The sequence below is a fragment of the Nicotiana tabacum genome, chromosome 10 (assembly GCF_000715075.1).
Source record: "Nicotiana tabacum cultivar K326 chromosome 10, ASM71507v2, whole genome shotgun sequence".
In the NCBI taxonomy this organism is placed as follows: Eukaryota; Viridiplantae; Streptophyta; class Magnoliopsida; order Solanales; family Solanaceae; genus Nicotiana; species Nicotiana tabacum.
Window position 1 is genome coordinate 87313430 of NC_134089.1, and position 72089 is coordinate 87385518.

The 72089-nt window shown below is 37.1% G+C and overlaps 3 protein-coding genes and 1 long non-coding RNA gene across 20 annotated transcripts; 1 reads left to right on the top strand and 3 right to left on the bottom strand.

Moving 5' to 3' along the window:
• Nucleotides 1–15540: 15540 nt before the first annotated feature.
• On the bottom strand, nucleotides 15541–25002 carry LOC107765249 (uncharacterized). Of its 17 annotated transcripts, none has more exons than XR_012695609.1 (15): nucleotides 24398–25002; nucleotides 24026–24104; nucleotides 23793–23843; nucleotides 21665–21811; nucleotides 21438–21503; nucleotides 19120–19238; nucleotides 18868–18933; nucleotides 18078–18196; nucleotides 17896–17951; nucleotides 17660–17789; nucleotides 17369–17573; nucleotides 17244–17282; nucleotides 17028–17123; nucleotides 16300–16368; nucleotides 15541–15932 (listed from the first exon to the last, which is right to left on the bottom strand). XR_012695609.1 is itself a non-coding variant. In XM_075223074.1 (11 exons), exons 1-4 carry the CDS (start codon nucleotides 19285–19287, stop codon nucleotides 17945–17947), a joined length of 360 nt encoding a protein of 119 aa, XP_075079175.1. In that variant the 5' UTR covers nucleotides 19288–21282; the 3' UTR covers nucleotides 15541–15932; nucleotides 16300–16368; nucleotides 16690–16737; nucleotides 17028–17105; nucleotides 17190–17282; nucleotides 17369–17573; nucleotides 17658–17789; nucleotides 17896–17944. The 17 variants fall into 17 exon arrangements, 14 of the variants coding, with proteins under 14 accessions (XP_075079175.1, XP_075079173.1, XP_075079174.1 ...); XR_012695608.1 differs by having other exon boundaries at nucleotides 18074–18196; XR_012695607.1 differs by lacking the exon at nucleotides 19120–19238 and adding an exon at nucleotides 16690–16737 and having other exon boundaries at nucleotides 17028–17105; nucleotides 17190–17282; nucleotides 18074–18196; nucleotides 21438–21811.
• Nucleotides 25003–34304: 9302 nt separating this feature from the next.
• LOC107765252 (uncharacterized) lies at nucleotides 34305–36864 on the top strand. The gene is made up of 2 exons (XR_001643403.2): nucleotides 34305–34416; nucleotides 36365–36864. It is a non-coding gene; the product is annotated as an uncharacterized LOC107765252 (long non-coding RNA).
• Nucleotides 35813–38664, bottom strand: LOC107765251 (BTB/POZ domain-containing protein At1g55760). Its single transcript, XM_016583875.2, has 4 exons — nucleotides 38002–38664; nucleotides 36988–37133; nucleotides 36780–36898; nucleotides 35813–36584 (listed from the first exon to the last, which is right to left on the bottom strand). Exons 1-4 carry the CDS (start codon nucleotides 38118–38120, stop codon nucleotides 35982–35984), a joined length of 987 nt encoding a protein of 328 aa, XP_016439361.1. The 5' UTR covers nucleotides 38121–38664; the 3' UTR covers nucleotides 35813–35981.
• A 6499-nt stretch (nucleotides 38665–45163) lies between these two features.
• On the bottom strand, nucleotides 45164–45745 carry LOC142165235 (uncharacterized). Its single transcript, XM_075223833.1, has one exon. The coding sequence runs from the start codon at nucleotides 45743–45745 to the stop codon at nucleotides 45164–45166; it is 582 nt and encodes a 193-aa protein (XP_075079934.1).
• Nucleotides 45746–72089: the final 26344 nt, after the last annotated feature.

Below are 72089 nucleotides of genomic sequence, written 5' to 3' on the forward strand. Positions count from 1 at the left end.
AAGTATACAATTTACTCTCAAGAACCAGTAGAAGAATAATGTAGTAATTCCTTCTGTCCTTATAGCTCTGGATCACCCTAAGATATGGTTCAATTGTCAAATCCTAATAGGCAACCAACTATATGTTCATGTCAAATATAATCGACCATTGAATGACCTAAGAAACTCTTTTCTTCTTACATTCAATTGCCCTGGCCAAGGTCTTAATTTGGTTGTTTATAATTCATGACAACATGGAGCTTAAACTCATTGCCAAGAGTTGACAGATTTCATCTTGATCGATCACTAATTCTACAAGTATTCAATCGTACCCAATATCCTTTCAACTATCGCCCTAGGGCCATAGGTGTCTAGTATTAAAGTACAACAAATAACTTGTCAATTACTATGACGATCTCAGGTCAAAGGAAACTCTTACATCACATTCTTCAAGAGAATATCCTATTGACAGTTTATGGTAATTCTAACCATTAGGAATTATTCAATGAGTCGGTTCAATGATCATATCTCTATATGTATCATCTATCTATGTGATTTAGTTAATGAGATCAACTAATCTTTATCCGATAAAGAAGATCACATAAATATTGATCTAACCGGATTACTAATGTCCAAATTAATAATCCTATGATCAAGAACAAATTTAGATTAAATTATAAGAAACTTTACTCTCATTATCATGATCTCCATCACGATGACAAGTCTCAAAATTTAATCAAGGACCTTATCAAATTAATCAAGCAATTAATAATAACTATGATAAAAGAATATCAAATGCCATATATTTTATATCAAATGACGTTCACAAAAATATGTTCAAATCATCAAATATGATATTGGATCTAGGGCATATCTACTATATCCCTAACATTATTAACAGACTTCCTGTTTGTCTTTCATTTGAGAGATACTCATGCTTGTGCCCTCATACTCTTCACTTAAAACTGTATTATCCCATAAAGAAGAAGCTGAATCTTGATAGCTTAGCAACATAGAATTTGAAATGTAAAGTTAGCTGTTATCACTTATGAACTTAAGGGAAACCCATTGATATTTACTTGTCCTATTGGAATGAATCGTGCACTATGCTTGGTCGAATATCTTGGATCTTAGTGCCCTTTAGAAGAAATATGAAAAGGACCATTAGTCCATATACCTAGTAGAACGAAGGCTTAACCATGTGTATGAACTTTTGATTGTTCTGAGTGCAGTCTAAATAACTGTTGAGGTACTGTGAACTTAGTTAAGGAATCCTGCAAATTTCAACCTCCCAGTAGGATTAGTGAGGTTAATATACATGTTTTTTTTATCCCCTGGATCACCTAACTTAGCATTTCTAAACTTGGATTAATCTATTGGTGATTGCTATGAAATCTCCTTGTTTTACATTTGTGGTTAATTTCTTTAAGTGTTCTGATATATGTTGAATGTCACTAAGTGCTAGCAACAATCTACATTCTTGAATTGAGATCTTAAAGTTAATAATGTAATCTTGTATTGTTCATGACCTTATATTTTGATGATGATGTTCTATATAGCTTCTGTGGAAATTTTGTATACTTGAACCTTTGTGTTTACTGCTGCTACCATATTGGTTACTTAAGTAAATGCCTCATTTGCAACTAAGCCTTTGAGGAGGAGTGAGTGTGAGTGATAAAGGGTATTTGGGGTGGGATCTAGTTTGTGGTTACTATGCCCTTCTCTAACACAAGCACTGTTCGTGGTCCCTGAGACCTTTGTGAACTCTGAAGTACCAGGGATTCAAAGGGTATCTTGCCCATGAATAAGGTTTTGTCCTAAGCCTCTAATCATTGACACTTATTAATCTCTTTTGGATTAATACAAATGAAGATAGCCTCAGTGTGATCTTTAATTTCATTTACTCTTTGGTTATTTTGTCTCATTGGGCCTTATATTGATTTCACTAATGATTTTTATTTTCTTTTATATGTATGATTGAACTGGGCCTGCTGAGTTCTTTAGAACTCAGACCCAAGTTCCAGTTTAGGACCCATTTTGCTGAGTGAAGTCTGCCGCTGCTGTGCATGAAGTCTGCTGGGCCCAAAATTTTCCTTGGCCCAATATCGAGTGCGGTTTCCCCTCCCTTCTCGTTCTAGATGTTAAAATCTACAGTATTATTTATTCTCTGTATACACATGATACTAACGTTGCTATTGGATGCTTATGTTAAATATTTGATCATTCTAGGAACCTAGGCAAGACAAGGCCATAGATAATAAAAAAGGGATAATAGTTCATAGTTCATACTTTATTCTGCTATACAAGATTTCATTTCTATTTATGCTAACCGCTTTAACGAATCTCTTTGAAGTTTAAAACAAATTTTGAAAACAAGCGACCTTTCTCTTAAAATATGGAATTGAAAGAGTGCTTACAAGGATGCTTTTTCCAAAAAATAAAATAAATCAAACACGACTGGGATTAAGGGTTATCAAACTTTAGTGATTTTTCTCCAAAATATGGCTACAAATTGAAATCAATTTTCAAAGAGGCATTTGCATCTATACCCATTTTTTGGGTCACGTTTTAACTTGTGCCCGTTTTGCAAAAAAGATTGCAAGCGTACCCACTTTTTCGCGTAACTTCAGCATACGGGGCTGAAGTAGTAAAGGCAATCACGCAAAACTTCAGCATTCTAGTAGACGGGACTGAAGTAGCAAGTGTGCTGAACCAAGTGTGTTGAAGTTTTTGTTTGTAATTGCTGAAGTTTTTGTTTTTGTAACTGGCGAACTTCAGCTCTAGAGCTGAAGTTTTTGTTTTGTAACTGGCGAACTTCAGTTCTATAGCTGAAATTTTTGTTTGTAACTGGCGAACAAACACATATTTGAAATATAGTAGTTACTAATATGAAGGTTCACTTATGTTTCACTGATTTTTTTCCATTACATTAACTTGTTTGGAAGGTCAAATACGATGACAGGGCTATAATTTCATTGCATAATTTTACTTGGAAAGAAAATCTAAACTTTGGATGAATTTCATCTTCTCTATCACTCAATTACTAAAAATATTTCCATTTGCAGATTTGATTACCACAACTTCGTTGGTAAATCAAAGGTAAAAAACATAAAATATTAGATTAAAGGTAAAACCTTTCAGTCAAATAGTTGTGACCAGGAATATGGGACTGGACTCCTAACAAAAGCAAGGACCTTTAGTCACGGACTTCAGAAAGACGTTGAGGGCGGATATAACTTTGAGCAGGAGAAGGAGGAGAAGAAAGGAGGCTGAAATTGTTTAAAAAATGGGTACAAGTTAAAAGTTTTTAGAAAAATGGGTATAGGTTAAATGGGGGCGACCAAATAGGATGCCCCGTGCAATTTTTACATTTTCAGAGGTATATCCAAGACCAATTTTCTAGTGGTCTCTTACTTCACTAGATTTACACAAAATAACCAAATTATTTCAAAGGATAAAACATTCAAAACATAACCACATTTTATAAGTCTTTTCAATTTTGTAGGTATAAACATTTCATAAGACTTTTTACAAATTACAAACTTCACAAAACTTATGTTTTCCTTTTGAAATACATATACAACTTTCTTTCGAAAGAGTAGACTTTAAACAAGATGTAGAGTGAGCCAAAAATTTTAAGCACTAAACTAAGTAGGATATAGACCTCTAATTTTCTAAACTTAGTCTAAGTCCATGGAGCTACCTCAGGTAGATTCTAGGGGTGCCTAACACCTTACCATTAGAAGAACAAGAACCCTTACCCAAATCTCACCGGTTAGCAGATTAATAGGATAATAATCTATATTATATTAAAAGCACGAAAGCCCTTAGCGAAATGTCGTTTGCCTTTTTTACCCTTTTAAAATAAATTTCACATTGGATAAAATAGTAATTCAAATTATTTCCTAATATTTAGGATTTAGTTCCTTAATTAAGTTATGTATCAAGTCCTAATATTTAGGAATTCAAATCAATTAAGATTTTACCTTATTTAAATTATTTTTGCATTTAAATTTATTTATATAATTGTAATCATTCCATATTAAGTTCTTAATACGTAGGATTTTAACATCAACTAAAATTCTATTAATTAAACGCTCTAATAAACTCACCCAACACATGTACGTTCAATGATGGTAAGAAAATATAGGGGAACATGACGGAAACCATTTGGGTTAATTGATTTTTTTACTTTAAAACTAATTTAAATTTAAATTACCTTATATGAATTATTCTTTATTTTAGTAACGTGACATAATTGTCATTTTTTCATGTTATAATTCAAAATTTAAAATTTGGCATAAATAAAAATCTAATGAGTTACTGTCACAATAAAATTAAATAATTAAGTCTTTGAATTAATTATTAGCAAAAAAATATAATCCAACTATTTTTCAAATGCATCATCTAACTAGAATTAATTTTTTAGTTGACAAAAAACTTTGATATACAAATTTGTTTCCACAAGATCAAGAAAATTGACGGTGAAAAAAATAGTAAAGAACGAATATCAATTATAATATTACTCTAATACAAACTAAAATTAATAAGAATAAAATAGTAGACATGATTATCTACTATTTGAATTAAATCATTTCTTATTAGAACAATGTACGAACTCCAATATCTAGGTACTTAGATTATATTGCAAAAATATCTAATTAAACTAAATTTGGATAAACGAATATTAATTAAGATTTGAAAGGGTGGGAAGGAGTTTCCACGTTTTAAATGCTTGGATGAAATTATAGTTATATTTAAATATTTGAAGTTTGAGCTAATAAGGATTAGAATCAAGAAAAATAAATTTTTGCTTTAAGGTTGAGAACCAATGGTTAGTTCTTAAATTAATTAACTAATTAGTAATTAAAAGTATCCAATTCAGTTTTTTTTTAAAATTTATATAAGTAAAATTATTTTTTAAGTTGACAAAACTCTTAGGCTACATAGATTTATTTCTATATAATAAAAAAAAAGGCATTGGTCATATCAGAAAATAGAGCAAAGTTAGTAATAGTATTAAAAGTCAAATTGATAAAAATACAAATTTGAGGCAATAAGGATGAAATATTAGTAGATAAAATTTATTTTAAATGTGAGTTAATATTTATAATTATCTTTTTGTTTCTTTTTATATTCATTTCAACAAGTGATAGCTCCTTATATATTTTTGTATATTAAGTTATTTGAAAAGATATTAACTCAACGATTATTCTTAGACTTTGCATTATCATTTATCAATTTTTTTGTGAGCTATAGGCCAACCTTTTCATTCTCAAAATCTCTAAGATACCAAAAGATTCAATTATTCAACTTTTCAATTTATTTTATTTAACAAATCTTGAAGAACCATAGAAGTATTTTTTGATTTATTTGTTTCAGTATTAGGTAATAGAAATGCAAATAATTTTAAAATCACAATAAGACATCTAAAAATTTTGATGGAGCAAGATTTCTTTCATTTTTGCCAAAAGAGATCGATATTCATCATTTTAAAGAACATACCCTTCTTCTAATTTTTATTTAATAACTCAAACACATAATGTGATTTTTTTAAATTGAGTACCCATTAATATAAATACACGCGCAAAGCGCGTACTCTAAAACTAGTTTAATAAATAAATAGGTACCTTAGTATACCTTTAAATATTAGGTGGTGACTTTTTTTCATCAACAACAAGGAAACCACTAGTTAATCTTGTTTTGACTCGTGTAAAACAGGGTGCAACAATGTCCACGGCCATTAGAGTTATTACAGTAAGGATTAGAACCTACGATACCTTGCCTCGATTGAGCACCAATTTCTCATATATTGGAGGTAGATGCAGTTTCTCATGATTGTTGCTGCAATTGCATTCAATCACTGGAGTTTTTGAGTGAACTAACCAACTGAACCATCTCTGCATGCATGCGCTCCATATCATCCCTTAAATCCTGCGTTTTCTGGTGGATTACAGCTCGTAAATCCACTTGTTGTGCAGCTAGATCTTCATATTGCTCCTGTAAATCTGGAACTTGATTTCCAGTTACAACATCCATAGCTTTGCAAGGTCCCATCGTTCACCGAGCTCTAATATCAATTGATACCAAAATTTGGTATCAAGTTCTCTAATGAACAGTAATAACAAAAGTATGAAAATGAGAGGAAGAACAGAGTAGAAGAAGAAGGAGAACTTAGAGATAGAGAGAGAAAACTAGAGTTGTCTTAGCGTCTCAAAACGTGTGACTTGACTATTACAATTCTCTATTTATGTAATTCTGTAAATTGAAAATGCAAAATAGCTAACCAATTCATGTAACTAACTTTCCCGCCAAAAACTGAACTACAATTTGAAGGCCTAATCGAAGCTACTCAGTTGCAGATCTGGCATTCACGTTGGTTGTAGTTCCAATATCTGTATCACTTTGTAAATATGTATAGTTGGTAAAAGAGGAAAGGCGGACATAAATATTGATCTCCATTTACAAAAATCAAAACGCAAAAAAAAGTAGGTCAATAATTTACCGGAAGACGATGGCAAAATCCACATTGGATTTGGGGTTAGATAAACTAATCTTCCTAATCCATAAATCCTTATTCATCCGTCCATTCTTTCAAACAACAAATGGGCTCATAGTGCAGCAGTGGGACCAAAACTGAAAAAGTTTAGGCAAAAAGTGAACATCACTTTTTGTGTAATGAGAATCTTTTTTCGGATAGAAGGGGAAGAGCTACGCAACCAAAAAGAAGAAACCAAAGGAAGTATCAAAAGTTTGATAAAATGTAAAAAGGATATGTACTACACACACAGGGGCGGAGGAACAAGCCGTCCAACGAGTTCGACCGAATCCCATAACTTTTGTTCAAAAAGTGTATTTCGTAGTTTGAGTTCATGAAATATGTATAGATATTAAATCTAGAACTTAGTCATTAACATTTAAAGTTGTGATCCAAAAATCCAGAACTTATAAAGTTAAATTTCTGGCTCCGCCTCTGACTACACATAGGAAATATACATATATAATATTCATGTTGGGATTTTAAGTATATGATATGCTTAAAAGAGAGTGAATGGGAAATGGAGGTAAATAAAATTTTTAAGTGAAATTTTAACTTTTCCCCTTGGCAAAGGGATATTGTCCCATGTTGGAAGAGGAAGAGGTTTTTATGGGTATATAAGCAATTGCTCTTCTTCTAGCTCTTAAAGAGTTGAGAAGAAGGCAAGTCTCGCGCCGCCGTCGTCGTCGTCGCTCGGCTCGGCTTTGACTTCGACTTCGGTCAAATGATCGATTGATTAATTGATTAATTTTTTGGACCAAATTTATTTATTAATAGTAAAATAAACAGTCATTCTGAAGAGTTGCACCTCTTCATATTTCAGCCCAACTTTGGCTATAAATACAAGTCTATTCTGCTCAGAATTTACATACAATTTTCTGAGTTTCTCCTCCTTCTTCTGCATACTTTTAACATCAAACAAAGCAACAATAAGTGTGATTTGCTACCGAACTTTGTATTTGCTGAAACACTGGAGTTTGAAGTACCACTACACCAGTGTGTAATTCGTTCTATCCTGGGAGGAAATAATCCACAACCTTGGGTACTAGGAGGGGATTAAATTCCTTAAGGAACCACTGTGAATTCAGTGGGCTCGGATTAAAATTCTATTTCTGTTTTTCATTTTTGTTTATGCTAATTTATATTTTTCAGAATTATTTTACAAATACACTTTACTAACAAGCTTAAGGAATTTAATATATTTTCTGTATTTGTACTCACTGTTTCTGGAGAGTAAAACCTTTGTGATTTTGTACTCTATTGGAGATTAAAATCGACGTGATTTTAACATTTGTGTCATTGTTTTACAGAAATGACGAATGACAACGGAAACCAAGATGTTCCGATGGCAACTGCCAATGCCTCAACGAGCCGAACAACAGCATTGGCACCGGCAGAGAAACCCGAAAATTTTTTCGGGATTGATTTCAAGCGCTGGCAGCAAAAGATGTTCTTCTACTTAACTACTTTCAGTCTCCGAAAATTCATCAAGGAAGATGTTCATGTGTTGTGCGATGAAACTCCAGAGACTGAACGCTTTCTCGTGATTGAGGCGTGGAAGCATTCAGATTTTTTGTACAAGAATTATATTTTAAGCGAGCTGGAGGATGCTTTGTATAACGTCTACAGTGGAGTGAAAACGTCAAAAGAACTGTGGATTGCGCTTGAAAAGAAATACAAAACTGAAGATGTCGGGTTGAAGAAGTTCGTTGCTGTAAAGTTTTTGGACTACAAAATGGTAGATAGCAAGTCTGTTATTATCCAAGTCCAGGAATTGCAAGTGATTATTTACGATCTCCTTGCTGAAGGTATAAGTAGAATTAATACTAGTGTTGGTAGTATTAATTTTATTATGTTTACTAACAGAATTTCCATTAAAGGTCTTGTCATCAATGAAGCATTCCAAGTAACAGCGATGATTGAGAAGTTGTCTCCGTTGTGGAAAGATTTCAAAAATTATTTGAAACATAAACGAAAGGAGATGTCCCTTGAAGATTTCATTGTTCGGTTGAGAATTGATATTGCTATGTTTACTTATTTAATAGTAAAGATGAAGCAATAAACGCATTCAAGCAACACAAAAATGAAGCTGAAACGCAACTTAACAAGAAAATCAAAATGATAAGAAGTGATAGGGGTGATGAATATGAATCTCCTTTTGAACAAATATGTTTAGAATATGGAATTATTCATTAAACAATGGCCCCTTACATGCCCCAATCCAATGGGATTGCAGAAAGAAAGAATCGTTCATTAAAGGAGATGATGAACGTATTATTGATAAGTTCTGGTTTGCCACAGAACTTGTGGAGGGAAGCCGTTCTTATGGCTAGCCGAATACTAAATCGAGTTCCCCGTAGCAAAACACAATTCATTCCATATGAAAATAGAAAGGAAGGAAGCCCAACTTGAATTATTTTAAAGTGTGGAGGTGTTTGGCAAAAGTGCAAGTTCCTAAACCCAAAAGGGTAAAAATAGGACTGAAACCCGTTGATTGTGTTTTCATAGGATATGCGACTAATAGTAAAGCATATCGATTTCTTGTTCATAAATAAAAAAATCCCGACATTCATAATAATACGTTTACAGAATAAGAAAATGCTGAGTTCTTTGAAAATATATATCCGTATAAAAGGGAATGTGAATCGATTGGTGAAGGATCTAAACAACCTCAGGAAGAAACAAAATAAAGTACACTTAATTAGGAGGATCCAAGACATAGTAAACATCAAAGAACGTCTACTTCATTTGGACCATATTTTGTGACTTTCTTATTGGAAAATGAGCCTCAAACATTTAAAGAAGTCATGTCTTCTTTGGAATCATTGTTTTGGAAAGAGGAAGATAATAGTGAAATAGAATCCATAATGTACAATCGTACATGGGAATTGGTTGATCTTCCTCCTGGAAACAAACCGTTGGGTTCCAAATGGATCTTTAAGAGGAAAATGAAAGATGATGGCACTATTGATAAATTTAAGGCAAGACTTGTAGTCAAAGGGTATATACAACGAGAAGGTCTTGACTACTTTAATACATACTCTCCAGTTACAAGAATTACGTCCATACGAACGTTAGTAGCGTTAGCTGCAGTTTATGGTCTTGAAATTCATCAAATGGATGTTAAGACGACCTTCTTAAATGGAGAGTTGGAGAAAGAATCTACATGGAACAACCTGAAGGGTTTGTGGTTCCAGGTAAAGAAAAGAAGGTCTGTAGACTTGTTAAATCCCTTTACGGACTAAAACGAGCACCCAAACAATGGCATACGAAATTTGACCAAACAATATTGTCAAATGGGTTTAAGATAAATGAATGTGATAAATGTGTGTATATTAAAAATATTCCAAATCATGTAGTCATTGTTTGCTTATATGTGGATGATATGCTAATAATGAGTAATGACATTGCCAACATAAATGCTACTAAGCGTGTGCTAACTAGCAAGTTTGATATGAAAGACTTGGGAGTTGCTGATTTAATTCTTGGGATTAAGATCCATAAGACTCCTCAAGGTCTGACATTGTCACAATCTCATTATATTAAGACAGTACTTGAAAAGTTCAAGCACTTAGGCTTTAAAGTTGCAAAGACTCCAATTGACGTGAATTTTGCATTAGCAAAGAACAAAGGCCAAAACATATCACAATTGGATTATGCTCGTGTGTTGGGTTGCTTAATGTACATCATGAATTGTACACGACTAGATATAGCTTGTGTTATAAGTAAATTGAGTCGATATACGAGCAATCCAGGTCAATCTCATTGGATGGCCATGAAACGAGTTTTGGGGTATTTAATACATTCCCACGACTTTGCTTTGCACTACAGTAAATATCTTGCGGTCATTGAGGGATACTGTGATGCAAATTGGATCACCGGATCAACTGACTCCAAGTTCACAAGTGGATATGTATTCACTATTGGTGGAGGAGAGGTATCTTGGAAGTCGTCCAAACAAACTTGTATTGCTCGCTCTATAATGGAGGCTGAATTCATAGCCTTAGATAAAGCCGGTGAAGAAGCTGAATGGCAATGGAATTTCTTGAAAGATATTCCATTTTGGCCCAAATAGTTGGCACCAATATGCATACATTGCGATAGTCAAGCGGCAATAAGGGCTGGGAGCATTATGTATAACGGTAAATCTCGTCATATACGACGAAGACATAAAATCGTTAGGCAATTACTCTCTAGAAGAATTATCACGATTGATTATGTAAAGTCAAGTGATAATGTGTCGGATCCACTTACAAAAGGCCTAACTAGAGAGGTAGTTGAGAAATCATCAAGGGGAATGGGACTATGGCCGAGAACAAGTCATAGTGGCGGTAACTCTACCTAGAAGACTGGAGATCCCAAGATCTAGGTTCAAGGAGATCAAACAAAGTCATTAATGACGGTTCAACATTGTCAACTAAACTTTTGGTCCATTCTCGTGATGAGACAATGTTCAGTACCAAGGATAAAGCATTAAGGTTTTTTAATGAGTTCTAAATTTGATACGGGGTATATCAAATAGTGTATCTACGGGATGACACGTTTAGGAATCACCTATGTAAGTGTGAAGTGTTAGCCGCTTCAAGGAGAATTTTGTAAGGCCAGTTCTCTACATACTTATGAAACTAAGCGGTGTTCATGGCTGAAACGAACACAACAATAATAACCAAAGACGGTTAAAGGTTGGTTGTGTGACTTATGGTTGTCTAGGTATACACCAAAGTTCAACGGTTCAAAGATATCAAATCTACCAATTAACTAAGTATATCCGACATAAGTTCACTACAGAAAGTTCAAAGGGCAACCTACTTATTCAGATGCAATTAATCTTTGCTTGCGAACCACACAGTTTTTCATGCATATTTCCGTGATATAGCCATTCTCCCTTCATGTAGGGGATTGTTGGGATTTTAAGTATACGATATACTTAAAAGAGGGTGAATGGAAAATGGAGCAAAATAAAAATTTTAAGTTTTCCCCTTGGCAAAGGGACATTGTCCCATATTGGAAGAGGAAGAGGTTTTTTGTGGGTATATAAGTAATTGCTCTTCTTCTAGCTCTTAAAGAGTTGAGAAGTAGACAAGCCTCGTGCCGTTGTCGTCGTCGCTCGCTCGGCTCGGCTTCGGCTTCGGATTTGGTCAAATGATCGATTGATTGATTAATTTTTTGGACCAAATTTATTTGTTAATAATAAAATATTAACATAAATGTTATTAAATATTTGTTTTAATAACAGAATATTAATAATAAAATAAATATTAATATTAAATCCAATCCGTTTTTCAGTTGTGTAACTGAAAATTAAACTATCCTCTTCAATTTTTCCTCTTTATTTTCCCTTGTTGAGTAAGTAGCCATTTATATTATGGCATTTATGATGTGACCGTTTTGCATAAACAGCCACTCTGAAGAGTCGCACCTCTTCAGGTTTCAACCCAACTTTGGCTATAAATACAAGTCTATTCTGCTCAAAATTTCTATACGATTTTCTGAGTTTCTCCTCCTCCTTCTGCATACTTTTAAAATCAAACAAAGCAATCGGAAGTGTGATTTGCTACCGAACTTTGTGTTCGCTGAAACACTGGGGTTTGAAATACTACTACAACAGTGTGTAATTCGTTCTATCCTGAGAGGAAATAATCCACAACCTTGGGTACTAGGAGGGGATTAAATTCCTTAAGGAAACACTATGAATTCAGTGGGCTCGGATTAAAATTCCGTTTCTGTTTTTCATTTCTATTTATGCTAATTTATATTTTCCAGAATTATTTTACAAATACAATTTACTAACAATTCATGCCTCAAAATACATAATGATATTCAAAATAGCTTATAAAGTCACTCGATTTTCTTTTGGCAATACACTTCACGTAACCATGAATTCAGTTCCGTAACGGCCACTAATAAATCTTTCACGCTCAATTAAAGCGAGGATAATTACTATATCCAATCACAAAGAAGAAGAAAAAATAGAAAAATGTAAGGACGAAAAATAATACTAGTAACACCAAGAGAACTTCCTGCACTTATGAATAGTAAATACTCTATTATTTTCTCAATACACTTTAAAGGTGTCATTTCGTTGATTGTATTGGATAATTAATCCTAAAATATGGAATCTTTATATAAATAGTCAGTCATATTTATTGTTTACTTTTCATAGGCATATATATATATTCCCTACGGTCCACAATAAATGACCAATTTGCATTTTTATTTTGGTCAAATAAGTGTCCATTTATATAATCAAGAGAAAATTCAATTTGTTTTTCCAAAATTACTCTTATGAACGTACCCTAAAAAGTCATTTACTCCTCACATTTGAGAAGAGAGTAAGTACTACTATAACTATGGTGCAACATTTAATGAAGGGTAATTTAGTCACACTAACTATTTTCGTCTAGAATTTTGTATTTCCTTAATGGGCGTGTTCAAAGCAAATTGGTTACTTATTATGGACCGGAGGGAGTAAATTATATTTGTCACATAACTAACTTAGTATCTGGGTAGCGGTACTAAATAGTACCTAGGGCTGCTTATCGGGCGGACCGGGCGATTATTTACTCTAACGGTTTGGCTTATCGGTTATCGACTTTTAAATGTATTAATCCGCTAGCATGCGGTTATCGGGCTGTTTATCGGCCTAATTCAATCAAAATAAAATAAAATTTAGTCTTTGTGTGTTTAAATAGATGGTCGACGTACTAAGAGGGACGAAGCAGAAGAGACACCGTGATGGGTAAATCATCTGTCTAGAATCTTATTTATGTTTATGCACATTGACCTTAGTCCATGTGAAAGATTTCCAATTGGCTGTTGTTAAAACAAATGCTCGTCATGCTTAGAATTCTAGGATGCCTTAAAACCCAGGAAAAGTTGATGAAGCAGTGGTGTAATTGGTGTTGTTATCTTGTTTCAGACAACAAATTATGTCTTTTGTCACAGTTAGATGACTCATTTTATTTGGCTTTCTTTTATTCTAATTCATTTTGATAGAGTTACTGGAGGAAGAAGGGTTTTTGATTATTTAATATATATATATATATATATATATATATATATATATATATATATATATATATATATATATATATATATATATGGATAAAAATAAATTTTATATGTATATATATATTCTTAACGGGTTAACGGATTATCCGTTAAGAAAATTGAATAATCCGCCCCCAAACTAATAAGCCGTTAATAAAAAAATTTCAATTCGTTCCCCGTCCGTTAAACCGCTAACCTGATACCAATAAGCCGTTAAGCTTCGGTTTCGGTTCAATTTTCGGTTTCGGTTCGATTTTGAACACCCCTACTGTAGAGTAAATATATAATTGGCACAACACCTAAAACCCTCCTAAATTTAATAAAAATATACTATTAACAATAAGATAATTACAATATTCAAAGATAAAAATACTCTTTTAAACTAAGTAATTTGTGTAGTACAATTTCTTCACCACAAAAAAAGAAGAAAAAAAAAAGAGAGGAGAAAATGGTTTTGGTGATGGGTTACTTTAAAAAGCAGAAACGATGCGTAGAGTAACCGCTAGCCAGAACCAACCGAGAGATAGAAAAGAGTAGTCCAACCCTACACTCTTTTCCTTCCAAACAGATCAACTGATTGCTGCTATATATCTATTAAAAAAACCACAATCCAAAACAAAAACATATTTGTTTAGATCCAAAAATGTGTTGCGGTGGTAGAATTTGCATGTTGTGCACATGCGTTGTACTAATTGTGGTTGCGATCGATTTCTTGTTTGGATTTGGAGTATTCAAGAATGGTTTTCACAAATTGAAGGACAGTATTCATGTTGTTGATTGTCTTAATGCTCTCTGTTCCTCCCCTACTGGTCGAAGGCCCTTTTTGGGTTTCCCCCCTGCTCCTTCACCATCCTATTAATTACTACTCCATCTCGTTTTGCGATGTTTAAAATAAGATGGGGTTGTATGGTTTTAGAATTTCTGACCATTGTTTGATTTGTTCATACTACTACTCCATTAGTTAAATGTTCATCTTGCTTTTACTTTGATGTTCAAATTTGTTGGCTCAACTTTTTGTATTTTTTTGTGTTAAGTACTAAGTACTTTATACCTAAATCCCTATTTTAGTACTAAAATTTAGGACTTCATTTTCATATTAGACTATTCAAATTTAAAACTGGTTATGCTCTGCAAAGGTCTGAAGTAGGGGTTCATTTTTTTTCATTTTAATGTTTGCTTGATTTATTCAGACAACTTTTCTTGGTCTTGTGGATCTCAAATTGACTAATTGAGGGTTGGATTCTGTTTTAGTTTGCTTTCCAACTATTGTGTACGTTTTTCTGTTGTTGGAAAAGCAACTGCTTCATAAAAGAAGACTAGCCCCATGAGCACCCCCAACAACTTTTGGTTAGAAGAGAAGAATGTTTTATACCTATAAAATACAACTTACACGTATCTCGATATTTTATATTTGATAAATCGAAAGAAATCACATAATACTTTTTTTTTTGTTTTCATGAGATTTGAACTAGATCTTCAAGATCTAAAGATCTTCACTCACTTCTAGGTCATATCCTGAGGCGGAGCCGGAGAAATAAATATGAGTTCGAATGAATCCAATAATTTTTGCTTAGACCTTGTATTTGTATTAAAAATTCATCAAATATATATATATATATATTAAATTGCTAACTCAGCAGCTAAACGAGTTATGATTCAATAACAATTTAAGAACTCATAAATATTAAATCCTAACTCTAGCCCTGCATATCCTTTGAATGCTTGGATAGAAGAATGGTTTCTTGGCTATATCTTGTGGAATATACATTTAACAAAATGCAAATCCTAGTGCTTGCTGGATAAGTTACACAATTTCAATAAATTCAAAATGTCAGTCCAACTTATGAAACATCCAAAATAGCGTACGCAATGGACTATCAATCGGCTAAAAAGGTGCTTCAATCATTGAATTTGTAATATACACGACCCACAGAAGGTTCAGTCCTACCACCAACAAAATTAGCCAGAGAAGATAGAAAAGAACCAACTAATAAAGAAAAACTCTGATATACCTGCCTCGACAATATCTCAATATATGTACAATTTGGACGTCCACCCATTTCATTACTGGATGTACATTTGTGTGACCCCATGAAGACAAAAGGAAATAATTTCTTATGACCAATTACAATTTGAATCGAAGAAAATGATCAAACAAAAATTATCATAACGATCTCCGGTGGAAAAACTATATACGAAAAAATATTTGTAATGAGCTATAAAACCAATCTATCATAAGACAAAGGGAGGTAGAATCAGGTGAAAACGGGCACTTTGCCTACACAAGTCTATTTTGTCTCTCCCCACCTCTTGCAGATCTCATCTGTACATCTGCGTCGTAATGAGCAAAGGCAGCATCAAGAACCTGCATAAAAGCATATTTGTCAATTAGTTCCAGCTAATAAGCTTCAGTGCAAGATAATCATGCAGTATGAGACTGAAATAAATTAAAACTCCTACAGTAGACAGTTCCCTAGAACAAGATTGAGGCATCTTCCATCATAGAATACAAGATAGAATAGAAAAACTTCGTGTTCAATGACATTAATCATTCCAATAACCAAACGAGAAGCAGGAGAAAAACAAGGCAAATTGGAGGCAAAATGTCTCAAAAGAAATGCTTAACACGGTTTGAGAGTTAAAAATAAGAAGAGTACATTTATAGATGAAATTCTGTTACACTGATCTCTTAACTAAAGCTGCCGTTAGTATACTGAAGGCCAGAAGTTCACCTGAAGCATTGGCTGTACAAGAAGGGAAACTTGATGTTGGATATCAGATTGCACAGATTCCTTAATCTTCTGAACATCAATAAGAAGATAAAAATTTAATGCCATAGGAAATAAATTCTCAAATCAGATAGACCAATAACTAGCAAGAGATTAACATTATCAAGTAATTTTATTTTCAATAACATTATCGTAAATTGCTCACGAACAGTCCACCTTGGCCGGTTTAGTCTTGAATTTTATTATGTTCTCATGTTTCCTATGCCATCCCCTACCAAATATGTTTAGTTTTGTATTCCTATATGAATCCTTTCCAAGACATCATACATGGAGAAAAGCAATCACAGATAACAAAAATATGAACGGTGAAAATGATTTCAGAAACGCCACTACCTGCAGCTTTCCATATATTTGGGACATCACATCCTTTAATCTAGTTAACTGTCAAATGATAAGCATTAGAAAAGGCCACGGAAATGAAATAAGTTCTAAAATCAATGGAACTTATCTCGATAGAAGGAAAACCCAATGAAATAAGTTCTAAATATAGTAATAATTCTGAGAGACCAAACTATAGTTAACACATAACACATACACCTAACTTTGAACAATTAGAATAAACAAAGTTCTGTAACTAAATCTTTCTTTTGGACCATAACAACATTATTCTGTTATAAGGTAACAGGAACTCCAAATAACGTTGACAGTGAAGCATCAAGATCGAACATTACCTTAGTTTAAAAATATTTACTTGTTATTGGATACAATGACCAGAAATGCTTCAACATTTCCTGAATTGATGTCCAGTGCTACAAGCAAAATGAAAACTAATAGCGAAAGCACAGGGCAAAATATCAGTTCAAGATAAACTAAAATACAGTGGAATTACTCACAAGTAGCAATTCATTTTTTGGTTGCACTAAGTAACTGATCCAAAAGACGCTCACCGGGGTTCTTTCCCAGATGATACTTGGCGCACTGAGAACCTGCTAACAAATTATATACAGTTAACTTCTCCATGGCCAATATGATAACATTCCGTGGCAATTTTAAATTAAAAAGGTAAAAATACCTTGAGAGCTACTTCTGAACTAATTTTTGGTTCAGTTTATTCTCGAGAAGAGAAGAATTGATCTCGGAAATGGATTCCTCTAAGGAGCTAAAAGGCTTCTTGTACGATCACACTAGGTTTCAACTGTTTCATCCCAACAACTGCATCCCCCAAAGCCTTTATTGCATTTGCGCGTTGAGAATCAAAGTAAGTAGTCTCGAGGAACCTGATTCAGGACAAAATCATATATTAGATAATCAATTGGATCTACAGAGACAGAGTTCAACAAAATAGACCTAATGAAAGCCACACGTTGATACTCAGGAATGCAACTGGACGATCACAAGGTGAATGAAGATCCTCAATATCATGAGCCACTCGGAGAATTTTATCCAGGCGTTTTTTATATCCTTTTCATCAGACACTTCGATAGCTAGTTCAGCTGTTCCGCGCAGAAACCCAAACCAAAGTGGTGAGTTGTACAAACACTTTTTATGGGCTCAGATTGCAAGAGATAAGTGAACAATTTAACAGTAAATGTGCTCTACCCTGTTTGCCCTGGTGAATGCTTCAGCAACAGACCGTGAACCATCCAGTTCAACATCTTTGCAGATTGGACAAACAACAAATGTAAGAAGGAAAAGCATCAAGTCAAATTTGAAATGATTGTTACAAGTACAAAATAAATGAATTTAGAACCACAAAACACCGGAGCCAGAAGCTTACGTACAACTCTTCCTCAAAGGACCATGGCTGCATGCTTGTAGAGGAGCTGCGAGGATGATCTCTTGTATGGCTCATACTGTGGATCCAAAATCTCCTAGTTTCACCATGAGGTAGTCCATGATCCTATTTTTCCATGCCATAAACCATAAAATGTTAGGTTGCATTTAAGAGGATATATCTAAAGCATACATGAAGACCGGTAGGTCTAGCTACTAAAAGATGCTCCAAAATGTATGCATGATGTAAATACTCACTGGCAACTTCTGCAAAGAAAAGAAAAATGGGAAGGAGAAGGAGACAACAACTATGCCTCAGTCCCAAACAAGTTGAGTTTGTCTATATGAATCTACCATGTTCCTCATTTAAAATTATCAGGCAAATGTATTGTGAGGATTCATCATGTATTTCCTGGTTTAATGTTGGCATTCAACCTACCAAAACCCTCCTCCTCTATCCGAGCTTGGGACCGGCAATGTGAGAAGTCACACTAGCGGAGTTGGGAAGGAGAAGAGATCGAGAAATATGGTAAACGCGTCTTCTCAGTTAATGTTCTACCAATTTATTGATGTTAACTCGCTTGTATTATATCAAGGACACCTTGATCACGAATTTATACGAAAAAACTTTTATTTTTCTATAGAAAACTACGCTATTTCATCGGACATTTTAGGAAAGAAAACTATGTTATTTCATTTGACGTATGAGGAAAAATATGGGCAGCTAATCTTCAACTGGACAAGATCATTCATTACTAAGCCGTCAGCAATTGCAGAGCAGAAAATTTGACGATGTACCTGGAGGTGTATGTAATCATCGCCTTCATCTGGTTCCATGTCCAGAGTTGGATCCACCCGTCTGATCTGGAAGGAAGACCAATCATTCAAAGAAACAATTTTCTCCTTCCATTTCCTCTCAAGGGGAAAAATAACAGAGATACTCAGATAGCAAGAGGGAGGGAGAGAGAGAGCAGTAATATACACCTCACTTCTCAAGTTTTGGATGTCAATTGTTAAATAATTAAAATTGGTAAAATCTGATGTACAAACCTTCTTCCGAGCTTCATAAGCTAACAGATCATCTTGCTTCAAGAACCTGCAACAATGTTTTTCGTACTGTGGAGGTATTCTGCTCTTAAATATTTGGTCCAAAATTCCTTTTCTATCATCTGATAAGATTTGTGTCTTATTATTTTGAAAGACTGTAAGTTCAACCATTTAAAAGTGCAATAAGATTTGAGTCTTGCTTTTTTTTTTTTTAACACTTGATAAAGGCAGCCCGATGCACTAAGCTCCCGCTATGCGCGGGATCCGGGAAAGGGCTAGACCACAAAGGTGTATTATACGCAGCCTTACCCTACATTTCTGCAAGAAGCTGTTTCCACGGGTTGAACCCGTGACCTCCAGGTAAAGTTGTTGCCATGTGACCAGGAGGTCATGGGTTCAAGCCGTGGAAACAGCCTCTTGCAGAAATGCAGGGTAGGACTGCGTACAATAGACCCTTGTGGTCCGGCTCTTCCCCGGACCTCGCGCATAGAGGGAGCTTAGTGCTCCGGGCTGCCCTTTATCAAGTGGTAAAGGGGGAAAAAAAGAGAGAGATGGAAGCCAGAAAATGTGGTAAACTTAAGGTGGCACAACAGTTTTCCGCTTGCTTCCACATCCGATGGTAGTTAAAAAGGTTTCCAAAACTTCACCTAAGATTAAGACTTGATGATGGCAAGCTAGCCCCAAGATTTTGGAATAAACTAAGCACATATATCTCGCCCAACATGCACTTGTGTATGAAAATATTAAGAAGATCAGAATGAACCTTATTGATAGAGTTTAAATCGCTTCTGCAAATAAAAAGATTCAATCTCATTTATTTGCACAGTCTTTTACCTTGCTCGGCACGAAGTTCAAATATGCCATTTAGGCCAGTTGGTTTCTCAGCAAAGATCTAAAACTAAATTTCCAACATGATTAGGCACCGATTACAAAGCAAAGTTACATCTAAGGTTGTTAAAATACTTTTTTGTCATAATGAACTCGACAAAGCTCTAATGCCAGTTGCTCTTATTTAAAATTCAACAAGTAGCATCTGTTGTAGATATTAAAGAGCCGTGTGAAAGATATGATATCTGGAAACAGAAACTTCACTTAAAGAATTAGGTAAAATGAAACTTAAGGATTGAGGGTACTCCTTTTTCATGTAATAACTTGTGTGTATCAAATTTGACAAGTGAAGCAGTGGTTCCTGACTGCACTGTAGAAGCCAATAACTTCGAGCCTCTAGGAGTGATTGGCCTTCCTGGAGCATGTTCAAGTTTCACAACTTGGCTCCATTTCTTCCATATCCATAAGCTTAAGATGTCGAGGAGTCTTGAAACACCTCTACTCTCTATTGACAGGTGCAAATTCACAACACAATACCATAAACTCAAGGTTTGCCTACTTTATGCTCCAGCGTGGAACCAAGCACATGCCATTCCTGAACACTTTTAACCAATTGCTCTAACATTTTGTAATTTCAAAACTCTTCCTAGTTTAACTGAGACATCCATTTGAAGCAAAATCCACTCATGTATTTCTCATTTCATCTAGGCAGATGAAGTTTCCATACCTTATGTCATATCATTTAAGCTGAGTTTGATTTCTTTATAATGTTCCATTAATTTAAACCATTTCATAGAACACATAAGATTACCTGGTGAATAACCTCTGGTGCCAAGATAAATGTAACTCTGTTTGTCCGAAACACCAATGGAGAAAAGCAGATAGTTAAGCTTTCATGTCCACAAAGTACAGGATCACACAAGGCCCCTTGGGAGGGGGGGGGAAGGAAGCAAATCCAATGACGACATTTTTGCTGGCAAAAGATCTCTCTCGAAATTCAGTTTCATTTCTATCTACTTCTATTCTGTTATTGGATCAATAATAGGGTTACAGAAGTACTAAATACCTTCTGCATTAGGAGAATTTGATCAGATTTCATAGAAAACGCTTTTGATTAGACATACGTTTGAGCTAAAAAAAAATCATACTGCAACCTATTAGGCAGGTATCATTGCTGCATCTGGTGACAGGCATTGTAACCCCTAGCACAGGGAGAGAAGAGTTTCCTCTGACCTGAGCATTAAATAGAGGTTTTACACTCGACATGTCATTTTTAAAGCCAACGTGCTGTTTAGGCTTCTTCCTGTCACTCTGATCCAGCAGCTTCTGCAGTTCAATTGCACGACAAAATACTGCAACACTTTTCACAATGTATAGAGGAAACAGCTGCCAGGTATTCAGGTGTTCCAGATATAGCTCAACACTTTCATTAAGTCAATAACAGCATTTTAACAAAAAAGTAATAAAACTAAGAGTCTTTTTTAGATAATAACCTTCCTTGCAGCCCAAAATTCAGCTTCTGATAGAACACCTCCAATGGCAAGTTGCTTATGAAGTGTCTGCAATACACTATCACTTTATATATTTTACCGACCAACTAACGAGAAGTAAATGTCATGATCAGTTGCCAACTTAACCGGGAGGGGGCAGGACAAAAACTAACAGGCAGTTTCTTGTCAAAATCAGGTAGCATTATGAAAAAGGTTCAGAATTCAATGACCTTCTGCAACACCGAACCATGTAAAAATGAACTACATTTGCCTTTCTCAGCAGTAACTTAATCCAGTGCTCCATTTCTGCTGCACTGAGTTGTTCAACAGGTAGAACAGCAGCATTTTCAGAAGCAGCTCTCCAGCTTTTCCAGAAGCTGCAATGCACCATATACAAAAAGCTTGAGATATGTTATCTTGTCTGATCAGCAAATCACTGAAGTACTAACCCAACCAGTTAAAATAGCACGTTGGTTCGAAGGCACACTTATAATTTAATAATCGCCAAATTTAATTGATTTTTAGCAGCTGGAACTAAAAAATGTCACCGAACATTCTAAGAGGCTGTAATCTGAACCAGTAATTTATAATCACCGATGCGACAAAGAGATAGTAAATACGAAACTAAGACTAGAAATTGTAAATCTCTGATGGATGAAAAGCAAACCTTAAACTGCAAAAACTAATGCCAATTATATGCACTTGCAATGGACATTATGGCTGACAGTTCCTACAATTTCTTCTCATGTGAAATAGCCAAGTTCAATGGCTTGTCCTTTTACTTTTTTATTTTTTATAACTATGGTGCTGGGCCAACTTGCACGCACCTCGACTATTCCACCGGGTACCTGCTACCTCCCACCAGCTCAGGTGACCACTAGGCCATACCCTTGGGTGCCTCGGCACCTTGCTAGTTCTACATTAACATTTTTGTTATTAGTGATATACCTACCAACCAGATAGATTAAACCCCATAAATGAAATAATTATGTACTACAAGAGAAACCAACAACACCACTAACTGTAATGAGTCTTGGATAAATCAAGCTTCCATGTATTAGAAGCACAATAGTCCAAGTTTAGCCAAATAGTGACATGTGCAATACAAGTCAATGCATATCCCAAGGACCTACCTACGAATTCTCAGCCTTTTCACGGTCAAAGAAGCTATCAAACTCAAATATATACAAAAGCTGGAAGGTATGTTATCTTGTCTGCTCAGCAAATCACCTGAAGTACTAACCCAGCCGGTTAAAATAGCATGTTGGAACTTCGAAGGCACACTTATCATTTAATAATCACCGTATTTTATTGATATTTAGCAGCTGGAATTAAAAAATGTCATTGAACCTTGTAAGAGGCTGTAATCTGAATCAGTAATTTATAGTCACTGATGCGACAAAGAGATAGTAAATACGAAACTAAGACTTGAATTGTAAATCTGATAGATGAAAAGCAAACCTCAAACTGTAAAAACTAATGCCAATTATATGCACTTGCCAAATTATGGCTGAAAGTTCCTACATTTTCCTCTTATATGAAACAGCCAAGTTCAGCACCTGCCAATTTTTTATATAACTACTATGGTGTTGGGCCAACTTGTGCACTCGATTATTCCACCCGGTACCTATTACCTCCCACCAGCTCAGGTGACCACTAGGTCATACCTTTGGGTGCCTTGGCACCGTGCTACTTCTACATCAACATTTTTGTAATTAGTGGTATACCTACCAACCACATAGATTAAACCCATAAATGAAATTATTATATACTAAAAGAGAAACCAACAATACCCCTAAATGTAATGAGTCTTGAATAAATCAAGCTTCCATCCATTAGAAGCACAATAGTCCAAGTTTAGCCGAATCATGACATGTGTAATACAAGTCAATGCATATCCCAAGGACCTATCTATGGGTTCTCGGCAATTTCACAGTCAAAGAAGCTACCAAACTCAAACATATACTCCCTCCGTTCCAGTTTATGTGAACCTATTTCCTTTTTGGTCCGTTGCAAAAAGAATGACTCCTCTCTAAATTTGAAAACAATTTAGCTTAAACTTACAATTCTACCCTTAATGAGAAGCTTTTATAACCACACAAATACTATGGGCCCCTTTTTGACTTGTTTAGGACCACAAATTCCAAAAGTGTTCATTTTTTCTTAAACTGCGTGCCCAGTCAAATAGGTTCACGTAAATTGGAACGGATGGAGTAACTCTTTTCAGGGAAAAAATACAAAGTGAAATGCATTAAGTTGCAGTTGTCTCAGCAGTCTGTATGCTTCACAGGAAACACTGAAATACTCCTGATAGGAGCTGGTAAATAGCATTTCTTTGAATTAATCATGAATGCTAACCTGATCCCGGTTAAGCTTAAGTAGGGCCTGCTTAGGGCTAATATGTTGGGCCTGAAAAGGAAAAAAAATTGAGGAGCGGAATAATAAAAGGGAAAAAAAGAATGAGAATGATTGATAAAAGAACCAGCTTGATGAAATCATCAAACCAAAAAATCAACTAAAAACCGAACAATTACACCAAATTAGCAGCAAAGACAGTCTCATGAAGGAAAAAAGGGTATGTAAAGAAGCACCTGTAATCAACTTGAACTCCACATTAATCTTTGATGTTGATGTTGGGTCGTCTGGTATAAACAAAAATGGTTCCTTGTTCTACCAATAAATACAAGGAAATAACTCAATCAGTCAATTGTCACTGCATCAAGTGCTGGAACAGAATCTATCCAACAGAAGAGACAACAAATCAAAGTAGTAACATTCATATAACCAACCCTAACAGCTCGTTTCGACCTAATCCTATTGTACTATATTTTGTTGTATCTGATTATAAAGTTTGGATAAAATGTGTAGTTTGATGTGGTTTAATAACATCTTTATTGTCTGGTTTAACTATTGTATGATTTGACTGTTTCATATATATTGTAGAGAATTTGGAAGAGAAGTACCAAATTCAACACGCCAGGGATGGAGTCCTTGCATTTAGGCTTGTACTTGGCACGTTGTAACCATATTACCATCGGCCATAATCGATGCTCAAATAATACAGTATTTGTATTTACACTTAATATACCCAATTACTTAGGATTTGGGTATCATGTAAGGATGATCTTGTTCTACAGTTGAAGGCTAGGGCATAAACTCCTTTTTTAGATTGAAATCTTGAGATTTTATGGATGCGGGATTCCATGATTATGGAATAGGAAGGAATGGGTTTAGAGATTAGAGCAGTTAATTTCACGTGCTCACTCAATTTTACAACAATTAAGTGCAAAGCTTTTTCTTGTATCATTAAATTTTCTGAATTATGCATTAATATTTTTACAGAAAGCCAAATTTTCACCTCGAAAAACACACGCGTTATCAACATTTTACGCATGCCATGTCAGCAATTTTTTTTAAAAAAAAATCCAATTTATTACGACCATATTTAAACTATAAACAATTAAAAAACATTAAAACCAAAAAAAATAAAAAAAAATAAAAAGCAAATGGAAAAGTGAGAGCAACTACAGATAATGTAGTAAAAAATCCCAATTCGTTCCAACTTCCATGTCTGATGGTTAGCGCTCTGATGCAAGTTAGAAAAGAATACAGTATATAAAGAAGAGGAAATGGTAGATTAATTAGCTCTATATCAGCTTGAATATTTTTCTCTACGTGAAATCGCTACAATAGAAATTAAGAGTCCATCAAACTGTATAAAGAATCATGCTCTCTATCAGTTCCCACGGTAAGCAACAGACTGTAAAACCAAACAGTATAGTGAATTAGTTTGTCTGATTGTTCCCACAGTAAATCAGCGATAAACACGCGATATTCACATGGGAAACTCCTTGCTCAAGGGATTAGAAACCACGACCTAACCTAGTAGGATTTCAACTTTACTAAAAGAGCAAACGTCATATTACAATTGTAGACAATAAAACTGCGTCTAGAAAATAATCGAGACCGAAAAATATTGCAAACAATCGTAGGATTTGATTTCAAACAATATGAGTGTACAATCTATATAAATCCTCCGATTCTTCCTTCCAATAGAAAATAAATTCAAGGGCATTCAAGCTTGATCTTGAATCTATATTGTTGCCACAAACAATGATCTTGAATTCAACTAGCACGGACTTTGATTTGAACTCGTACTCCTTGAACCTTGATTTGTTCTTCGTGCTTGAGCTTGAACTTGATTTCCTGAACTTGAACTTCATTGCTTGAAACTTGAAAATTATAGAAATTTACGGTTTGATCCACGAGCTCTCTCTTGCTTCTTATTATAACTTCTTTTGTCTTTTCTGGGTTATGAAGACCCCTATTTATACTTGTAGGAGTGAAGAGTTATGATAAGAACAAACTTTTTCCGACTAATCAAATTGAAGTGTGACAAGACCGCATTTGATTGGCCAAAACACGTCAATTGCACACGTGACGTAGTTTTATTGGCATTTTAATGTGACTTGGCATGCTTTGTCATTTTGACACGTGGCATGATCCTATTGGTTCTTCAGTTTGACTTGGCGTGCCACATCATTTGACACGTGTCATCAAACTGGGCCTCTAGGAAGATGACATCTTGGGCCTAATGAAGTGGGTTCATCACTTGTAGCCCAATTAAATGGGTTAGCCCAACAGATTTAAACTTATTTATTTACTCTCTCTCTCTATTGAACTAATATAATTAATCTAATTATATTGGCCCGTAATATTTATTTGAACAAATATATTTAACATATAGTCCAAATTATTTTATTGAATTTAATTTCAATAAAATTAATATGCCTACACATGCTCTCTACTTCAAAACTCGCTTGAAGTGTAAATTTGATAAATTTCAAGGCGAGGCTCTGAAGTACTGATAAATTAGTCTCGAATCAAATATCCTCGAAACAGTTATTTCTGAGGTTCATTTGCATTGCATAAATTATGCCTTATAATAATTTGACTTGAGAATTTAACATTAGCTCATGCTGGATCCGCATTGATTGGGGTACCTTTGATACTTGAATTTAATGCTGCTTGAAAATTCCAATTCTTTCACAATTTAAGAAAGAATCTTTCTAATTGTTATGCCCAGCAGATTGACACGTTAAGTCTTTAGTGTCTCCATGTGGCAATTTCAAGTACAATTTATATTCTTTGTTAGAGTGCTTTCGTTGTTTATCATAATTTATGCCACCACTACCTTGTGCACATTCCTTGTTGCAAACGAATTAGGAGCGCCGCCTCAATAGACTCAAATCCTTTTCGGGGATGGATTACGAGTATCCCACACCAAAATAAATCTTTTACTGTCGACCTCCGCTATCTTATAAATACAAAACACCTTTCATTCCATTAGTACCAATTTCTATACCAATTTCAGCATTTGCAAATTGTTTGAGTCTACTATTAACGACTTGAAGGCATTGATACGAAGGTAGTTTTTTTTCCTTGTGCTTTTCTTGCCTTGTTATTCTTTTTTCCTTTTTTTTAGGTCAAGCGTGAAGGATATATTCTTATTTAACAAGATGATCAATGCATGAAGAAAATAATCTTAGGGCGTGAGGGGACGAATACTTATCCTTTCCCGAATAACGAAGAGATTCGATGACCCGACTATCAGCGAGATTACTTTCAAGGTGGCCCGACTATCGGAGAGATTACTCTCAATGTGGCCCGACTATTGGAGAGATTACTTTCAATGTGGCCCGACTGTCGGAGAGATTACTCTCAAGGTGTGAAGGGATGGATATTCATCCCCGCTTGAAAACCATAGGCCATTTCATCCAGTTAGACCTTTGTGCCCATTCTAATATTCTTGATTTGGACTTTGATGACTTTTTTTCCCTTGCAGCCCGAAGAGATGGCAAATTTCATCACCTTCCTCCAAACTTAGATATCTCGTAATCGAGACTGAAGATGGCATAGAACAAACCAAGCTTTTGGTTCACACCCCACAAGCCGGCCGATATGCAGCCTCATAACCTTCCTTGAAGAACTCGTTTCATGTAGAAAACTGGACTTTGGAGCACAAGTCTACTTCTAATCCATTATCCAAGATGTGGTCTCTCCAAGCGCCAATCCATCGCCACTTAAACCTTGCTAACACCCTTCCAAACTTAGGGCGTCGCATAATTCAAGGAGAAGTACGTTGGGGAAACACAACGACAATCGAGGGTGAGTATCGTTATATTCCAGGATATCGAAAATGGGCTGAGGATATACTTGGTGGAAGCCAACAAACCCTGAGTAAAATAAGGATTTATGATGTTGTCTATGTCTCACTTTTCACTTATGATCGAAACTCGAAAATTTTACAAGCATTTTGTGAGGCTTGGTGACCCAAGATGACACGTTTCTTACATCAACTGGGGAACTATTTATCTCTCTTTGGGACTCATATATCCTTGGAGGTTTGCCCATTGCGGGTTTTTCGTACGAATAAGTGGTACCTGAGACAAGAGAACTCATCGGTTTGGACAAAAAATAGATGAGATTTATTCTTCGATCTTGCGAGTATTTATTTGCTACCTTCCATCACCTTAAGGAAGGTACGGGTATTAACCAAAAGGTCTCCTTGAGAAAGTGGATAAAATATAAACCTGCCCCACTGCAAAAGGAAAAGAAATATGTGCGCCTAAAGTCGACATATAATCCTAACGGAGTTATTTTTGAGACAACTAGGTGGTCGAGTGATCAAGAAGATATATTTTCCAAGCTTAGGGTGAGGTCTGACAAGAAAGATGAAACATATATAGCAGTCTTCTTATCAATTTGGCGATGTCCTTTTGTGTTTCCCTATAAGGCAGAGAACTTCATTTGTCCCTAGACTTTTAAGATGGCAAGCAGGCGAAAGATTAGCCTTGCAGTCCCTTGGCGAGTAGTTATCATGGTTTGAATAAGATTTCGTTTTCTTCCCAACTTGATGAGGTCAAAGTTTGTTTTCCCATTCATTATGTTTACGACTGGCTTGCATATTACCTCAAAACTCATTATCCACTTGCTAAGGGTCCGTCTGTCCCTTTGATGGTGGCATGCTTATGAGAGGGAGCCGCGAGGTACTTTGACGAGAAGGATGCAAGAAAATGCATCTACAGTGGAGAGGATATAGTTTGGACACCAACAATGTTAACCAATTCTCGTCCTTATTATTATGTGGATAACGAGGCCCCTCAAGAGTTGGATTCAAATTACTTCATGAGCATACATTTTAATCACCTCCCTTTGAGGTATGATAACTCATTCATCATCAAGCCATATAGCCCGCATCAGTTTGGTCGTCAATTTAGGTTTTACAAAACGTCCCCAAATTTTTGGAGAGTGATGTCTGTAACGCCTCTCTAGATGAAGGACTCAGATTTTAGAAAATTTGTGCACTATATCGGTCTATTTCAAGTGCGGCTTTTCCCCTAAAGGGAAATCCTGTGGAGAAGCTTTTCTCCGCCAATTATATGTCTTGGTGGGAGAAAGCGCATAGTTTCTCAAGGATAATTTACAAGCTCTGATAGACAATGTTGGGCTAAAATCTACTACTCTTTTAGGAGATGAAGATCAAGGTGTTGGAAAGATACTCTCAAAAGTCAAAGAACCATCCACTCCAATCCCAAAAGTAGTTACATAACATAAGAAAATGAAGCTTAAATCCTCAAAGATAGCTTTGAAAGATGTGGTGTGCACTACAACAGATATAGAGAGAAACACCCTCAAACCTATTCGAGTCCTCAAATCACACATAATAGTATCAAAAACATGAATCACATCTCAAATCAAACTTAATTAACTTTCAAACTTTTAACTTTCAAAACTCGTGCCGAACCATATCAAATCTACTCGGAATGACATCAAATTTTACACTTGGGACATGGTAAACTCCAAACTATATCTTTCTTCGACTTCCCATCCGTCCTCTTCTTTGTTCCTTCATCCTTCTTCATCATTGTCCCTTTCTGCAAATCATCACTATTATTTTGTGAGTTCAAAATCCTAATGCCAACACCCCCCTCAAGTTGGAGGGTGATGAATCAACCCCCAACTTGTCTAAAATAGAATGATAATTAGGGCTAGGAAGGGGTTTTATAAAGACATCTGTGATTTGTGAAATTGATGGTAAAAATGACAAAGAGATGATCCTGGGGAGACAATAACAACCCAGACCCGATAATATCGAAGTCAACTCTCTGTCAAACCTATGAACTTTCCAAACCTTCAAATTGACAACTTTCGCCAAATAGTGACGAAATCTTCTAGAAATATCCAAATGAACTTTCAGGCATACGCTCAAGTTCAAAATCACCATCCGGACATACCGGAACTATCGAAACTTTGATCTGAGATCAAATACCCAAAAGGCAAACTTGGTCAATTTTTTCAACTTCAAGCTTCTCAAATAAGAATCATCCTTCTAAATCAATCCCGAACCACTCAAAAATCAAAACCGACGATAACGCAAATCATAATACACAATACGAAGCTACTCGTGACCTCAAAATTGCCGAAGTGAATGCAAATGCTCAAAATGACCAGTCGGATCATTACATTGACCAAAAGAAAAAACTTTTGGCCTCTCAAAAGCTTGGCTAAACAGGCTAGCTCTAAGGGGTAGTTTGGTAGGGTGTATAAGAATAATACTGAATAGAGTTATAAATGAAGACTAAGTTTGCAGAAATATTTTGTGTATTATCCCAAAGGATCTGTACATGTATTTATACATCAAAATATAAAGAAATGGAAAAGAGAAAAGAAAGTTTCTATCTGTACACTTGTCGCCTTTGTACTAGCTAATCCCTAACAAACTAACTGATAGGGAAAAATAATAAAAGAATATACTGGGATAATTTCTATACATATCCAATACGTTGCTCTCAGGTTGTAGAAGATGCTTGACAATTGTATCATAGTCTTGCTAAATCAATGGACATAACTAAATCCATCAAGAATGAAATGAGCGGTGATGATCATTAGATATTGTCTTTGACTTGGGACATGGTAAACTCCGAACTATCTCATTCTTCGACTTCCCATCAGTTCTCTTCTTCGTTCCTTAATCCTTCTTCATCGTTATCCCTTTCTGCAAATCATCACCATTATTTTGTGAGTTCGAAATCCTAATGCCAACACTCCCCTTAAGTTGGAGGGTGAGGAAGCAACCCCCAACTTGCCTAAAATAGAATGATGATTAGGGATGGAAAGGAGTTTTGTAAAGACGTTTGCGATTTGTGAAATTGATGGTAAAAATGACAAAGAGATGATCCTGAGGAGGCATTGTTTTCGCACAAAGTGACAATCAAGGTCGACGTGCTTTGTTAATTCATGAAAAATTGAATTTTTTGCTATGTGAATCGCCGCCTGGCTGTTAGAGTGAAGAGGCACCAGAAGTGGAAAAGGAACAGAGAGATCTTCTAAAAGTCACACGAGCCAAGTGATTTCTACCATGACTCGACGCATTGACAGGTACTTTGCCTCGGCCGCAGACAAGGATACTAAAGATTGTTTCTTGGAATTCCAAGAAATAGGAGAACCTTCCAAAGTGATGAAATAACCACTAATCGACTTTTGTGAGTTAGGACATCGACCCCAATCATAGTCACAAAAGGTGATTAATTTGAAAGAGGAGCTTGAAGACATAAAAAGCCTCAAACCTGGATCGAGCAACAAATAACGGAGAGACAATGTAAAGTAACATCAGTATAGGGTCGACGAGGAGTTTGCATAAATGGACTTAAGTACTGAACATCGAATGAAATATCAGAGCGCGTGTGGGTAAGGTAATTCAGCTTTCCCAACAGATGCCGAAAAATAGTAGGATCACGCAACAAATCACCATCACCTGCTTGAAGCTGTGAGCAAGGATCAATGGGAGAAGCGGCTGGTTTCAAATCTTGACAACCAAATTCTGATAACAAATCCAAGTTAAATTTGCGTTGACTTAAAATTATTCCTTGAGATTCTAAGATTATCTTCATGCATAAGAAATAGTGAGCTTGTCACAAATCTTTTATTTTGAACTTACAATCAAGGAAAGTTTTAACAGAATCTATATCTACTGGGTCATCCCTTATTAGAAGAATTTCGTAAACATAAACAACAAGAATAGAAACCGTCCTTTTGATTTCTTAAAGAAGAGTGAATAATCATTAAGTGAATAGAAGTATCCCTTGAATTTCAAGTTGCGGTGAATCTCGCGTACCACTGCCATGAGGATTGTCGTAGCCCATACAATGATTTCTTAAGCTTACAACATGATTGGATATCGCAGGTGGCATTCCAGAAAGGAATTTCATATAAATCTCTTCCTGCAAATCATCATGCAGGAAGGCATTATTGACATCCAACTGAGAAATGCCTCAATACTTTTTGACTGTAACAGCTAATAGACACCTTATGGTAGTCATCTTTACAACTGGAGATTAAGTTTTAGTGAAGTATATTCCTTTCCTCTATATGTCTCTCCTAATAAGCGATCCTTGAACCTTTCAATTGATCCATCATGTTTATACTTCACTTTATAAAATCAATTTGCAAGGCAAGACCTTTTTGTCTTTTGGTAGCAGCACAACTTCCCAAGTTTTGTTGGCTTCCAAGGTGTAACTCTTTGTCCATTGCCTCTTGCCATTCTGGATGTAATAAAGCTTGGGAATATGTTGTTAGTACAAAAACATAAGAAATAGATTTAAAAGTGGCTGATTTGAGTGAAATAGCAAAAAAGGGCAGCACACTGGTACACATAAGGCAAATAAAATAATGAGCAATAAGATCAGTTAGGGATGGCAAATGGGGTAGGGCGGGGCAGGGCAAGCCTTGACCCGCCCTGCCCTGCCCCATTTAGCATTTTTTTTAAAAATTGCCCTGCCCCGCCCTACCCCGTTAAGCCCTGCCCTACCCTGCCCCATTTAAGTTTTTGTTTTTTCTATCCTATCCATTTTTTTTCACACTTTGCTGTGTTTCATCCCTTTCTAGATATAAGAAACTAGAATAGATTTGTAGTTAAATCTTCCGTGGCATCCTTTTTTCTTCATTTTACTTATAAATAGCATAATAAATTAGAAATAAAAACTTAATCCCTGGCAGTTGTTTTGCCCTGCCCTGCTCTATTTTAAAATTCCCCTGCCCTGCTCCGTTTGGAGTTTGCCCTGCCTCGCCCCGCCCTGCCCTACCCCATTTGTCATCCCTAAGATTAGTTAAAAAAACTGAATTACAAATGTAATCACTCAAATAACTAGGTAAATGATGGCCCCTAGTTGATCTCCTAAGAGCAGGTTCAGTTGGTTGGTGAGATAAATAAGGGTTAACAGAGCTAGAGGATGAGATGAGGAACTTGGAGCAGAAAACTGAGATAGTGAAAAAGGGATAGGAGAAGAAACCCTGGGAAAAGAAACAGATGGAGCAGACCTAGGAGAAGTAGAAGAGAAAGTCCTAGGATGCTGGGGAAGTGTTTTGTTGTAGGGAAATAAGCTAAATATTTGGAGAGTGAGTAAGGTGGTAAGTGGGAGAAGAAGGTAATAGTGAAAAATATTGGAGTAAGAGAAGAATTGAATAAAAAGGAAAGATGTATTCATGAAAGAGTACATCCCTAGAAATTTAAAACCTTTTAGTTTGTAATTTATGATAAGCTAATTGAGATATGTGGAAGGGATGGAGCTACTGGAAAGTAAGCCGAGACTGGAGCACACATGGTAAGAAAGGGTGCTCGTAATAATTTGAGAAAATCAAGTGATAGTTCATTGACTATTGATGAGGTAGATGAACTAATTTAATGTTGCCTCCTTGAAAAATATCGAGGAACATAGACAACATGAGCAATATCAATCAACTCAGGAAACACTTAAATCGAATGCATATTCAGAGGTACCGACTTCTAGCAAGAATAAAAAAATCTAAACAAGATCATCTTGAAGGCATGGCTGATATGTTGAGAGGTGGGATGAATAATTTGGCTAATGCAATTAATCGCCTTTCAACTATGCCACCTATTCCTGAGAGTGACATATGACAAATGGTACAAGTGTTGGATTTAGAGTCTAGTATGCACATGAAAGCTTATATATTTCTTTGCAAATATGCAGACTTGTGTCGCACACTGATTGGGTGTCCATTGAAAGACCGCAAATTTCTTTTACTAACCTTGATGTCGTCTCCTGGTAATTGAGTTAGACTAATGTTATTTATGCTTTATCTATTCAGGATTTTATAGACTTTGACTAGATCGATATGAATTTTACATGTCATGTTGCTAGAAAATTTTATTATATTATGCACTTTAAGTTATGGATTATTTGCCATATTAAAGGTCAGGAACTCAAGGTCCGTTGTCTATTCTGTTTTGATGGGGCTGTAAAAAAAATTTTGTTTGTATGAAACCAGTTTGGGCCTTTCGCTATTATGGTAGAATGATGATTCCATGTGAGGAAGATGTGGAGGTCAAATAAATAAATTATTTTTATGAGTAATTCTTAATAAGCATCGTATTTAAAATAATTGATAGTATTTTAGTAAACTTAGTAGTACAGTACAGTATAATACAGTCAAACAAAACAATAAAGATGTTATTTAACAACAACAAATGATATAATTTATCCAGATATTATATCCATCAAAAAATAAAATACAGTACAATATAATACATTATAAAACAATGAGTAATAATGATCTACACAGAGTGTAAAAGTAAGTTAAAAGAGAAGACTAGGACAAAATTGCCAAAATCTCATTGGATTGATGGGATTTTTTTATTCTTAATAAATTTTTGTTAGGTTGAGCCTTTGAACGGAGTGACCCCAGGCAGGAAGTCATTTCTCCTTTCATGAGATCTATACGACACGAATTTAAATTAATGAAGTTGCTGAATATGACACGAACAAATTAGTCGGGCTACTGAATATGAAATGCCAAGTGGACGAGAGCTCAAAAATGGTTTGCTACTTCCTATTTTTCCTTTTGCAGCATTAAAATCAAATTGGAGAGACCAACAAAGCATCCAAAATCTTCTTTCGAGGTGAGAATCTCCCTTCTATCGACTCTTTAAACTTCTCCTAACTGAAATTCATGACGGGAAAGAAAATATTAATGGTTCTTAAAAATTACTTTGTAGTGTTTGGTTACATTCAATTGTCAAAGTATTTTCTCCAAGAAAGAAATATTTTCCCCCAAAAGTTTAAAATGACTTGCTTAATGTCAGTTGGTTCAACTACCATTTAAACATGATTGTCAACCTTTGAGTTTCAAATATATCATAAAAATGTTATCCTCCGTCGTATCTTATCCTTTACCTTATATGAATTACGATTTTCATGGGCATCTACTTTTATACCCAACCTAACACTAGAAAACAATCCTAAAAAAGTGATTTTACAATACAGAGCATTGTCTGCACAAACGTTCAATAAAAATGATTTCCTTACACTTTAACACATGAATTATGACAACTCTCACGAAATTAAGAACCTGATGTTGTATTAAAAGATTGCTTCACTGGGAGGTCTCTGCCTTGACATTGACTGTTTACATTTCGTCTAGGCAAAGTTACAATGTTAGTTTGTTACATCATCTTCAAAGCCTTTCTCAAGTAATGAATCAGCATAATTCCTTAAATGCAAACTCACTCAATCATGGACAAGGAAATATGACGGGAGAAAATAAAAAATAGCCAGATTTACAAGTGGTCATTCAAAAATAGCCACAGTTTTAAAAGTAATCGCAATTTAGTCACTTTTCATGTAAAGATAAATCTGAACGAAAACAATGTTCAAAATCTAGAAAAATACTCCAGTATAATATACTGGAGTTCCAGCATAATATACTGGAATTCCAGCATAAGTATACTAGAGTTCCAGTATATTATACTGGAACTTTCCGCGTGTTGGAGTTCCAACATAATATGCTACACAGGTACACCGATCTCCAGTATATTATGCTAGAACCTTCCGTGTTGCAGCAAAATAATGGCTATTTTCGATGACTTTACAAACACTGGCTATTTTTGAATGACCAGTCCGAAAACTGGCTAGCCCGTGCTAGTTTTACAAATAGGACTATCCAACCCATAACAGAAGGCAAAATCCTGGCATGGACACTAGTGAAAGTTACCATCCGTATCCAAACCCCACTAATCCGACTACAGCCAGGAGTTTCACCATTAGGACTCGAAATCAAAACCTCAGGTTAAGTCTTACGAGTGGAGGGATCTCATACATTCCACCACAATCTATGATGGTTTAAACATTCGGCTCTTAACAAAGAACAAATACAAAATGAATTGGGAAATTGCTTCTTGTCTAGTGTAGTTGAGCTACTATTTACTTTATTTATACATAATCATCTCATGTTTGTTTTATAGTATTAGGAAAAGATGAATTGCACACACCACATAAGGTGTACAACACATTCATGCAAATTAATCTTTTCGGCATGCTATTAATAATCACCAAATATCAAGATGACGTCCATAAGCCCCAATGGTAACATATGTTTCAGTAAAATCAAATTTATGTACAAGATTGAATATACACAAACCCAATGAACATATGTTACATACTTGCCGAATCAATCTCCAAATAGATATCAGAATCCTTTCCAAGCAGCAAGAACTTCATTGAAGATTTCACCAATGATTTCTCGGTCTGCATACTGCAGAAAGGCATTGAAATCATCTCTTATATCGAATATTTTACCAAACCTCACAAGATACCTCATACAACAGGCCTTCAGCTTTGGTAGTTGATAAAGGGAAGCCGTTTGAAGCCTCTCAAGAACATTCTTCGCGTCAATATCTTCCATTAGACTTTCATGACATGCCTCTTTTAAGTCTGAAAGGTCATATTTATCAGCGGCTCGAAGCAAAGCTAGCCTGTGGATTAAAAATTCTTCATTTTGTATGTTCCCATAAATATAGTTCAGAAAACATTGGCAAGCTTCTATTGACATGTCGGAGATGTTTATGGCAGATAATTCTTTCTCTTTGAGGTCATGGGAGAACATACTTCGGAAGACAGGTGACCTTGCAGCAAGAACAGCACGATGCGCCCCAATACTTCCATCAGAAGCATTGATTATGATGTCTGTGTGAATGCTTTCGGACAACATACGGCCAAGTGATGTCAGAGCAGTAGCATTTGATTGTTTTTCGGTTAATCCTTCAGTCCAGATTGAGCACAGCTCACCACTCTGCAAGTTCACAAAACACAATGAACATGAATGAGGAAAACCATGGTAATCTTACAACTCCTTATGTAAGATTGTATTATGGCAAACATGCTCCTTATGTATTATGGCAAACATGTTGGTAGCAAATGAATTGTATTATGGTAAACATGCTCCTTATGTATATATGCACATAAAGAAAAGATGAGGAAACAGTACATTAGGAGCTGCAGTCTTCAGATCAAGGAATTCAACGTCAATAATGAACTTCCCAGTTAAGGGGACTTCAACTGGCCAAACAAAATCGTCGCTACTCTTGATTTGCTTGTCTATAACATCTGCAGATTCCAAACAATATTAATCACCAATTCACAAATTTAGATCAGAATATAAACAAATGAGATTGATGAGTATAAGACAATTTTACCTGGGTGAATCAAAGTCTTGCGATCTCCAGCGGACGAGATTAATCTAATTATAAAAGTTGCAATTGGAGGATTGTCTCTTGTAAAATTTGATATCTCTGGGTATAATTTAATGAACAATGTCCTGTTCTTCTCCACAGCTAAGTGCCTTCAATCAAATAAAAAGACTTTTAATTAACATATATACGTACACTCCTTGCTTACTTACTAATGTCACTACCATACATTACTATCATAGTGAGTGAAACCTGAACTGTCTCCCCTTTTCAAGAAATTTGCCAAAAAAATAAATACCCATATTAAACAAAAGAAGAAAGCATACACTGAAAATTTTAACATTGCCACAAATCTTAGGCCAGGAGGCAGGGAAAAAAATGCTATAAATTTATTAATATAGCCTTTACCCCACTTTGTCATCTGTTTTTTGGGTAATAAAACAAAGGCCTACGGTGATTCAATCAGCTCATCAGATGAGAAACAAACAATTGAATTGATTGATGAATTTAAACAAACTGGGCTAAAATTTCTTAGATTCTTGCAAAAATGTGTAACACTATTACAGAGACGGATAGAGCATAGCTTGTACAGTTCAACTACACGGAGTATATATGTGGGAGAGAAACTATTACTGAAGTAATCTTTTTTACAAATATTAATTTATGAACCCGTGATATACTACTCGCTTGTTCGAGCTTACGTGAAACTATTTCCTTTTTGGTCTATTCCAAAAAGAATGACCCCTTTCTAAATTTGAAAACAATCTAGCTTAAACTTACAACTCTAGCCTTAATGAAAAGCTTTTATAACTATACAAATAGTCTGATTTAGGACCACAAATTCTAAAAGATCTTTTATTTTTTCGTAAACTCTGTGCACGTAAATTGGAGGGGAGTAATGAGTTTAGTGTTGAAGCCGCACTATAACAGCTAAAATTGAAGGCAATTTGTTGGCTGTAATTTGCTCTGTTTGATCAGAATATAAGAAACATAATAAGAATATTAAAAAGAGTGACTGACCAATTCCATTTGCCGATCTTAAAAGGATCGGACTTCCGGTAAGTACAAGAAGCCAAATTGTCGATCCGCCATTGAGCGAGGCGCGGAGTGGTATCAACACGATAAGCAGAATCACTCATCCTAGAAAATACAAGCGCCGCCGTGATTTCATGGATGCAATCGAATAAACCTTCCAACAATAATTCTCCGTGCTTTCCCAGGTTTGCTTTTCTCCCTATTCCTCATACAAAAAACAAAACAATTTTCTCCTCGAATACACTCGCCAAGTTTATTACTACTACTACTACTACTACTTCATCTAGCTATCTTAAGGGTCGTATTTTTTCAGGGGATGGGCCCAATTGGTTTTCTATAGGTTTCGGACACGTAAGGGTATTTCTTGTTAATGCTTTACGCCATTGATTGTGAAGTTTTGCAGAATGGTTTTTGTTTTAGCTTGAGAAAAAGAAAGATTGTATTTTTGGTGGGGACTGAGAGTTAATTCGCTACAAATTTGTTTGGCTTACACTACACTTCAGGGATGATTGATGGTTGGTTACTCTGTTTATATACAGTCTGCTAGCGTACAGAGTTTAGGATTTTGTATGCAAATGATATTATTTGCATTAGAAGTATTTTGGTTTCTTTTGTGGGTAAAATTGATGGACTCTAGTTACACATGTGTACGCCTTATGAAAGTAACAGAATGTTTATTTTTATGCTTCTTTCAAGCAAAGTATCTTTGCTTTGAAATATTTCCAACACTTCCATATTTTTAATTCTTTTATTCTTTTCTTTGCTAATGTTTGCTAGATTCTCTCTCTTAATCATTCCTTTTCATTTTTTAAAGATTTTTTGGGCTTATGTCTTTCTTCAAGAAACAGGAGAGGTGTGTTGGATACAAAAGGTTAGCTTCATAGTTCATAGGGAACAGGAAGTAGCACTATATTTTCATTAGATATGAATATGTTTCGATAAACAGAATGTTTAAACCTCCCAATGAGATGTTGTTAAAGTTGGGAGGTTGAGCTGCCAAAATCCTCAAAATTTAGGTGACTTTATTACGTAATATTTATGTACTCTCTCCGTTTCATATTAGATGAGGTAGTTTGACTCGATATGAATTTTTTTTTTTAAAAAAAGACTTTTAAAACTTGTGGTCTTCAAAGCTTAAGGGGTAAAAGGTTTGTGGTGCCATGATATTTGTGTGGCTATAAAAGCTTTTTTGTTAAGGGTAAATGAGTAAAATAAAGAGTTTAAAGTTGAATTATTTCCAAATTTAGAAATGTGTCATTTGTTTTGGAACAGACTAAAAAGGAAAATACTCCATCTAATATGAAACGGAGAGAGTAGTAAGTATATTATCTTACCTTATGTGGATAATCTGTAATTGACTAATACTTCACTTGTTTTAATTCATAAAACACTCTTTTCATTTCAAGATGTTTTAAAATCTCGACTTTTGCAACTTCCAAGATTAGATATCATTAAAATAATTAAATTTTAAATTTAATGTGATATTTTTTCTATTATACTTTTTTTCTACCAGTACTTTTACTATTTTCTTCTACTATCATATATATATATATATATATATCTTTAATTCGTACGCAGACAAATAGTCGTACAAATTTGAAACGGAAACAGGTCAAATAGTTTTGTGGTCCATTACAAACATGTTTTTAGTTGTATAATCTTACTTCTTTTTTTAAACAAGAGATTTACTTTTACACGTAAATGATATTTCTTTTATACATAAGAAATTTAAAAAGATAATTTTCTTAAATTCAAAATTATAAAGGGACGTACAAATATCGCGAAACGAAAAGGGTATGTGTTTCACATTGCAGACTATTGTATTTGAACATCCAAATATTGGGTTTCTTTATGCGTAGATTGCTCCGCTTAAACCAACTATTGCATTTGACAGGCACTTGGTTGGATGGGTTGTTGGGGGCTGTAAAAGCATGAACCATATGTCAAAGGCTTGATCTGAATAAACAAGTAAACATGGTATATTGTCTTTAGTATTTGTTTAAATTATTACACACTGTTAACTTATTATAATGATTAATCAGATATTTGGGTAGAGGATTGCTTTTTAAAAACATCACTTTCTCATTAAATATTGAAGAAAACTTACGGACGTCTTTAGAGAGAGCAGCCTCTGTTTGTCTAACTTTTATTGCTAAAACCGAGAATGTAAAGAACTTATTAAACGAAACTTGAATAAGCCCACAAGTATAATGGAATGTGTTTATTCTTTTTTTTTTTTTTGGTACACAGAATTTGTTTATTCGGTTACTTACTAAAATTGTAAAATAAAAAACTTTTCCTAAAATTTAGGAGCTCAAAATCAAATAAGTTATGTTTGACTCAAAAGATATTAAAATCTTTTTGAACAAATCAATCAAAGATGAAGGGGTAAATCTTAGCTGAATATAATAATCTCTAGAAAGAAGAATAATAGATAAAGAGAAGATGGACGTTAAGTTTCTTTTCATTCAAGAATCATAATCTTTCCAGGGTCCTACCCCCTGTTACAAGGTTATTGTCCCCTTTTATACTAAGAGAGAAGCTCTTCTAAATTGTAAAAGACAAAATATAAGGAATATTCCTAATGTCCCCTAATGGGCTTACACTATTACAAGGGTCGTACAATCTCTTCTTTGCCTTAAGGTCGTCTCCTTCGGGACGTCGACTCAAAAAGACCCTGTCGTTTGTCGTACTCCTCGTTGGTCATGGTTGGTCAAATTTGGACCCTTACAGTTAGTCTCTCCGCTTATCGGGGTTGCAACCGGGTGCGTCCTCGATGAGCGGACTTCATGCGTTCTTATGGAGAAATTTGATCCGTTGAAACGTTACGACGTGGTCAACGAGGGACGGTCAGCGTGTTCAGCAAGACATCGAGTGATACACTTTACCGGGAAATGATGTCAGCTTCACGTGCGTCATCATCACGTAGGTTTTCGAGGCAGGAATTGATGGTTTGATGCTTCGATTCTTGCGCTGCTTTGTGACCTGCCGCCTCGATTTTGGCGCCACCTAACCCTATAAATAGGTGAAGGGTTTGTTTTTTCGATTTTTTTTAGCCATTTCACTCTTGATAACTTCTTTCACTCTTCCTAATTTGCTCTCATATCCTTTTGTTTCTTCTTACGTTCTTCATTCGAAGCTTCTTCTTCCTTCTCCCTTCTTCCTTTTGTGTTGATATTCCTTTGAACGATATTATGCCGAGGTTTCATCGTTCTCGTGAAGAGGTTCCTGAAGCCATACCGTTGTCCACGACGCCCCCTTCTGGCGGCGAAGATACGGTGGTAGAAGAGGGTGACAACCTTCCTATGGTGGAGGAGTTACTACCGAGGCATCCCTTATCCCGGAGTGACTTCCTCAAAGACCCCCTCCTACTCCAGACCCCGTATTTTCTGAGATGGAGCAAGTTCATATCGATGCTCTTCGTGCAAAGTATGGCATTCCCGCTCATGTAGAAATGGTTCCGATGGGGAGAGATTACGTGGATGCCCACAGACCTAGGTATTGTGCTTTCTATGAGTACCCTTTCATGATCGGCTATACTCTTCCTCTCTTCCTCTTAGTGAAAGAGTTCTGTAGGTTCTACCAAGTTTGTCTAGAACAACTTTTGCCATATACGTTCAAGGTACTTCTGCTGCTGACCAAGTATGTGAAGTTGGCGGGGTGCAATGTTTTTGTCCACCACCTTTTGCACATGTTCACGCCCGGCTTCCACAGGGGTACCATGGTGCATTTGAGGCTTTATGGCACGAAAGGGTTGGTGGTTGGGACAGATTACCGGGCAAGCAGCAAGTTTTGGCACAAGTACTTCTTTTTCAAAACCGAACATGTCGTTTCTGATTCTGCCAGGTTCCCGGAGCGATGGAATGAGACTCGTAAGTGTCACCACTCGTTTTACTCTTCATTCGTCTGTATTTATTTTAAAGTTTGTTTGTTTCCTATTTCGTAGCTCTAGGACATCCGCCTCGCCCTATTGCGGATATCAAGGGTTGGGTAGCCCGTTTGTTGCCTCATGCAGCAGAGACTCGTGATTGGCCCACCTTCGTGAAGCGTTACTGCCCTAGAGTCTCTTCTGGTAAATATTTTCCTTACCACTTCGTTGGCCGTATGACCTTGTTTATTAATACGACCCTTCGTGATGACATGTCGTGGAGCTTCCAAGCGAAGGGAGTCGGTCCCTGCATTTCGTCAAGCCATTGCTGTCGCAGACGCACAATTTGTTTTGAGTGAGTCTGTTCGAAAGAGCCATCCCCAACCTATTTAATTAGAGGATCCCTATCGAGTCGTGGTCATGAGGGAGAAGGCTTCTTTCGTACCGGCTTCACATCCTTTGGACGAGTCCTTTAACGGGGACGAGCTGCTATAGAGAAAAAGGAGAAGGATAGAGCTTGAGAAGGGCGTGGCCGAAGACGCTGACAAAAGCAGGACATCGCAGACGACACCCGTGCCCACTTTTATGGCTGATGCTATCTTGTCAGGGAGATCTCCCCGAGTGGAAGGATCTTACCTAAGAGCTGGCTCGGTGTGATCAGCTGAGGGCGGCGTATCATCCAATGTTGGAGGTCGTCGTGTTGAGGGTGACGACTCAGGCTTAAATGTCAACCCAGAGGATGTCAATGAGTTCGTAGGTCGCCATACTCATGTGGAGATCAGAACGGAAGGGTCTGATCATCATATAGTCATTCTAGGGGGCTACAACTTGCTGCTGAACTGCGAGCAAGTGGCGTCTGCTCTAGCTCCTCTATGTGCTGCCCCTGAGAACGAGGTGCTTAGGGCGATGAGTGACGTGGAGTTGTCTCAGAAGGTCGCCGGTATGACTTTGCAGGTAGGTGCCTTTCCTCCCCTTTTTGTCGTTGGGTTTGTGTGGTGATCGTCGTTCTGCATTTTGTTTCTAACTTCTTCCTTTTTTGTCAGACCCTCGTCATGGAGATTGAGCGAGAGCGTAGGGAGAGTAATAGGACTGGTCTTTATGAGAAGATATCATCCAAATATCAACAGTATCGTGCTAAGCATCGTGCGATGGCCGATATTTATCATCACGACCCTGACTTTCAGTTGTTTCGTGAAGGGCTCAAACAACGGGAGGACTAACTGGAGCGTAAGATCGAAGAGTTGAAGGAGCGGGATGAGGAGCTCATGAAGGTTATTGCTCGCAATAGTGAGCTCGGGGCTTCCCTTCAGGTGAATGATGACGAACTTGAGTTGAGTAGGGGTGATGGCCGAAAATACCGACTTACAGGCAAAGGTGCCCCGTTTGACCACTGAGTTGAATGCGAAGGCAGCAGAGGTAGAAGGGCTTAAGGGCGAGTTGAGCGTCGGTATTGATAAGTTGGCGGCAACCGTTTCTGGAATCACATCTTTGGAGAATGCCCTCCGCGTTTGCAGGTCGGAGCTGGCTGAAGAGAAGAAGGCCTCTGGCCATAAGGTTGCAGAACTCGAGGGGCGTGTCAAAGAACTGGAGGCGGAGTTGGCTGCGTTAAATGGACAAATGGCCTTACTGAGGGTGGAGGATGCAAGTCGACATTCTCAGCCTTCTACGTCTCGCGCCTCAACCAATCTGGTCGTGCCCCGTCATTTATATAAGTTATGGGTCTATGCAGAGGCTCGACTTGATGTGTATAAGGCTTTTCATGCCGAGAGAAGGGCTACTAAGGTGGAGCTTCAAGCAGTGCACACCGAATCTCGTGTAGCTCAGTGAGGCATGCGGGTACGACTCCCTCACACCTGATGGGGATAACATCAACTTTGATGATGCGAACCGCCTTGCTTCGGATTCGTGGTACGAAGGTGCTTACCCCTCCGGGGATGATGTGTAGTATTTGTTTGTACTTGCTTTTGTTTTGGGATTTTTGCGGGGGGCATACTTGGGTCCGTTTGTAAAGGCAAGTGTAAATAATATTTTGATGTAATGTAAAATTCATTTCATCGATTTGTTCTTTCTAACGAGGTCGAACTTATATTATCGTCGATGGCCTTGGCCATTGGGATGTTGCTTCGAACTGTCGTCGAAGTAGGATCCCATCGTAGTTCGAACGAGGTCAAACTCATATTATCGTCGATGGCCTTGGCCATTGGGATGTTGCTTCGAACTATCATCGAAGTAGGATCCCGTCGTAGTTCGAACGAGGTCGAACTCATATGATTGTCGATGGCCTTGGCCATTGGATGTTGCTTCGAACTGTCGTCGAAGTAGGATCACATCGTAGTTCGAACGAGGTCGAACTCATATTATTATCGATGGCCTTGGCCACTGGGATGTTGCTTCAAACTATCGTCGAAGTAGGATCCCGTCGTAGTTCGAACGAGGTCGATCTCATATTATTGTCGATAGCCTTGGCCTTTGGGATGTGCTTCGAACTATCGTCGAAGTAGGATCCCGTCATAGTTCAAACGAGGTCGAACTCATATTATTGTTGATGGCCTGGGCCATTGGGCTGTTGCTTCGAACTGTCGTCGAAGTAGGATCCCGTCGTAGTTCGAACGAGGTCGAACTCATATTATTGTCGATGGCCTTGGCCATTGGGATGTTTCTTCAAACTGTCATCAAAGTAGGATCCCATCGTAGTTCGAACGAGGTCGAACTCATATTATTGTCGATGGCCTTGGCCATTGGGATGTTGCTTCGAACTGTCGTCGAAGTAGGATCCTGTCGTAGCTCGAACGAGGTCGAACTCATATTATTGTCGATGGCCTTGGCCATTCGGATGTTGCTTTGAACTGTCATCGAAGTAGGATCTCGTCGTAGTTCGAACGAGGTCGAACTCATATTATTATCGATGGCCTTAGCCATTTCTTGTTGGAGATTTGATCGTATTCCCGTAGGAAGACATGTCGACTTTGTTCATGCAATGGAGGTTTAATTATATACTTGTAAGAATCACATGTTGACTCTGCACATACAATGGAGGTTTGATTAAATTCTTGTGAGAATCACATGTTGACTATGCACATACAATGGAGATTCGATTATCTATATCCAGTCCCTTCATTGCTTCGCTCCAGAGATCATGTCGACCGCTCGAGGTAATGAACAACACTGCGATCTCAAGGACGTCTCCCTTACTGCCTCGTTAAAAACCTCCCCGGGAAAACCCGATTGGGACAACACCCGGGTGAGGGAAAAAAAGTACGACTTAGGTGACACCTTCTTTTAGAAGTGGAAGTACTTGAGATGGGCGACATTCCAGTTGTTTTGGAGTAGTTTTCCCTCCATTGTTTCTAACTGGAATGCTCCTTTGTTCGCTGCAGCTATGATTTTGTATGGTCCGTCCCAGTTCGTTCCCAATTTTCCCTCATTAGGGTCTTTCGATGCTTGTGTTTTAGCCTTGAGGACGTAGTCTCCGACTTTGAGTGGTCGCACATTGGCTCTCTTGTTGTAGTATCTTTCTACTTGCTGGTCCTGGGCTACCATTCTTATGTGGGCCATGTCTCTCCGTTCTTCGACTTCATCCAGATCTTGTAGCCTACTTTCGTCGTTGTTGGGTCCGTTCTTGTTGGAGTATCTCAAACTGGGTTCTTCGACCTCGACGGGTATAACTGTGTCAGTCCCGTAGACTAGTATATATGGCATTTCTCCTGTGCTGGTTTTTGGCGCAGTGCGGTATGCCCATAATACTTCCAGTAGTAGTTCAGGCCATAGCCCTTTAGCATCTTCAAGCTTCTTTTTCAATATATTCAATATTACTTTATTGGAGGATTCGGCTTGACCATTGGCGGCAGGGTGATATGGCATGGAGATTATTCGTTTGATGTGCCATTTTTCGAAAAACTCACTCGTTCTCTTTCCGATGAACTGAGGTCCGTTGTCGCTGCTAATTTCTTTGGGGATGCCAAAATGACATATTATGTTTTTCTATATGAATGCGATGACCTCCTGATCACGTATTTGAGTGTATGCACCTGTTTCCACCCATTTAGAAAAGTAGTCAGTTAAAACCAAAAGGAAGCGTACCTTACCTCGTCCTACTGGGAGGGGGCTGACTGTATCCATTCCCCACTTTATGAATGGCCATGGCATAGTGATGGAATGAAGGAGTTCCCATGTTTGATGTATCATAGGGGTGTACTTTTGACATTGTTCATATCTCCTGACATTGTTCGCGACTTCTTTTTTCATGGTGGGCTAGTAGTACTCGGCGCGGATGAGGCATCAGACGAGGGAACGGTTTCCCATGTGGGTGTTGCGGTGCCCTTCGTGTACTTCTTCCAGTACTCGCCTTGTTTGATTTGGCCCAAGACATTTGGCTAGGGGGCCGCCAAACGTTCTTTTGTAGAGATCACCGTTTATGAGGCTGTATCGAGTTGCCTGTACCCGGAGTTTTTTGGCTTCTTTTTTATCTTGTGGGATCGTTCCATCCTACAAATATGCTACGAGGCAGTTATGCTAGTCCCAAGTTAAGTTTATAGAGTGTACCTCGACGTGGTCTATTGCGGAATGGAGGAGGGTGACCACGTTTTCTTTGTTGATATTTTTGGTAGCCGCAGCTAGTTTGGCGAGGCCATCCGCTTTGATATTTTGCGCCCTAGGTATTTGGTCGAGGCGGCATTCATCGAATTCTGGCAGTAGTTTGTGGATTTCCGACCGGTACTTTTATAGTCTCTGTTCTTTGATTTGGAAAGTCCCAGGGACTTGGTTCACCACGAGTTGAGAGTCACAATGGAGGACGAGTCGTCGAGCGCCATATTTGAGGTCTAACTTCAAACCTGCAATCACAGCTTCATACTCGGCCTCGTTGTTAGTCATCTCGAGGCATCGTATGGATTGGCAAATACTTCGCCTGTAAGGATTTCGAGGACGAGTCCCAGTCTCGATTCCGAGGCATTAGAGGCACCGTCGGTGTGGGGGACCTAGAGGTCGGTATGTGTGGAAGTGTGGAGTGCTTCCTGGTCTACCTCGGGCAATATTTTTGTGCTGAAATCAGCGACGAAGTCGGCGAGCACCTGCGACTTAATGGCAGTTCGCGGTTGGTACGTTATGTCGTGCTCGCTTAGTTCTATGGCCCACTTGGCTAGTCTACCCAATAGTTCAGGTTTCTGTAGGATACCTCTTAGAGGGAAGGTTGTCACCACCTTTATGGGATGATACTGAAAGTACGGTCTAAGCTTCCGTGAAGCTATGACCAATGCCAGAGCTAGTTTTTCAAGGTGAGGGTACCTTGTTTCGGCATCGATTAAGGTTTTGTTGATATAGTAAGTTGGAGATTGCATACCTTTATCTTCACGAACCAAAACTGTGCTTACCGCAACTTCGGAAACTACTAGACACACAAGTAGACATTCACCTGGGTCTGGTTTGACGAGTAGTGGTGGCGAGGATAGATACATTTTCAGTTTTCTCAGGGCGTCGATGCATTCTTCGTTCCATTGCAGCCCGTCGTCTTTCCTTAGCACATTTAAGAATTTGTGGCATCTATCCGAGGATCGTGAAATGAACCTTGATAGGGCGGCTATTCACCCTGTTAATTTCTGCACCTGCTTTTTGCTGGTCAGTATCTCCGGTATTGTATCGATGACCCTGATTTGATCCGGGTTGACCTCGATTCCCCTTTGTGACACTAGGAAACCAAGGAATTTTCCTGAAGTTATGCTGAAGGCGCACTTTTCAGGATTCAGCTTCATCCTGTACTGCCTTAATATCTCGAAGGCTTCCTTCAGATGACCAATGTGATCCTCTTTCTTTGTCGACTTCACTAGCATGTCGTCGATGTAAACCTCTATGGTCTTATCGAGTTGTTCTTTGAACATTTTGGTGACTAACCTTTGATACATGGCCCCTACATTCTTGAGCCCGAACGATATCACCTTATAGCAGAACGTTCCTTGATGAGTGATGAAAGTGGTCTTTTCTTGATATTCTTCAGCCATTAGAATTTGGTTATAACCGGAATAGGCATCCAAGAAGCTCAGCAGTTTGTGCCCCGCTGTTGCATCGATAAGTTGGTCGATGTGAGGTAATGGAAAAGAGTCCTTCGGACATGCTTTGTTTAGATCAGTGAATTCAACACATATTTCCCATTTCCCATTCTTCTTTTTTACCATGACCACATTGGCGACCCATTGGGGGTATTTCGATTCTCTGATGGACCCGTTGGCGAGTAATTTATCAACCTGATCGCTGACTACCTCATTGATTGCGACATTGAACTTTCTCCTCATTTTCCATACCGATAGATAAAGTGGATCGACATTCAGCCTGTGTGTGGCGATATCCCTCTGAGTGGGAAAAAGCAAATAGATCGACGTTGTTAGTTAAAAACTCACGATACTTACCTGGCTCCGAGAGGTTGTGTCCAACATAAGCCTTTTTGGTGCTATTGGTGTTATCCAATTGGACGGGGTCGAGATTTTCTATGGTTGCCTTGCAAGCTTCTACGATGTCCGGGTCTTTGATGGCCTCTACTTGTACATCGGGTTTGGTTCCCGACCTGGTTGATTGCTATGCTTCCGCACTTGCCCCTTTTAGTTGTTTTGTATGTGCGTAATCTTGGGCGATCTGGTAGCATTCTTGGGCGGTACGTGGCTTGCCTCGGATGCTGAATATCCCCCATGGGGTGGGAGATTTTATTACTTGATAGAAGCTTGAAGGGAAGGCTCACATGGCGTGTATCCATAGTCGTCCTATTATGGCATTGTAGGCCGTTTCCTGGTTCATGACGTGGACTGTCGTTTCCAGGGTAACCCCTCCTTCTAGGACAGGTAGCACTATTTCTCCAGATGTCCGCTCTACTGCATTATTAAAACCCGTTAGTGTTATGAAATGCGGTATTATTTTATCCTCAAGCCTCATTTGTATGAGAACTCGTGGGTGAACAATACACGCGCCCCTTCCGTCATCCACCATTACTCTTTTTACATTGATATCTGTGATGCGTAAAGTTATAACTAAAGCATCATAGTGAGGGAAAGACAAATCGTCGGTATTTGACTTATCGAAGATGATACTATCTTCGAGGTTGTCATACCGTTCGTGGGCGACTGTCCGTTTGAGTTTATGTGTGGTAAGGTAATGTATGTTTAATTTGTCGTAAGGTAATTGACATCAGTCCAAGGAAAAGATTATTTGGAGATTATAAGGATTATAAGTAATGAGTAAATTTGTGAAGGTGAGAGGGTAAGTAATATCAAAGAAAATGATTTTTTTCGAAGTTTGGCATGTTGGGATAAAATATGGCTCGAGCTAAAATACTCGGTATTTATGGACTAGTACCATACAAGATACCACATGACCATAATAGTAAGGTGTATAAAGTATGTAAAAAGTGAGTAATATTTTAAGTAAGTGGGAATAATTCTCAATTTTTCGGGTAATTGATTAATTACCGGGTAACAGGACATTACCTAGTTAATTAATAAGTGGTGATGGATTATTTGAAGTCTTGGATAAGATAAGCTTGCCAAAAACATGGCAACCCCTCTCTTTCATTTAGTGACTAAGCCTTTAGATCATTGTGTTAATAAGACACTTGTGAGCAAAGTTAAGCTTAAGAGACTGTATGTTCCAGTTACGCTAAGTGTCACCCTCGCGAGTAAGGGAATGTGTCATCCTTGGTACAGGAGGATTGCTACGAGGTGAGTAAGGATCATTGATGTTGAGAAACAACGCCAAAGTTGAAGAGGTAAAACATCTATAGGTAGATCCTTGTGGCTTCAACTTTTAGTACACCCCTAAAGGGGGGGAATGGAGTGATGTGACATTAAGTCAGAATTAAGTGGTTTTAGTGACTATGGAATGGTAAAGGAAGTAAAGGTTCCTGCCCGAGCTGTTAAGGATCCAGTGCGAGACGTAAGTTAAGAAAAGGGAAATAACCCAAGAAAAGATGAATCGTATAAGTGCACCTATAAAGCCAGGGTGATGCAGGCTGCATGACAGGAGGTAACAAAAGTTGCAAGATTAGGAAGATTTCGACCACAGGGCATGATATGAGCAAAACGACTAAAGGGGGGAATACCCTAGACTTTGGATTTATTCACAGAGCAACTGCTTAAATGACAAGAAGAGTATTAAGGTATTCACAAGAGTTATAAGTTACGAAAATGATAAGAGCACCAGTCAACATTCGAGGACGAATGTTCCAAAGAGGAGGAATGATGTTACGCCCCACAATATTACGTCGATATTTCGTTCGGCAGTATTATATTACGACATTGTTACGCTTCGCAGTAATAAGTTACGATAATGTTGCACCCTGCAGTAATGTACGTTGTATTTGTCGTAAGGTAATTGACATCAGTCCAAGGAAAAGATTATTTGGAGATTATAAGGATTATAAGTAATGAGTAAATTTGTGAAGGTAAGAGGGTAAGTAATATCGAAGAAAACGATTTTTTTCGAAGTTTGGCATGTTGGGATAAAATACGGCTCGAGCTAAAATACTCGGTATTTATGGACTAGTACCATACAAGATACCACATGACCATAATAGTAAGGTGTATAAAGTATGTGAAAAGTGAGTAATATTTTAAGTATGTGGGAATAATTCTCAATTTTTCGGGTAATTGATTAATTACCGGGTAACGGGATATTACCTAATTAATTAATAAGTGGTGATTGATTATTTGAAGTCTTGGATAAGATAAGCTTGCCAAAAACGTGGCAACCCCTTTCTTTCATTTAGTGACTAAGCCTTTAGATCATTGTGTTAATAAGACACTTGGACAATATCCTGCAAATACGTATTTATCTTTTGGAGCATATGTCTTGTCGATAACTTGCTGTCTTAGGACATGTTTTTGGATGGCTATATTTAGCCCCATACAACACTAATTGAGCCTTCAAGGTTCAAAATAGATTTGGAAATTGATTTTCTTGGACTCTTAGCATATATGGATTACTTAAGTGTCTGAAGAAATTACTTGATGCAAATAATAACATACAACCAGAAAGAGATATATGGTGTGATTTTTGGCGGACAAGAATTCAACCGGCTTAAGTTATCTAGTGTTAGCAAAGGAAGTTTGGACAAGAACATCTGGAATTTCATAAAAGGCTTCATATTAAAATAGCAACGTGAGTTCTTGGTTAGTAAAGGAACTCTTACGAAATTATATTGTGTAATCCTAGCAGGATTTTGTGATTTTAAGAGAGCACGGTACAATCTTTCCCAAGAATATCATACGAATTTTTTCCTACTCCAGGTATGTTAAGGCTAAGCTCTTCTTTCATTTGGCATGATCTCGTCATTACATTCATATCCCGAAATTTACGTATATTTTGCTAGTCTCACAAATTGCGTATATTTTTCTAGTGTTGTAAGTTATAATATTCTCCTTATCGGGATTTCATATTCAGTTGAGTATTTCCTTCTTATAGTCAAGAGAGCAGAGAAGTTTATATATATAGTATTAAAAGTATTTTCATTACTATCGAGCTATAATCGATGGGCAGGCCCCTATTGGGCAACCTCTGATTAGATGACAAGTTATATACCGAGTCTACTGTAGCCGAGCGCTTATGAGCGAGCCTAGTTGGTCGAGATATAGAGCCTAGTATGGCCGAACGCGTATGAGCGAGCCTACTACGACAGAGAAGTTATATATATATATATATACCGAGCCTACTGTGGCCGTGCACGTATAAGCGAGCCCAATTGGTCGAGATACAGAGCCTAGTATGGCCGAGCGCTTATGAGCGAGCCTACTACGGCAGAGCAGATATATATATATATATATGTATACCGAGCCTTATAGGGCCGGAAAACTATTTTACTTACTATATTGAGAGAATTGAGTCAGTATCAGCAGGTAAGCATATCTTTAGATTATCTTTGATTTCCAGCTACTTGCAGTTATTATATTATCAGTTCAGTTTCAGCTTTCAGTATATTGCCTTACATACTCAGTACATTATTTCTTACTGACGTCCCTTTTGTGGGGGCACTGCATTTCATGTGTGCAGTTCAGACAGACAGACAAGTAGGCCTCTTCAATAAGTGTTGCCCGAGCTCAGCTTGATCGGTAAGCTCCATGCCTTTCGGAGTTTCCGGGTCTAGAGCCTTATGTATATCTTGTATATATATGTATATATGTCATGAGTAGGTCGGATAACTGTTCCGATCATAGTATATCCATTAGTAGAGGCTTGTAGACATATCTTGTCAGTTAGTGTAGTATGTTGGGCTTTCAGGCCTTGTATGTATATTTGGTTGGTTTGTTAGTTGTAATAAATATGACGGCCTTGTTGGCCAAGCTTTATATTCATATTTAGTCAGCATTCGTTGTCGTCTTGCAATGTGGCCCATGGCCAAAAGTATGACATCATATGTTCAGAATCCCTTAGTTGCAAGTTGGTACGCAAGGATAGGTAAGGCACTGGGTGCCGGTCTCGCTCCCCCAAGTTTGGGGCATGACAAAAGTGGTATTAGAGCAGTTCTGTCCTAGGGATTTTACAAGCCGTGTCTAGTAGAGTCTTGTTTATAGGTGTGTCGTGCACCACACTTATAAGCAGGAGGCTACAGGGTATTTAGGATTGTCCCTCTTTCTTCCTACTCTAGATCGTGTGGTAAAGCTCAGTTGTAGGAACTCAATTTCCTAAACTCTATCTTACTTATAGTACGACGATACCTACATCCAAAAAGACGGTTGGTAAGAGAGATAGTTGTGGTAGAGCTGAGTCAGAGGAATTGGATTTTTGTAAGATGCCTACGACAAGTAAATATGAGGTCTTTAGCAGATCATGGGTGTACTGAAATGGGTAAGCTTACTGATAAGAAGCCTTAAGGCAAGAATGCCTATCCATCTTTATGGTGAAGGACAATGAGAGATTAAGAAGATAAGTACAAGTTTCGTCAAGTAAAAGGAGCAAGGTGAAAAAAGGTACGAGGTACCTAGTTAATGAAGGTTAACAACATTTATAATTGAGGCAGAGGAACATAAGCTTCTTGAGTTATATTTAATAGTAATAGAGGTATATATAATTGGTCACACCCTTTCCAGATATGTCCTATAGTGGTTAACAAAAGTAGTATAAGAAGAGATGATGGATGAATGAATTACGTCAGTTGACATTTACGTAGGATATTGCAAATGTATTAATAGATCTCTTTATGAGACACCTAGATGGTGCACTCTAAAGTAGTGCAACCAGATAAGAGTACCACAAAGACTTTCACTATAAGCCTTGACGGGATAAATATTACCTTAGTGTGGCTCGCGTCCCTAGTAAAGCGAAAACGTTAAGCAACTTGAAGAGCCACTGGATGGAGCCAAGGAAATCTAAAAGCGAAAAAATGTCGTATTGAAGTTTTCACAAGAAAAGGGATATGAAGAAATATTAGCAGAGAGATAAGGAAGCATTATGAATAAGGTGTGATACATTGATGAAAACGGTAGAGTGTTACATAACCTATTGTCAAATGAAGGAAGAGACGAAAGGTGATGAGCCTTAAGACAATAAAAGAATATAGGCCATAAGGTCATATCCCCATTTTGAGAAATAAGTTCGCAACTCTAGCGCGATTACCAAGAGGAAAATTTAGACCCAGAGTAATAGAAATTAATATGGACTGGTGAACAAGATAAACTAAATATGAATTAGGAATTGAGTGATTTGATAATAGTCAACATCTTGAGAATTTCAGATCATGTTCCGGCAATAATAGGACGGACCACAGAAGGAGATTCATGATGAATTCAGAGAATGGTCATTTAGGGAGACGTTTCCCTAGAGTAAGCAATGTGAGCAAAGTTAAGCTTAAGAGACTGTATGTTCCAGTTATGCTAAGTGTCACCCTCGCGAGTAAGGGAATGTGTCATCCTTGGTACAGGAGGATTGTCGCGAGGCGAGTAAGGATCATTGATGTTGAGAAACAACGCCAAAGATGAAGAGGTAAAACATCTATAGGTAGATCCTTGTGGCTTCAACTTTTAGTACACCCCTAAAGGGAGGAATATGGAGTGATGTGGCATTAAGTCAGAATTAAGTGGTTTTAGTAACTATGGAATGATAAAGGAAGTAAAGGTTTCCGCCCGAGCTGTTATTAATAAATAAGGATCCAGTGCGAGACGTAAGTTAATTAAAAGGAAATAACCCAAGAAAAGATGAATTGTATAAGTGCACCTATAAAGCTAGGGTGATGCAGGCTGCATGACAGGAGGTAACAGAAGTTGCAAGATTAGGAACATTTCGACCACAGGTCATGATATGAGCAAAAAGACTAAAGGGGAGAATACCCTAGACTTTGGATTTATTCACAGAGCAACTGCTTAAATGACAAGAAGAGTATTAAGGTATTCACAAGAGTTATAAGTTACGAAAATGATAAGAGCACCAGTCAACATTCGAGGACGAATGTTCCAAAGAGGAGGAATGATGTTACGCCCCACAATATTACGTCGATATTTCATTCGGCAGTATTATATTATGACACTGTTACGCTTCGCAGTAATAAGTTACGATAATATTGCACCCTGCAATAATGTACGTTGAATTTGTCGTAAGGTAATTGACATCAGTCCAAGGAAAAGATTACTTGGAGATTATAAGGATCATGATATTTCAAACAAGTAATAAGTAAATTCGTAAAGATAAAAGGGGACGCAAAATTGTTTGACTCAAAAGATATTATAACCTTTTTGAATAAATCAATCAAAGATGTAAGGGTAAATCTTAGCTGAATATAATAATCTCTAGAAAGAAGAATAATAGATAAAGAGAAGATGGACGTTAAGTTTCTTTTCACTCAAGAATCATAATCTTTCCAGAGTCCTGCCCCCCATTACAAGGTTATTGTCCCCCTTTTATACTAAGAGAGAAACTCTTCTAAATTGTAAAAGACAAAATATAAGGAATATTCGACGGAATATTCCTAATGTCCCCTAATGGGCTTACACTAATACAAGGGTCGTACAGTCTCTTCTTTGCCTTAAGGTCTTCTCCCTCGGGACGTCGACTCAAAGAGACCCTGTCGTTTGTCGTACTCATCGTTGGTCGTGGTCGGTCAAATTTGGACCCTTACAAGTTATTTTCAGTTTAATTATGTGTTGAACATAGAGCCGTCAAAATGGGCTTAGCCCGTGAGGCCAGTCCAACCCAGCCCGCTACTTGGGTAGGGTTGGGCTAGAATTTTTTGAGCCCATTTAAAGCTGAGGCTTATAAGCCCGGTCCAAGCCAGTCCGCTGGCCCTTGAGGCTTGACCGAGGCTGGGCCTAGGCCGGCCCGTGGGCTTAAAAGTAATAAATTAATTAACTATTAAATATTTAATATTTAAAAAAGTTAAAACTAAAAACAACTATTAACTATAATCCTCATTCCCCAACTCTAGATTGCTCATTTATCCTTCCATATCAACTAGATTTTGGATTTTTGACATGCATGTAATATGACAAAATTAGTTTTTCTTTTGCTTAATTAATAACGAACTCGAAAAGTTTTAGTTGGCCAATAATAATAATTTTTCAAAAGAAAATATTACTTTAAGTGGCCAATAATCAGTTTGGATTACTTTAATATACTATTAATATTTAAACTACTCTTTAATATAGAAAAAGATCAATTTTGAATACACCAAAAAAAAAAAACATTGACCACTAGCAAATTTAAGGAATTTTAAAATTTTTATGGACTGTAAAGATGAAATCCACAAATGATATTAATCTTAAATTAAAAAACATCAACACTTAAACTTATTGAAGCAATCCCTAAATCTGAGGAAAATGAAAGTAAAGCATTAAGAAAATATTCATGTAACTTTAAAAAAGAAGAGTTTGGGAAATAGAGAATTTGCATTTCAATTACGAGATTCCTCGTCAAATATCAAGCTTTTTTTACGCTCTAAGTAAACAAAAGTTATTTATATGATTAATCGACTATGTCACGAAAAAATGTTCAAGAATTTAAAGAAATTCTTTTTTCTTAAAAAAAATTGAAGGGTCGGCCCGCCCTAGCCCGCGACCCTCTTAGGGCTGGGTTGGGCTGGCTATTTTAAGGTCCGTTCATGTGGCGGGCCGGCCCGTCCTAGCCCACCAAATTTAAAAGCCAGCTCGACTTGGACTGGGCCGGCCCGGTTTGACAGCTCTAGTTGAACATCTTTTCCAAAGAAAGACACGAAATATTAAGAAATATAAAAGACTACAAAAAATAGGAGGGAACTTCCTCTTTCCAACAAGGAAACTCAACTACTTGTGTATTTTTTTCCTTTGTCCTTGTATTTTCTTCGTACACGACCAATTTGCCTCTTTATTTTTCATTCATATGAATTATTTGATGTTTTTAAAAATTTAAATCATAAGTATTTCTTGCTTGGTTATTAAACATGTTTTTTCTCTATTCCTTAAAATTTACTATGGTAAGTACTATTGCTACAAAAGATATCTACCGCTATGTTTTGAGATAAGAATTATTGTTGGAAAAAATAGCAATTGTTAATATATGTCGCTAATTCATCAATAATTAGGATTTGTGACGAATTTTTATTGTTTACATAATTTGCTCATTGTTAATTCTCTATCTTTTTGTAGTTGATTTGTTTAGAATACATGGTACCTAGAAGATCATATTGATATGAAATCAAAACCAAAGAAAGAGATGCAAAATAAATCACCGAGCTTTCAAAATTATCTTGGTCATTTTCATGCTTTGCTAGGCCATTCTTTACTTTTGTTGACTAAATAGGACCAATATTCTTATTTTTAAGAGCTTATACTTTTTAAATTTTATTTTATATCTTAAATATATTATTTTATATATTTTAAATTTTTATATATATTAATATCGGGTACATGCGCATCGCGCGTATTGTAAAACTAGAACTTATAATATGACGAAAGGAATTTAAAGAAATTTTTTATTAAGTATATATACCAAATTGATAAATGACCGACATGCTTCTTCTTTTTTAACCATCTAATCATGATTAAATAACATGCTTCATCACATTAACTTGCACTCCCTCTGTTCCATATCATGCTTAACTCTAATCCTAAAAAAATAAGTGATCGCTGCAAACATAATTTTGTCTAATAGTCCGGAGTCGAATCCCACAAAGAATTAAGATTTAGCTACAATTGTTCACCATCACTAAGAAAACAAGTTCGAACAATTCCTAAGTTATAAATATTAAGATTCTTATATCTAACTAATTAACTAACAAATTAAAGAAGTAAATTAATAACTAGGGATGCTGAGGGTTGGAGACAAGATTAAGGAGGCCTAGCTAGAGTTATGATTTTCCCAATTATTGAAATCCGTTCTGCTACGTCTCTAATAATTCCGTCTAAGTATTCTCTACCGATCAGGAGCACTTCGAGTGTCGTAATTCTCTTTCGAGCAACTACAATAATTTACTAGACGTATTCTTCCGAACTACACTAGTTGGCTTTAATTCATTGCTCACTAAGATCGTACCAAGGCTTCGTTATTTCTAATCCCACCTTTAAACCCTCCGAATTGATTCCTCACATACGTTAGAAGTGATGTGATTTAACAACTACCTAAATATATATCATTTTTCAAGCAATACATACTAAATAGGCTCAACCAATTGAGAACTCTTCAATCAACTGAAATAAACAAGTAGAGATATCCAAAAACTAAATTATATTAACGCATAACAAGAATTTATCCTCTAAAAGTTCCATCAAAACTCTAGATGATAAATTAGCTACTCATAATAGTATGTAAAATTACAACACTAAAAGTCATAACCAACAATGAAAAATAAGAAGAAAAAAGAAAAAACTCGTGGTTGAATCTTCCTCCTTGCCCCTAGCATATTCTTGTCTCCTTAGGTGTTGTATTACCCTAAAGTAGTGTCTCTCTTTCAAAAGAATATTTTATAATGTATTTATATCAATTAGTGTTTGTATGGGACGGCCTTGAACATTTTTATCTCGAAAAGGAGAAGTTGAGTCGCGTGTCTAAGGTTCATGCAATGTGTGACCCCTAGGCACCCTCCCAATTTTTTTCTTCTTTCTTTCTTTCGCGTGCTGGGGGTTGGTGCCAAAGTGCCATACTTCACTGGTTTAGATTCACTTTCTAGGCCATTTTCGTGACTGCCTTTCATGCAATGCACCAATTGTGGCACGGTCCCAACTCTTGCCTCTCAACTTCTTTTTGCATCAAATCATCTTATTTTCGTCAACTTTCATCCAAACTCATTCCTACATATTTAAACATGTAATGAACATATTTTATGTATATAAACATGTGATCTCCCGCAACTCACATAAGAAATAATATGCAAACATGCTCAAAAACATGCATTTGTTTAATCATTTATCATCTAGCTTTTTTTTAACTTGGTCCAAACTAAGAGATTTTTTAAGAAAGCAAGAATTTCTTTTTTTCCAAAATTATTCTTGTCTATTAAATGTTGTACATATATTTAAAAAGCCTTACAACCTATTTATATTTTCCGATGCATAGATTAAGGGGTGTTTTAATTAAATAACATACTTAATTAATATTATTAATTGGCCAATTTTAATGAGAATTTCAGATCTTTAAAAATCACTTAAAGGAAAGGAAGTAGTTTTTAAGGTTAAATCACTGAATTGCGTCAAACACTGGATATGAATAAGTTAATTTCTTCGTTTAGTCCTGCCAAAGAACTTGAGCTGGCCTAATTGATTGATTAATTACCAAATTCTGGAAATTCAATTAAATTGGTAAAAACAAAGAATTCGTCATCTGCTTAGTCAATCTACCCAACCTTAATTTGGTGAAACTGCGCAATCACGTTGAACTTTTCTCAAACAAGTTGAAAAACTGAGAACATTTGTGCATTAAGAGTGACACTTGTTGAAAATTGACTTTGCTCATAGTGCTTTGCAGGAAAATTAATACTCCGTCGGATAACTGTCAAAACACATATTCTCTCATTTCACTTTTACTCGTCCACTATGAACTTTACATACCCCATAAGACATAATAAATAAAACGCATAATTTACCATTATAACCATATTAATTGAGGTATATTATTAATGAGTTTAAAAAAATAATTTGAAATAAGTAATTAATATAGTGGATATAACAAGAAAAAAGAAATTTCTCTTGATAGGTTAAAAGTGACAATTAAAAGTAAAAATATATTTTAGAATATTGAATAAGTAAAAGTATACGAAGTATTTACTTCTTCCAATAGGCTGCTTCCACCAATTGGTTTGACGTTGGATATAGAGATTTGACAATTCATAGACTTGTTGCACCTTTTTGGGTATAATTATAAAAAAGAAATTAGCATATATACCAGCTCAAATTACAAAATTTCAGCCTTTATTTCTACTTCATACTTCGTTTCTAAGTGAGACGTCTAAAGCATGTCATTTAAAATTAAAATTAAAATTAAAATATCTGCGTCCATATGGTCCCTTAGTGTCTGCAAAGGAAGGAACAATGTTTACCGTAGATGATAAGTAATGACACGTAAACCCATTTAGGTGTGTGTATTGGCATTCTCAACGAACCCATACTGTGTGAATATCAAAGTTCCATTATGGTGGATGACTCTATATCGAGGATTGCTTTCCACGTACCACAAATTAGTTAAGGCCTTAAGGGTGGAAAATTTCTCAGATTACGATAGGAGTACTTAATAAATTTTTGATAAGAAATATGAATCGAAATGGATGTATAGTTGTTTACCCATAAAACGATATAGTCGAATTTTTACGTGGTCGGTAGACAGGTGAATTGATTTAATCCCAAAAATGATAAATAAATTAAATAAGATTATAAGACTTAGCATTAAAATCAAGATCAGACAGCTAAAATCTTGCTTCCGGAAGAGCTTCCGGAGGCTGCAGTTACAATATTAATAAGCAAGAAGACAAAGTATTATTGAGCTTTGAAATGTGTATAACATAAGTTTGTCAGAAAATTCGTGCCCCTACAATAGTTGTTGAGCTCACTGTTTATAATTTGTTTATAATTGCACCTAGGGAACAAGGTCCTAGGATTAAGCTCCTCTTAAATGACAATTATAAGAGTTATTGAAGAATGTGTAACTGTAGGCAGTGAATGTCATATTCTCTATAACGGACTACGTATTTAATGCTATAGAATATTCTCCATTAACTGCTACCGGATGACAAACATTTATTTTAACTTTATAAACATCATTCTCTTTGGGAACAAACGAGATTGTTGCCTTCGGACCTGATTGTCTTTTGCTTCCGGCTCCACGTGTAGCTTTATTATGCGAGCATTTAATATGAACATATTTTATCCTATACAGATAGCCCCCCTGCTTTCTGGTGGCATATCCTTGTGTCACCGCGAAGTTGGTAAAGATACCTTTCTTGGCGGAAAATTTTCTGACCCCCTCTGAAAAGTTTCTTATGGTTGATTAGATGCATGTCTCTCCGCATTTAATGCCGCAAACACATATCATCCCATGATTCAACAACACTTTTGCCGGTTATCGAGGGAATTATGGTCACAATTTTAGCCGCCTATTCCTTTACTTATACGCATCGACCTTCTTCTTTTACACTTCATAGTTCTCTACAATCTCTCAAACTCTCTTTATTCGTCGCACCCTTATTTTCAACTTCCTTTAATCTCCCTCTTTGGAGAAAAAGCTTTATTTCCTTATGATAATTATGGCCTCTTCTAAAATCTCCGGTTCTTCAAAGAACACGAAAAATACTGATGATGATGCTCCTCCTACGATGAGCATCATTATCCCAGAAAGCTCATTACAACTAAGACAAAACTGGTGATACAACAGGAATTACTAGCAGTCTAAGACAAAACTCTATTAGACTAGCCTCCTACCTCCTAACCTGCAACCCTAATGCTCGACCTCCACAATTTTCTATCAAGGGTCATATCCTCGGAAATTTGAAGTCGCATCATGTCATGCCTGATCACCTCTCTCCAATACTTCTTAGGCTGCTCTCTGCCTCTTCTCATATTATATATTATGTATATTAAATAAATTTACTAAATATGTACAAATATTAAATTTTGAAGCCATCAACTAAAATGATCATAATTAAATGATATTCCGAACCCAGAAAATTCAAATTCTCAATTCGCCTTTAACATATATATGGAGCTTTGTAAATTAATATGACAACTAACCTGCTATGTTACGTTAATAGATTACATTTACAGAGTGAAAAAATATTTACACTAATAGTGTACTTACGTAGATCTATTTTTTTTTCACCACTTAAATCTGTATTGGATACAGTTAAATAAACAAAATAAGCAAGGAAATTTGCTGTAAATTACTGTCCCATGTACAAAATCAGAGTACAGGCTATGGTAAAATGAGTCCTTATTGAATATGGTTTAAGGATTTGAAATTTAAGTCGCAGTAGAACTTTTCAACGGGGAAGTGGAACTCTAGTTCTACCTTATCCAACTAGTATTAGTTCGGAAAAGAATTACAGAAAAGGTACAACATGAGTAAGTGACCAACCATCAGCTAGCTAGTTTAGACTCTTGGTGATCTTTCCCAAGGCACTAACCAAAGGTAAAAATAAGAATGATGCAAACTTGATAGAGATGGAAAAGCAATGAGGCAAATAAAGCAAAATATTGAGGGCTGAGAGAAAGGGAAGGAATCTTGTAAGATCATTAAAATAAGTCGTTGTATCGCTAATATTGGAAGAGAATAGCAAGTTGACAAGAAAAGTATCCATCGGGTGGGACTACGCAATAAGAATCTTGCAAGCAATCTTCATCTCAGCTTCCACTCCTTTTCCATTTTCAAGTCTTTGTGTAATTAATACGTGCACATAGTTTAAAACAACTTGTATGAGTGTGTATCTAAGTTCAAATATACTTGTTATTTATCCGTAAAACGATACGGTTAAATTTGTTACGTAGTTTATAAACAATCAAACTGATTTGATCAAAAAATAATAAATAAATAAGTTTAGAGACTAGATTTAGCAAATAAAATCGAACGAAATGACAAGCCTGGCTCCAGATGTAATGCCTCCGGGGACAAAAATAGGAACAATATAAATCAACAAATAAATTTATTTGATTCAGCTTGTGAATAGAACGTAGCATAAGTTTTTGCCAAGAATTTCGTGCCTTACAATGGTTATTAAGCCTACTATTTATAGTTATACCTAGAAAAACAAGATCCTAGGATCAAGCTCCTTTTAAATGAAAATAAAGAGGTCATTGATGAATATGTAACGGCATACCATGATTTTAAATATTCTCTGCAACTGCTGCTCATTTAATGCTAGGGAATATTCTTCATTGAATGCTATCCGATGCAAGCATTAGATCTGCTCATGTTGATCATGCTCCTTTCGGAGTCTATCCGATGCCAATTGCATCTATTGTTCCCGGTACTGGTTGTTACTAGATTTACTTTCTACTTGTCTTCGGTTTCACGTGTCACACTATCATTCGATAATTTTAATATAAACCAATTTTACACTACACAGATAGTCCCTCTGCTTACAGGTAGTATATCTGTCACGACCCAAATCGCAGGGTCGTAACGGGGACCAGGTGCCTTACTCAACCGAGTACCAATGTAACATATATTTCTTATCATACCATCATGGATAAATGGGCCAGAAGGGCCGTTATGAGATAACCAGAATAAAACATAAGGGAACACTAGACATAGGACGACCCAACATGATATAGAAACTTATACATGTAACATACAGGCCTATAAGGCCGACGTGATCATTTGTATACTCAAAACATAGGCCGACAAGGCCATACAAGTGTCCATATACATGAAATCTGTCTATATGCCTCTAAGAGTATTTAATGACATAAAGGTCGGGATAGGGACCCGCCATACCAATCAATATATGTCTAAATCATACTGACCAAATAGGCAACTCCGGAGCAAATGGAGTGCACAGACACCTTCCGCTGAGCTGATAGCCTACTAGGAGGACTCTCAACCTGTCTACCGGGACCTGCGGGCATGAAATATAATGTCCCCAAGTAAAAGGGACGTCAGTACAAATAAAGTACCGAGTATGTAAGGCATGAAAGCAGTATATAAAAGACATGAAAGAAATATGGAGTAAAGAACTCAACCTGTAAGTCTGAATAGTTCTGTGAATCATAAAAAATTTATAATGTCTTGCATATGCGTATAAATCTCATATCATGCATAGGTATATACGTACATAACATCATCAAGCTTCTGAGGGCAACCCATCATATCATCTCGGCCTCTGTGGGCGAAATCATTAATGTTTGCTAGCTGATCAGGTGATGGTGCGTATACAATGCCATAACCTTTTACCATACCTCATATACATATACTATATGCATATATAACGCCATCTGGTCATGGGTCAATATATATGTATAAATGAATGCACTGCATAATGAAGTAAGCCAATAAGATCTCTCGGAATGTCATGAGACCCATGAACATATGATATGATAGTACGACACATGGGGAATCAAGAACATAGACACCCATAGTACTTCTAAGAATAGAGTTATTTGTGAAAGTTCACATTTGCTCGTTTCATTTGCATTATATGGATCATGCCAAAAGTAAAAAAATGATAGCCTTAATATACCTTACTCCATTGAGTCCTTAATACTTTCCAAGCAATTATTCAAACAACTTAACTCAATCTACCATAACATAAGGAGATTCAAAATCATTGTTGAGTAAAGTCTAAGCCCGCAACTTAAACTAGTAGCTTATTTATGTAAATTTGGGCAAGCATATGCCTTGTAACAAGGGCCTCCTCCAATACCATATACCAACAACAATGACCAGAGCAATCCGTCAACATATAATTATCAATAACAAGACACCATATAACAACAACAAGTCATAACTACTTCACGACGAGCGGCAAGCTCCGATTGAAACCTGTATACCCCATATCACCCCTTATAGACTTTTTAATCTAGCTTAATAGTATCATTAACATGATAATGAAGTCATTAATCAATAATTCCAACCTTAAGCCATATATTTATAACAAAGAAAATAATCCACAACTCCAACTATCCTCAATTAGCAACTTTTTTCACTAGTTCATATCAAGTCCATCCATTTAACTTAATCAACATTAAGATAACCTTAAAAATATGAAAGAACACATTATAATTACCTCGTACAATGTATTCAAGTTAAAATCTATGTTATATTTAGCTTACAATATCCCAACATACCTCAATCACTTTATACCCAAAACGACAACTATATTAGTGTCAAATACACCAAAAATGTTACAAAGAACGACTAATCCACCACTTTTCCATTATATAGTGTTTCTCCACACCATTTCTCCTCAAAATGTCCATTAAATAGTAGCAAAATAGACAACCGAAACACAACACGAAACATCCCACAAAACAGTCTACTACAAGTTGAATAACTCGAACTCACGGCTTCCGATCACTATCCCATGAATTCTAACTATTAAGAAATAAATTTATCAACCTTCCTTGATATTTAAAAGCTTAAATACAGAAAGTAGGTATTTTCGTAACTATAAAATATATTCCAAAACTCAAACTACAAAGAAAAAGAGAGGCGATATAGCGATACTTACGTCATAGGGATCGTTCTAATGTTATCGCATCTTGATTTCGTACCCGAGATGTTAATCTTCTTAGAAAACCTTGTGGAGAGCTTTAGGGTAAGTTTATGGGTCTTATTTAGTCGTGGTCTCCGGAAAACTGAAGAAAGAGACGGCATAAGGGATATATATATCCACTTTTGAAAAGTCAAAAAGTGCTACTTGGCACCCTAACATTGGGCCTTGATGTTCTAAATGTCAATACCACACAAGAGGGGGGGGTGATTTTTGTGGTACCCAATTTTTCGATCTAAAAGAACTTGGTTCTTCTAGGTGTTCTAACTACTACTGTTGCGGAATTAAAAGTACAGAAAATAAAGAACACAGAGATTTTTACGTGAAAAACACCTGGCTCAAAAGGTGAAAAAATTACGACCTACTACTCAGTAGGATTTTTCCAAACATCCACTAAAATCACTGAGCCAAAACAGTATTTACAAAACCTCTTTGTAAACCTAAGGATTAACTCTAATCCCTGTGTAGCACACAACCTTAACTGTTGCGACACCTTCAAGTTAGCCTATAACTTGAACACTCAAAGTACCTATTACAAATGCTTCTATGAAAGCTGAAAAGGTACAACTTTAAACCACCTACTATAATTGAACTAGAATAAGAATAAACACAACGGAACTGGTTCTTCTATCTCGTTCAAGTAGCTTCAAGTGTGCACACTTAAATCTCACATAAATTTCTCGCAAAATTGCCTTGCTCGTTTGCTCTCAATTTAGTTTAACTTCTGCGTATGTGCAACACCTGTAAAAGAGAACAGTCACTATTATTTAATGAATTAGTAATCAGAGTTTGATTGAGACTCAATTGTTGATCTTCCATCGAAGTTGAGTCCCTGTACAATACAATCTCCAACCCTATCCTTTATCCGGATTGTGTCCTCTTCCCATAAGGAGACATTCTCTCCTAATCCAATATGTAACCTTTTCGATCAGTTCAGGAGATATTGTTGCTTGATCACTGAGACTTATCTCTTTCACGTGTATCTCACATGTCTAGGTTGATAAATACTGTGCCTCACATGATGGACCTGGTCCATGACTGAGTTCATTTGTCATTCTTCAAAACTTCACCTGAACTTGGGCCAACAAGCCTTCTTTCAACGCTTATAGCTTTTTATCTGGATGTCGTATGGAAAAACGATTAAGACCATTGGAAACTACATTCCAATACCTTTAATTTGTATATAATATGTACCAAAAAGATCTCATATACTACACGAAATATATTACTCAAAAAGCTTCATTACAAGGCAAATCCTTTGTCGGCTTTTCCGCAACTTAAATCTGATTTTACCCGAACTTTATATTTTATATCCAAACATCATATATAGTCATATTATGACTTTAAGCTCATTTTATTCATGATTAAAAAGTCTCATATTCATCTTAACTTACTTAAGACTTCGGTAAATCTTTCTTATCCTTGTAGAAGGATTTCGTCCTTTTTGAGCTTACATTAGATAATCTATAATGACAGTGACGTCTGAAGTACGGAGTGTAATAACATGTCCCCTTAGAAACATTCGTCCCCAAAATTTAACTCTTAAAGGCTTGCAAAAATGGGGCATAACATCATTAATCACTTTATATACTTTCAAAGAGTATCTCATTTCCAAGCTTACATCAATCGACTTACGATGTACTTTCACGTACAAAAATATGGGGTGTAACATCATTCCCCCTTTGGAACATTCGTCCTCGAATGTTGACTGATGCGCTTATCATTCTCATAACCCTATGGCTCTTATGAATACTCTAATATTATCCTTTGACATCTAGGCAACTGTTCTATGAATAAATCCAAAGGCCATGACATTCCCCCTTGTAGGCCTATTTCTCACACCACAACTCGTGGTCGGAATTCTTTCAATCTCATAACTATTTATACCTTATATCATGCAGTCTGTAAAGTGTGTTACCTTATCTAAGGAAGATTTTACATATGTCTATACATATCCCTTCGCCTTGGGTCTGTTCTCTTTGAGCGGAGTGCTTGACCCAGTGATCATAGAGTTCTGCTATCGGTACCAGGTCTGCTTGGCACAAGTAGGACCTTCTGTATGGTGGCTTGTCTATGGTAGTTGTGCACGGAGACGGGAAAAACCCTAACACTAGCACACATGATGAATCTCTTCTCCTCTAAAATCTTCCGTAGGGGAGTAATAAATTTCAGCAAATGTGGCCACCATGCTGTTCTCACCAGCGTGGATGATGACAGTGACCGTGGATAGATGGAGTGGTTTTTATTCATTGCTACTAGGGATATCATCCCCGCCACAACACTATCTTTTCTCGAATCATGGAATCGTTCACGTAAGTTTATAATTTATTCATCTTTTTCCTTTGAACAAAGATCGTTCCTCATCATTGTTGATCTCTTTGTTTATGTTGTTTTATTTGCTTGGTGGACATCACCAAGGGTTCGAGGCCTGGACCAATGGGTTCAGAAGATTCTGGATATTACAACGCTAGAAACCCGTCAGTGGAAGGAGATGACCCCCAAATATGGGTGGAAGGCCAAGAACCACTGTAAACTAAGTCCTTCTTCTTTCTGGTTTTGTATAAACATAAGTAATTTTGCTAACTACATATTTAGCCTGATTTAGGACACCCATAGGCTCTGTCACCTGTCCCGAGGTTGAAGTTTTGGCTGACCCTGCGGAGGCCACGAGATTGCTGCAATGTGTTATCACTCAGAGCGATGCCCCCAAATTTGCTTCCAATAGAGGCGCTTCCTCTCGGAGTCCCCAGCCAGAGAGCAAGCAACCAAAAAGGTGGTGTTCTTCCTCAACTAGGGATAAAAATAAGAAAATAAAGAAGGCCAAGACCAATCCAGCCATGGTCACAGTGGTCATTAAAGATAACGAGTAAGCCAGTGATAAAAAGGTTTCCCTTCAATGGGGACAACGAGTTTATTATCTCAATCGAATGCTCAACCTGGAGAGCTTAGAACCCCAACCGAAGGCAAGGTCTAAGTTTTTTGGGGTAAAAAGGAGATAGTAGAGGCTGTTGATTCTCGCTTTTCGCCCCTATTGTTATTTTCTAGTCCTAAGAGCACGGACCCCGAGCCTCTTCTACCTTCAGTTGTTGAGAAACCAACAATCAGCTCTGCTCCCATTCCAACTGCTTCTCAACCTTCCATGCCAACAAATTCATGTCCCTTTACACCAGCTGCACCTTTGCCACCAGCACCTACCACATCTTCTCCACTAGAAACAGATGCTTGAAAGGAGGGTGCTTCTCCTCCCTACTAACCCGATTACGGGAATACGGGGCATAATTACTCACCCCCTTATCTAGATCTCCAAGGGAGGAGAAGTGTCACTCTTACGATTTCGAAGGGGTTCCACTTACTGTCCAAGCCGATGGAGCTTGCCAACTACTTAAAGCCATTGGCTTCAGTGAAGGATCAGAAGAAATTACACTCTCCTTTAGGGGAGTGTCTATAGATCAATGCAATGCATAATGTGGCAACGGTACAATACTTGCTTTCTTATCATTTGTTTTCTATCTTTCTGCCATAACGAGATTTCTAACCTTGATATTCTTTTCACATGCCAAATTCCTTACTTTCGAGAGCCTACATTGATTGATCCTTGATAATCAAGGACTCGCCTTCGACCAGGATCAACTGTTTGCCGAGAGGGACCAACTTGCAGCTTGCCTCCCAGTTCTGGAGGCAAAGGCTGCCAAGGAGGGCGAGCTTGAGGCTCGATTGCAGCAAAGTGAGCAAGAAGTGATGGCCCACAACCAAGAAGCCACTTAATTACATGCAAAACTCCAAGATGCTAAGGCTAAGTGGGATGAGCTTTTGTGCTCGCTACTGCCGAGCGCGAGTCTGCTTCCGTTGAATAAGTGAATAACTTGGAGGCAACTTTGAGCTCCAAAACCAAAGAGGCTACTATCACCGAGGAGAAGAGGGCCAGGATGGAAGAGAGGTATAAGAAGATCATGGAACAAATCCGGCTTCACATATCTAAAATCTGTGATCTTGATTCTAGCCTCGGCACCATAACGCCCGAGAGGGATGGTCTTCAGGTCGAGGTTGACAGGCTTAAGTCAAAGTTCTAGTACCAGGTGCATTCCCTCATATTCGAAAATACGTATGCTATGTATCATATGAGGAGAAAAATCATGGAGGAGGCCAAAGCAGGCATCGTTAATATTGATGATTGCATCACTAAGTCTCGAGCACTGGAGTTAACTGCTTGAAAATGTCTCCCTACTCAACTTGCCACAATTGACCCTTTGAGAACTAGTTCCGGGTATTCGAGAACCAAGGAAGAATTTGAAGAGAATGAAAATAAAGGCCCTGAACCCGTACCGGCAGCTGATCTACCCATTTCCTCCTACCCCTCAACCCCGTGGGGGAGGGGGGTAGATGCCTCTCTCTCCCCAAGTTTCGCTGGCAATAATGTTTAGATTTTTTCTTCTTTCCTTTTGTTGTTTTCCTTTGTACTTTTATATTTATGCCATTTGTCATTTTGATAAATGAAGAAGACTTTTGCTTAAGTATTGTGCAAAGTTTATTCTTGTTGTGTCGAATTAGATAAGGCTTCAGGTGTATTTTCGTTTGATAGCTTCTTTATCTGGGCATAAACTCTTCTGGAATCAATCCTTTACTGTGAGGATTTCATAAGAGAGAGCCTTCTTATGTTTTCGGTGCTCTTGGGTTCATTCCAGCACAAGCATTTGAAGTTTTTTGTTAACTTTCAAATGATAAAATCAAGTCTTCATTTGGACACGAAACAAGATAAAAATAAAAGGACTGTATTTTGTTCCTTCTATCTTTAAAAGTACATACGCATTCGTTTGCTAAAAAAATGCCAATACATGTGGCTAACTGGTACAACTTATTTTTGCGGGGCTGGCCATGCAGTCCCCGGTTCTGATGAGATATTATTGTTTTCGGTTCTCGCTGTCCTCAGTTTTCAAGGCAATTTTATTGTCGTATCTCATACTATTCCCCCCAGTATTTGAATGCGAAGTATGAAAATTGGAACACTGGAAGTCGTGCTCCATTGGGTGAAACACTTATGAACGGTTGAATACTCTTAGGTTCGATGGCAAGCTTTGCTTCCTATTAGGAACTTTCCATCGAGCCAAAGATTATTTAACCATCCCGTAGTGGTTTATCATTTTAATGCCTTGTCATTTAAAGGTCTTAACCTTGACGATGACATTCCTCTCGTAGTGTGCTTTCCGTTGTTGTCTCGTTAAAAACCTTGCCAGAAAAATTTGATTAGGACAAAAACTAGTTGAAGGGAAAAAAAGTGTAGCACATACTTTCAGTATTGATAGCATCCATCATTAGTAATACTTTTTAAGGTGAGTCACATATCAATTATTGGGCAATTTGACTCCATCTTGATTTTCCAGCTCGTATGATCCTTTACCGGTGACAGTCGAAACTCGATAGGGACCTTTCCACGTCGGACCCAGTTTCCTAGCGTTGATTTCCCGAGTGCTCTAAAGTACTTTCCTCAAAATCAGATCCCCAACTTTGAAATAACAAAGATTGACCCTCCAATTATAGTATCTCTCTATCCTTTACTTCTGAGCCACCATCTTTACGTGTGCCAAGCCCCTGAGTTCATCAAGCAAGTCTAGCTTCACTAGCAATGCCTCATCATTTTTTTCTTTGTTTTCTTGGAACATTGTACGGGTGGTTCTACTACTTCCATCGAGATCAGAACTTCCACACCGTATACAAGAGAGAAAGGCATCTCTCATCTTCTCGACTTTGCCGTCATCCAGTATGCCCATAGCTTACCCGGTAATTCTTTAGGCCATTTGCTTTTAGCATCTTCTAAACTTTTTGAGGTTTTGGATAATCACCTTATTGGTTGAATCCTCCTGTTTATTCGTGCTCGGATGGTATGGTGAGGAGGTAATTCTTTTGATTTTCTCATACCTTTAAGAAATTTTGTGACTATATAGCCTATGAACTGTGGTCCGTTATCACAGGGAATCTCCTTCAGTATTCTGAACTGGCAAATTATGTGCTCCCATAGGAAGTTGATCACTTCGTGCTCACCGATATTTTAGTAAGGACCTTCTTCAACCCATTTAGTGAAGTAATCGGTTAAAATTAAAAGGAATCTGACCTTTCCGGGACCCGGTTGCAGTGGACCAACTCAATCCATCTCCCATTTCATGAATGGCCAAGGGGACAGTACTTAGTGCAAGAGTTCTGTCGGTTGATGAACCAACTGTGCATAGCGCTGGCATTTGTTGCATTTCTGAACGAACGCTTTTGCAACTTATTCCAGCCTTAACTAACTTTAGTACCAATGAATCTCCACCAGAATGATTCCCGCAAATCACTCTCATCACGTAGTCCACTTCCGAGGCTCCTCGACATAGGGCCAACGGGCCTTGGTACAATCTCCTTTACAATTGCTCTCCTATAAGGCAGTAACGAGTCACTTTGGTGCGTAGTGCCCATGACTCCTTCGGATCTTCGGGCAACTTGCCATGCCAAAAGGTATTCTAAAAACTTATTCCTCCAGTCGCATACAAGGTTAGTTCTATTCACTTCACAATAGACATCTACATCTAGCATCGAATGCAGAAGTTGAATGACAGTACCAGAGTCATATCCTTTCATTTTCGTGGACGACCCCAAATTGGCTAATTCATCTGCCTCTACTTTCTCTTCTCTCAGAATGTGTGTGATCGATCACCCCCTGAATCGTGCAAGCAACATCTGAATTTTAATCACATATTGTTGCATGTGCTCCTCCTTTACCTCAAAAATCTCGTACACTTTATTTACTACCAACTAGGAATCACATTTGATTTCTATGACCTCGGAGCCAAGTACCCGGCTAGTTCGAGTCCTGCAACCAAAGCCTCATACTCGGCTTTATTATTAGTTAATGAAACAGTCTTAGTGGCCTACCTCAAGGTTTCCCCCGAAGGCGTGCGAGCACGGACCCTTTTACATTGGAAGCTCTATCGGTAAACAAGATCCAAACTCCTTATGTCATTTTTGACACCAGCACCACTTCTTTAAAAACAGAGAAAGAACTGATGATGCTACCCCTTCTACGGTGGGTACCATTATTCCTAGAAGGCTCAGTACATCCAAGGACTTAGAAGAGAAGTTTCCTTCTGCTAACTCCTGCACATGGGCTGTTGGTGTACACCCTTGTTCCATCGGTCCATCTAGTATTCCTGTTGTTAAGGAGGACTGTGGTTGCCATGATTTGAACAACATCGCTCCCAATCTAGCAGAGCAAGTAACCTTCCCCAAGAAAGATTTTACATACGTTTACACATATCCCTTCACTTTGGATCCATTCTCGTTGAACGAGAGACTTGACCCCGTAATCTTGGAGTTTTCCTACCGGTATCAAGTCTACTTGGCATAGGTAGCCCCTCTGTATGGCAGATGGTAGCCTGTTTATGGCGGCTATGCCAAGAGACGGGGGAGGACATATCCTTAACCCGCATGATGAATCTTTAATCTCCCAAGATCTTTCGTGGGGGAGTAATAAACTTCAGCAAATGTGGTCACCATGCTTTGCTCACCAGTATGGATGATGACAACGATCATGGATGGATATAGTAGTTT

What these genes read in the sequence shown, in the direction of transcription:
- LOC107765251 (XM_016583875.2), bottom strand. Translation starts at nt 38,120, where the DNA reads ATGAGTGATTCTGCTTATCGTGTTGATACCACTCCGCGCCTCGCTCAA. An exon ending in AAGATCGGCAAATGGAATTG is followed by an intron (nt 37,134 to 38,001) that starts GTCAGTCACTCT and finishes ATTTGATTGAAG; the next exon opens with GCACTTAGCTGTGGAGAAGA. An exon ending in CAAGACTTTGATTCACCCAG is followed by an intron (nt 36,899 to 36,987) that starts GTAAAATTGTCT and finishes TGGAATCTGCAG; the next exon opens with ATGTTATAGACAAGCAAATC.
- LOC142165235 (XM_075223833.1), bottom strand. Translation starts at nt 45,745, where the DNA reads ATGCCATATCACCCTGCCGCCAATGGTCAAGCCGAATCCTCCAATAAA.
- LOC107765249 (XM_075223070.1), bottom strand. Translation starts at nt 19,287, where the DNA reads ATGGTTGAACTTACAGTCTTTCAAAATAATAAGACACAAATCTTATCA. An exon ending in ATGATTACATACACCTCCAG is followed by an intron (nt 18,197 to 18,867) that starts GTACATCGTCAA and finishes ATGGAAAAATAG; the next exon opens with GATCATGGACTACCTCATGG. An exon ending in CCTTTGAGGAAGAGTTGTAC is followed by an intron (nt 17,952 to 18,073) that starts GTAAGCTTCTGG and finishes CAATCTGCAAAG; the next exon opens with ATGTTGAACTGGATGGTTCA.